The 64,910-nt window shown below is 35.9% G+C and overlaps 2 protein-coding genes across 2 annotated transcripts in view; both read right to left on the reverse strand.

Annotated features, from left to right (window-relative positions):
* LOC130247390 (adhesion G protein-coupled receptor F4) overlaps nt 1–4,672 on the reverse strand; it is a 17,409-nt gene extending 12,737 nt beyond the window's left edge. Inside the window, exons 1-4 of the mRNA XM_056480616.1 lie at nt 4,578–4,672; nt 4,158–4,261; nt 3,356–3,398; nt 769–900 (exon numbers count right to left, since the gene is read on the reverse strand). Coding sequence (XP_056336591.1) covers nt 769–900; nt 3,356–3,398; nt 4,158–4,261; nt 4,578–4,590 — 292 coding nt within the window. The 5' untranslated portion in view covers nt 4,591–4,672. The remainder of the gene's footprint in view (nt 1–768; nt 901–3,355; nt 3,399–4,157; nt 4,262–4,577) is intronic.
* An 11,699-nt stretch (nt 4,673–16,371) lies between these two features.
* On the reverse strand, nt 16,372–60,640 carry tnfrsf21 (tumor necrosis factor receptor superfamily, member 21). Its single transcript, XM_056480746.1, has 6 exons — nt 60,218–60,640; nt 49,656–50,298; nt 45,992–46,516; nt 36,400–36,665; nt 21,757–21,970; nt 16,372–19,336 (listed from the first exon to the last, which is right to left on the reverse strand). The coding sequence occupies exons 1-6, from the start codon at nt 60,296–60,298 to the stop codon at nt 19,107–19,109; spliced, it is 1,959 nt and encodes a 652-aa protein (XP_056336721.1). The 5' UTR covers nt 60,299–60,640; the 3' UTR covers nt 16,372–19,106.
* Nucleotides 60,641–64,910: the final 4,270 nt, after the last annotated feature.

The following is a 64,910-nucleotide window of genomic DNA, read 5'->3' on the forward strand; positions in this document are numbered from 1 at the left end:
CAGATTATTTATTATACTCCAGAATATGCCAATTTTAGACTCAAAGGACAGTTTAGCTGAGTTCTTTTCAAACATTGTAATTAAAAAATGTAATTTAAGTTCAATTTTAAGGATGTAATTAGTAATTAAATACTTTTTTAAATTAACTTACTCAACACTGGAGCCAGGTGCAGGACCATTGCTTTGTATACTCGCTTGGTTAACCTGTGTTCTGGGGTACGGTGCCAGCTATGTGTGGTCCCCTTTTCAGGCAACCCATATGCAATGTCAGCCATGGTAAGTCTTCCTACATAGGCAGACATATGTTTTCTCTACCAGCCAACCATCTACCCTATGTTGTGCTCCCCCTAACCAGGGAGAGCCGATATGTGTCTTTGTCACAGGTCTCCTCATTTGAGTAGCAGTGACCTCTGAATGCTTTCCCAAAGTAAAAGTACATATTCTGCATCTTATGCTACAACCCTAATCCTACAATACATACAGTACACTTAACTACTACCCTAATATTAATAACAAACTAATTAGGAGTTTATTGATGCAAATGTTTTAGTTAGAGGTTTGGTAATAGAGAGAATTGAACCCTAAATAAACTGTGACCAAGAATTGTATTTTTTCTGCATTGTTCTTGGAAGGTTATCTTTGCATTACAAAAAAGAACCAAAAAGGAAAGTTCCCAGAATCTTCTTATATTGTTTCTTAGAAAAGGAATTATATAGGAACCATATAAATACATTAGAAGAACATTCTGTTCTTGCCATTCGCTCTTACCTGTAGTCATGTCAACTTCAAGGATATTTATGCTGCTCAGAGCATAAGGCAATGGGATTGATGTGATGTTGTTCACCATGGCAAAGTCAAATACACTGACATCAATTCCACTACCATACTTCAACAGCATTCCTGCCAGAACGAAAATAATGTAGTTACACTTACATTGTTAAAAAAAAAACCTTAGATGCAAATTTTCAAGGATTTTTATTTATCAATGTCACCATATGTGCAGGCATAGAGAAATGTAACTGTTTGGACCCAATTTTCATTAAGGGGCTGTAACCTATATGTACTTACACTGAAATTAATCACCTGTTTCAACACACTTATTGTGTAAATACATGTTTTTACACGGTACTTATGATTCATTAAATGCATGCATCTAATATCTGTAATCTCTAGTCTGTAATTACACAGTTGATAATTTCTTGCACCTTAATCCAATCTATTTAAATATCAGAGTGAATCACAAATTATGGTGTGTATAACAGCTACAGAACAAGAGTCACCCTTGAAATTATAATACAGCAGCAAATCGCAACACGGCTGATTGCAGATACATACCCATGTCTACATTTAGGCTTTTCTTTTCTAGATGGCTTTTGAAACACTATCAGTTTTAGGGAAGGGGTGGGCAGTCTTTCAGCCAGCTAGTCGGCTGGAATGTATAATGCAGCCTCTGGTGGATTTACTGGAGAAAAGGACGGTCGACTGACATTCACTAGAGAAATCCTCGAAATTGTACACAGCGGCCTCTGGTGGATTTTTCAAAAACTACAAGCAGACATAGCTCTGGGAAAGGATTTTGCGGTCCCAAATGTTACCAGAATTAGCCTGGGTTGGCAAATCTTTGAAAAAACTAACTCTGCAAAGGGAGAAAGCAGGTTCTGAAACATCTGCAAGACGTTTTCTGAACATTGTTTGGTCTGGAAAACATCTGCTATGTAGAAAGATCTTATAAACATCTTTAAATGGTCTATTTATGACATTCTAGCCTAAACACCTGTCTATATGTCTATGTATACAAAAACATCAAATAGATGATGATCTGCAATCCCATACAGATATATGACAAATGGAAATTTATGCAAATTACATACATAAGTAAGTTCATGCATATTCTTCATCACATATTTATTCTTTTTTTTTTTCAAAAATTGGAATTATATCTACCTTGAGAATGACAGATTCAAGTCCTGCACAGTGGCCAGAGGGATTTAGAGCCATTGTTCTTGCAAAATAGTGGCCTGGTCACTACATCATGCTGGTAGAAGAAAACATTTCCTGACTAGCTGCTACAAAACACCCCAAAGTGGCTCAGTAATATTTAGATCTGAGCACTGTGCAGGCCATTGGGGATGTTCAACTTAACATTCATGTTCATCAAACCACTCTGTCACCAGTCTTGCTGTGTGTATTGATGTATTATCATCCTGAGACACGACACCCCCTTCAAGAAGAAATCAATCATGATTGGCCACCAGGCTGGTCAGGTTTAGCCATGAATCCTCTAACACTAAATTGGCCAGTGTTTTAGTTTCATTGTATGTACTTTGCATTGCCATTTATCAGATTTCTATGTGGGATGTATGTAGAAACTTAAAAATGTCCACAGTGCATTTGTGCAAATATTATCAACCAGTTGTTCAGTTTGGTGTTTTCCAGAATTTTCTCAACGGGTTCCACTTTCTGGATATTCTGGTGTTTCAGGCAATTCAAGTCTAAAACACAGTTGTCATTTCAAGAAATTACTGTGTAATAGAATGAATTACTAAAAGATGAGCTGACATCTAAATTCAGCTGCAATATGCATTTGTGAATAAAACCAAAAAATTATCTTACAACAGTTAACTGATTGCTGTTTGATACCTTTTTACAAGTGGGAATCTTGTAATTTTGTTCACATTCTCCACTTATAACTGCAGATAATGCTTTCCACTGGATTTTTTTTGTAGTCAGCTCGCACTCAAATGCTCTACGGGTTTACAGTTGTAAATATATAAGCTTCTATCGAATAATCAATATTTGAGATTAAATAATGCACCAAATGAACATTTGTTCACTGTCACTATTGTTAAATGTGATCCTCTCAAAAAGAATTGCTCGTCACACAGACAGTATTCGTCCTACTATCATATACAGCTGTTTGAACATGGCATTTTCAGACTTAAGACCCATAAGAAAATGTTGAGGTCTTATTTATAAAACATTGCGGTGAACCTTCCTAAAAGTGAATGTACTGCAGAATACATTTTCATTTATTTATTAGTGATTATGGCTCATATTATGATTTAAACTCTAAGATTTAAGTTACATATTTACTTAGAGTTCACTGACAGCTCGCACATTCTCTTCTTGAATTTTGTTTTTATAGATCACAAATTTTGCGTAGTAAGTGACATTTCCATCTTTTTTGTGCTTACGCCACATAGGATCCCTCGTCTAAAACACTGAATTTGTAAACAAAGCAATGGCATATCACTCTCTTAAAACAAATGGCTAATTAAGGAAAATAAATAATCCTTATTTTTATACAGATAACATCATTATTAATTTATTTTAGTAGAGAAAACTGTAACCAGACCTGTGCTTCTTCGTCTTATATGATGTGCTGGGCCATCGCTAAACTAGAAACATGTAGAAACGAAAGAAAGGGTTCTTACTGTGACGTACGTAGTATATACATAATATACATATACAGTACATACATATACATAGTCATATACACACACAGTCAGGCCCATAAATATTGGGACATAGACACAATTCTAACATTTTTGGCTCTATACACCAACACAATGTGTGTATATGTGTGTGTATATATATATATATATATATATATATATATATATATATATATATATATATATATATATATATAGTTGAAGTCAGAATTAATAACCCCCCTGATTTGTAAGCGCCCGTTTTTTTTTTTTCCCTAAATTCTGTTTAACAGAGAGAAAGTATTTTTCAAGACACTTCTATACAGCTTAAAGTGACATTTAAAGGTTTAACTAGATTAATTAGGTTAACTAGGCAGGTTGAGGTAATTAGGCAAGTTATTGTATAATGATGGTTTGTTCTGATTATTGAAAATATGTATAGCTTAAAGGGGCTATTAGTTTTGACCTTGCAATGTTTTTTAAACAAATAAAAGCTGCTTTTATTCTAGCCTAAATGAAACAAATAAGACTTTCTCCAGAGGAAAAAAAAATATCAGACATACTGTGACAATTTCCTTGCTCTGTTAAAAACCATTTGGGAAATATTTAAAAAGAAAAAAAAAATCAAAGGGGGGCTAATAATTTTGACTTCAACTATATATAAAACATTTTAAACATTATAAAAGTCATTATATGATTTTTTTCATAACAACATTTCCATACCTGTAAATCCACACTTATTTCTGAAAAATTGAGAGCTTCTGCAGCACATTCATAGATCAGCAGGACAGCAATCATGGCTCCGAATAGGAATTTCAATGTTTTCCCTGAAATTAAATTGCAGTCATTGTCAAACTTACCAACTCAGTTACATCATGTTTAAACTATTTCATTCTTTAGACTTATAATGAAGGCATATGATGAATACATAATTAAAAGAAAATAGATGTTGATGCATGAGAAAGGAAAGTTATTTTTAACAATAAAAAAACATGAATTTAAAAGAGGTGTATTGATGAATTATTTAAAAAGTGTAAAAGTGGAAAATATTGGAGGGCTGCTAAAAATGCATCATTTGTTATTTAATAGATTATGCTAAAACAGACTGCTCGATTTCTAACGAAAGTGTGTGGTGTATTGTACCTCCAATAGCCATATTTTACATTCAAGGTAAATTACAGCATACTTCTTCAGAATCTTTGTTTTTTGCAGTATGTTTTATTGTTATTTATTCAGACACCCAGAATCTTCCTGTAAAAGAGACATTTTTTGTCATGACATAACAGCATTTAATGTACAAAACAAAGGCATGATAATGATACAGCACAGCAGACGTGCTTCAATAATGATTTCCTTTTCAAATGCGTTATCATGATAAAGGTCATTATAAATTAAAGTAAAATATTTGTATCTTAAAAAGATAAACATTTCTATGTCTGTGTTTCTACTGTATATCTTCGTTTCTCTATTATAAATATACTAGCAGATATATTTCTTAATTTGTAAGAAGCAAACATACAGCACTCTTACCTTGCTTCTGGAAAAACAGATACTGATACTCCACTCTGAAGCACTGAAATAAGTCATTCATTTGAAGATCAACCTTTTAATTTCCTTGTCAGATGTTCCCTCTATAAAACATTTCCCTTTCCTTTTTTTTAATTGCACCCATGCGTCTCTCATCAATGTGTGCACTTTTTCAAAAACGTATCATACCATAGAGCAGTGGTTCCCAAACTTTTATAAAGCATGGCACCTCTTGATAGCGCTTTTTATTTTGCGGCACCCCAACCCAATTAAAAGTACCTGCGTACATATATAAAATTAAATCCAGATGAGCAAACGATAAACAACGCATAAACAGTTGAGTTCATTCTGACTGCATCATAACAGACAATATTAAACAGTTATTTAGTGACATATTTAATTTAACCAAGCTGTTATCCCAGTACTTCTTGCACTTTCATTGTTTGTAATTCAGAAATTATAATGAACTAAAGAATGAAGACTAATGACTAACACATGAAGTTCTCAGCGGTCAAATACAGATTTAAACAAAATGCTGATATCAGCAAAAGATTAATAAACATAGCAAATCACAACAATTTACCATAATTAAGATAACGTGGGTGTTTGAATCGAGATCATGATATTTTACACACACTGAAAAAAGTGTTGCATGCAAAACTGTAGCAAACAATTTATTTGTGTTGAATTTAAACAAACAAATTCAATTTAATAAAGTTCAACTTAATTTGTTTGTTTAAATTCAGCCCAAATAAATTGTTTACAACCACTCAACGTAAAAAAAATTGAGTAAATCCAAGGAATCATCTTTGAATAATTTTTTTTCAGTGTAAAAGTGACAGAAGATCACGATTCTTTAATGATCCAATTATGAAATAAATCATACACACACACACACACACACACATGCACACACACTTTAAATAAAACAGGGTTCAGAGAATATCTGCTATGGTCATTTTAAAACTTACATTTTTCTTTCATGGCTTTGCCCCCCAATTTTTTCCCCATGCAGTCTAATGTTTTCAAAATATAGATTTTTAACAAAAAGCATTCCTAAGTGTAATATTACTATTTTCTTATTCTGTCTGCTGATAAATGTATACATTTTCATACTGCTCAATAACTTATTCAAAATATCGAGTGTATTTTGTCTTTGTAATTTGATCATTGTAAATGAAAAGAAAACATGAAGTGATGCAAGACCCAGACTGATTGCATTCCTCTTTTTTTGTTTGTGCATTGTTCTTAATGGAGTTAAAGTAAAGTTTGAAGGAATCAGATATTCAATGCAGGTGTTTTTCCTCAAGTGTGTTCTTCCAGCACTGTAATGGATCTGCAGTTATATGCACCCAACAAAAATATAAATGCACATCCCTTTAGGGTAACTCTTTATAATAAGGTCACACTATAAATCATTCATTAAACATTAGCAAATAGTTAATTCATTATTTGCAAAGCATTAACTCTACATTAATGGATATTAGTGAGCAGTTTAAAATTGTTATAAGCAAATGAATTATGTGCTTAATTATTGAATTTTCATAGGTATTTATTGTTGTATTGTAAGCAGTTATTTAAGAGTAGCTGCTGTTTTTTAAAGATCGTTCAGAATGAATAAGTAAAGGATTAATAAACCGTTCAAATGAACATTTCTATATCTTATTTTTTAGGCATATAGTAATAGTTTCTCTAGACATTGATAAAGGCTTTATTATTAACACAACTTCATGCAGTTTTGTGACCCAATGTAGTGAGGAATATTTATGTTTTATATATCCTTTATAAATGATAAGGCTCAGTTGTATTCCAAACAGAAAAATGAATGAGAGAGTGATTCTCAGAGAAAAATTATTAGCCCTCCTCTACATTTTTTTTTCAAATATTTTTCAAGTGAGAAAGATTTAAATAATTTTCACAATATTTTCTAGACTTTCCTAATTAACCTAACTTGGCTATTTAAACGTATTATCCTGCTGTAGTTAAGCCTTTAAATGTCAGTTTAAGCTGAAGCATCTTGAAAAATAAAGTGTGTGTGCGTGTGTGTGTGTGCATGTGTGTGTGTGTGTGTGCATGCGTGCGTGTGCGTGTGTGTGTGTGTGTGTGTGTGTGTGTGTGTGTGTGTGGTCATGTGATGTGCTTTTTCAGCTGTATAGTGTGGACAGAGAGATCTTTTCCGTAATGCTAGATGAAACACCAATGTGGACGTGGATCGGTTTTGTTTTAAAATGCCATTTTAAAAACTAAAATGCATTAGTGTAAACGGGGTCTGAGTAGGTGTTCTTTTTTGGGGTGGGTTGTTGCTGCGAAGGAGGCGGGGTGGGGCATCGCGTTACCGGCTCAGCATCGTGATGTCTATCGGCCATCAGTGATGGAGGATGGCATCGTCTATTGACCCAACCCTACTGTCCATATTAGTCTGTCCTCTGAAAGCACGTGCTCTCATGAATAATTAAGATACAGGGTCTTCTTATATAGGATAAGTGAACTCCACTATGAAAAATAATGAGAAACTGACACTGACAAAAGTTAAAATTAGCTGACAAAAGCTCAAAATTATCCAGTTTTCCACACAATTAAAGCTGGTAGGTGCTAACATTGTCTTAACTGATGCTCAACACACTCAAATCTGTTCAAATCTCAAAAAAAGTCTTGAACCCTTAAGTTGTGTTAAAAAAATCTTTCTGTTTAATAGGAATTGGGGAGAATATAAAATAACTCAAATTTAACAGGAAGGCTTCTGACTTCAATTGTACAATTTCATTTCAAGATACACAAAAATAAAACTGTATCAAATGAAAAATAAATCTTATGTAAAAATAAAATGACTGTACAGTTTAAACATCACTGAATAACACTGAAATGTTTTATAATATTGTTAAATTATTATATTGTTGTGTTATCAGACTTTGTTGCATTTTAACACTTGTTATTCAGCAAACTTTCAACTGTACAGTCGTTTTACTTTTAGAGACAATTGCAAAGATTTAATTTTCATTTGATGCTGAGCTTTTAATTGTGATTTATTATGGATTTATAAATAGTGCTTACTTTAGATTGTGTTAATAAAGCATTTATTAACAATCAGAGTTACTGTTACTATATGCCTGAATAATAAGTTATATAAATGTTAATTTGAAGAGTTTAATAATCATTTACTTACTCAAGTCATGAATTGGATGACTTTAGACTCGACTTAATATAAAAATACATTTGGATAAAATATAAAAAGACTTGGAGCTCGACTTGGACTTAAACATAAATAACTTGTGACTTTCACTTGGACTTGTACCTATTGACTTGTAAAGACTTGCTACTTCCCATAAAAAGCCCAAAGACAAAAAGTATGTTGACACGGACCGCTCTATCTCTGTTTATGTGTCTGTGTGTCAATTGACAGTATTATTACACCACACATCCATTTTCTCACGCAGAAAAATCATCCTGTGAATTTTTTTTTTCAATTATAAAATCGAAATGATCCAACGCTGGAGAAAGTAATCAAAAACAAACTGCCGCATGCACGCAGAAAACATACTCCCGCGCCTCTCACACCTCTCCTGCCTGACGCTGATGCGCTGTTCACGTTCTCACTACCGATATGAATCCCGGTTGTGAAAATGCATGCCGAAATAAATAGGCGCTGCTCATGCGCAACTCATGCCTTGTGCAACAGGTGTTGTGCCGAGAAACGCACCCCTGCCATAAAATGCACCACTTTCATAGACTTTCACTGGGATTCTCAGTCTACATAAAAGCCAAAAATCGATTACTAAAAGCGTTGGCAATAAATTTCGTAATCGGTTCGTTGTGTCGCGCGACACGGGGACGTTTGATTATTTAAAAAAAAAACACTTTAGTTGAGCGCTGAGTAGAGTGAACACGGTCTCTCGCACATACTGGTACACTACAACCAATTTAGTTCATCAATTCCCCTATAGTCCCCCTATGTGTTTGGACTGTGGGGAAAACCGTAGCACCTGGAGGAAACACATACTAACAAGGGGAGAACATACAAACTCCACACAGAAATGCCAACTGAACCAGCCAGGGCTCGAACTAGCGAACGTGCTACCCACTGCGCCGCCCTGCAGCCATGTGAAAACATTGTCAGAAATTTTTTTTGAAAACTAAAAAAAGGACTGTTTTGCAAAAGAGAGTCGGGATTTTTGGGGTGATTTTCTTTTATAAAGTGGAGACATGTTTGAAAAGGATCTGGTTATGCATTTGAAAGTAGTTACACATTCTGAAAAGTATATTTTTTTGTGGTGATTCATGATTCATTTAAGTAAAGTAAAACTGTTTGGAGGACTAGATTTTTGATCCTCTTTTCGTCCAAGTACATGTTTTGAGGGTGAAGACAATTTCAGAAAGTTGGTTCAGTTTTTCAGACCTCTTTTGCAATACAAAGTCAACTCGTTCTTGTGCAATATGCTGTGGAGACGAGATGCAGCACTGTTCAGCACTTTTTCAGAAAATTACATTTGTATTTTTATGTATCTGAGCAATGTTCTTTCATAAAAAGGTTTGTTTAATAAATACAGATCTTACAACCATATATAATCTGTATACATTTTATTTTTCTGTTAAAAACACTCGAAAAGACTCAAAAGTCAAACCATAGGACTTTGGACTTGACTTGAGTTTTGTTGGCTTTTGACTTGGGACTGACTCGGGACTTGCCTGTCTTGACTCGGGACTTGAGGGCAGTGAATTGAGAATTACTTGTGACTTGCCAAACAATGACTTTGTCCCACCTCTGAGCTGAACCTTTAGTGTGTTTTGTCTTTATATCTTGATGATTGTAAATGATAAAAGAAAAGAAAACCCTGACTAACTGCATTCCTCTTTTATTATTATTTTTTTTTTCATGAATCACAGTCCTGAAGCCTGTCTGAAAGGTTTAAAAGAGTCTGATTGTCTATGCTGGTATTTTTTTCTCGAGAGTGTTCTTCCAGGACTGTAATAAACTTCCAAAGCTCATGCAGATTATACACCCAACAAAAATATAAATGTAACACTTTTGTTTTTGCTCCAATTTTTCATGAGCTGAACTTTTTTCTATGTACACAAACAGCTGGCCACAATAAAAGACCACTCTAATATGTGCAGTTTTATCGCACAGCACAATGCCGCAGAAGTTTTGAGGTAATGTGCAATTACATCAGCTACTAAATGTTACCCCAGATGAAAAAACGAATTATTTCCTTAAACTTAAAATGTGTTGTGCAGCCGAATGCTTCCAATAACTAAAGATTAGTTTTTCAGATTTTTTTTCTGCAGAACTGTTGTACACTGTATAAATGTGCTTTAAAATATACAGTATTACTGAAACTAAAAGTATTATTAAACAGTATTACTAAAACTTTAGCACAAATGTAATTGTTAATTTACAGTATACTTGTTATGTTTACAATATCACTGTCAACCAAATTTGCCTGTATTACAGTAAGCTTTACCAACATTTTTTTTCAGTGTAGTTTAGCCAAATTGCGTTTTTAAATAATGAACTGCAAATTTAAGGTTCTGCAACTTCTGCTACATTATTTTAGTTGGGTTTAACCCTTGTGTATTGTTCAAATTATTTAATTGCGTTCAACCCAGACAAAAAGGCTAAATTAATTTGTTTAGCTGGACCTAAAAAAAAGAAGATTATTTGACTTTTCTTTAAAAAATTGAGGCAACTTGTTGCTTTTAAAGTGTTTAGTTGACTTTAGTTAAAATGTGAGAAAACCAAGCGGCAACCTCCCGCTCTCCCTCGGGAAGCCAATACAGAAGTAACTAAAACTGCAATTCATCGACTTGCCTTTGGGAGCTGACTCCAAGAAATCAAGATGATTTCTGACTGCAGTGGTAAATTGGTTAATTTTACAGCTGATAAAAACATGTTTAGCCTGGTACAAAAGATGGCTTTGATGTATATAGCTATGATTAACCTTCATGACAACAGTGAGGGGGTGATTTTTTTTATAACTCATCCGTTTCATTTTTATTACGTTTTATTAGGTCTGCATAATTAAGGGCGTGGTCACTTGAGTGACAGCTAAGTCTTGCTGCTCGTTGTCTCGTCATCTCAGCTGATTCCAGCTGATTAGCCGCTGAGCTCGGCATATACATCCTATTTTTGTTTTGTTTAATGTTTCTTTACACCGTCAATTGCCTTTTGAAATTATTTCTTGCAATTATCAGATACTATAGCACACTGTAAAAATCCAACTTACAAATTGTTTACTCAGTTTAAAATTGTAAGTCAGGAGGACATATTTTTGAGCTCAGAGTTGAATTTACTTATAAAAACGATTTAACAGGGTTTTGTTCCTAATAGATTTTCATTTTTAATGTTAGAAGATTAATGAACATAATGAATAATACATTTTAAAAAGGCTGCAAGGTGGCAGCCCTGTGTTTAGATGCGGAAAAGGCATTCGATCAGGTGGAATGGCCTTATATGGTTTTTAGTTTTAGAAGAATGTGGGTTTGGTTTTCCTTTTGTATCCTGGATTACAACATTATATGCTCACCCAACCTCTTCTGTATGTACAAATCAAGAAAAGTCAAAGCCATTTTCATTACATCGTGGGACACTTCAGGGATGTCCCCTCAGTCCTTTGCTTTTTGCGGTTGCAATTGAGCCCCTTGCGATCAGTATTAGAAATCACTCATCTTTCAAGCCTGTAAGCCTTGGAAATGTGAATCATTACATTTCTTTATATGCAGACGACATTGCTCTATTTTTGTCTGATCCTGAACAGTCTGTCCCTATACTGTTAGGTCTTATAAAATCATTTGGTACAGTTTCTGGATATACAATTAATTGGCAAAAGAGTGAATACATGTCTTTAGGTGCAGATCTTGATGTGGATTTTTTACACAGTCTTCCTTTTGAAATTACAAACAGGCTTAAGTACCTCGGAGTTGTTCTGCCTAGGAACCCCAAACTTATTTTCAAACTGAATTTTATTGAGAAATTAGAAAACCTGAAGATGGACATTAGTAAATGGAGGACACTCCCTCTTTCCATGATAGGCCGTATTAATGCAATTAAGATGGTTACGTTATCTAGATTTTTATACCTCTTTCAAAACTTACCTATTTATTTGCCCAAGTCCTTTTTTAAAACACTAGATTCTGTAATTCTCCCTTTTATTTGGGCATTTAAAGCTCATAGAATATCCAAAACACATTTACAGAAGCCAAGGGATGAAGGTGGGCTAGAGCTACCATGTTTTTTACATTTATTACTGGGCAGCGAATGCCAGGTCCTTGTCTACTGGCAAGATGATTATAAAGTCGAAATCTCGACTGACACACCCCACTGGGTCGCCATTGAAAAAAATGGAATTACAAACAGCTCACTTCCAGCCCTGCTGTTTTCAAATACTAAATTGCTCACGTCAGTTAAGATTGATAATTGGATTGTTTCAAACTGTTTAAAAATATGGCATCAAATCAAGAAGGGCTGCAAATTACCAGACGCTACCACTTCTGCCCCAGTATATCGTAATCATGCATTCCCCCCTCTATCTCTGACACGACATTCAATATCTGGAGGCAAAAAGGTATAGTTACCCTGGAGGACTTGTACGTTAATAAAAATTTTGCCTCATTTTCTCAATTAAAAGAGAAGTTTTCTCTCCCCGCAACACACTTCTTTCGACATTTACAGATCAGAAATTATGTATGTCACGCAATACCCCATTTTGAATCACTGCCAGATGAAAGAAAGGTTTACAGGCTACTATTGGGCTCACCTGATTCCAAACATTTGATTTCAGATTTTGTAGATGTGTTTTCTCAAGAACTGAGTTACTCTACAGTTCATTTGAAGAATGCTTGAGAAGAGGAACTGGGTATACAGATTGAGACTGATACATGGGAGGAAAGTCTCAGTTGAATTCGATCTTGTTCTATTAATTCCAGGCATCAGTTAATTCAATTTAAAGTAATGCATATACTGCACTACTCAAAATCTAAATTACACAGAATGTTTCCTACCATCTCCCCTACATGTGACCGGTGTAAGTCTGCTGAAGGCCCCCTGACCTACCTTTTTTGGACATGTCCAAAACTTTATGATTTCTGGTGTGACATATTTAAATGGTTTTCCGATATGTATGGTTTTACCTTTACACCCGACCCAGAAATTGCTATATTTGGGTACTCTAGTTCTCTGCTGGATCATAATGTGTCCATACAAAGCGCCATAATTTATGGAATGATTATTGCTAAGAGTGTCATTGTAAGACTGTGGAAATCAGATTCTGTTCCTCAATTTAAGACATGGTTAACTTATCTTAATCAAATATTGCACATGGAAAGAGTCCGTTATGGAATTATTGATAATCTTGCTAAGTTTTACAATAGATGGCAACCATTTCTTGATCACCTGGACCAATATAATGAGGATTTTGATGCTTAAAATGCTCATTACCCCTATTGACTATTGTGACTATTAGTATTTTCATTGAAACCATTTATATGCCCTAATTGTTTTTTTAATAATACTTTTTTTTCTTTAATTATTTTTTATTATCAATTTTTCTTTCTTTTAATTATTAGAACCATTATTTTCTTTATATTATAATGCTTATTCCTTGTATTTTTTTATTATTGTTGTGTTCTTTGGTAATTATTGTAAAATGTCAAACTAATAAAAACACTTGTTAAAAAAAAACGATTTGACGGCATGTTTGGAAGTGTTTGTTCAATGAGAGTAAAATAATCAATTGAGGAGACTTTGAATTTTGATTTCTTCATTTGAGTGTTTACCACTGTTCAAATAAAAAGTTGAGTTAACTTAAAATTTTAAAGTAACTGGCTGCAAAGAAATTTTGAGTTTATTAAGCTTTAGTTGTTGAAGTTGTACCAAATTACTCCATAAAGTATACTTGACTTAAAACAGCCTTTTCAGTCAACTTAAAAAAATTTTTGGCACAACTTCAACTGCTGAAGCGTAATAAACTTACAATTTCTTTGCAGCTGGTTGCTTTAAAAAATGAAAACTTGAGTTAACTTAAAATTTTACAGTGCATGCTGTGTGCACTTAATTGTGCTCACAAGTCGCCTCCATTTCCCAGGTGAGTGAAATTATATATTTATATACCATCTCTATAAAGGTATTTGTTTTACTTAATTTATCATTTATAATTTTCTTTAGACCTGTAAAGCAAAGTCATCTGAAACCTGGTCATACAGTTTTATGCCCGGATTTCATAAGTAGCCTTGCATTTACTCACACAGACTATATTTGAAGTATTTGGAAGTAATTTGCGTTTTAATCCTGTAGAAAAAAGTTCATAAGAACCATGTTTAGTGGCTCGATTTATCACAATAGTGTTTTTAAAATACTAAACACTTTATTGATAAAGTATACAACCAAGCACATGTGGTCAGAACACAAATGAATCGCAGGTAATGAAGTATTAAGCGTTTCTCCCAAAAAAAAGCCCATCTAAGCAAAATGCTGACAGTTTTCTGTAGCTTCGCTCACTCTCCGCCTCTTTTCCCTTGTTTGGTATCCATGACGCGTGAACAAAATGGTGACGGTTGGCCACACCTACATGTAGCTTCTTTTGCGTTCTTCAGAAACCTATGGGTGACGTCACGGATACGACGTCCATATCTTTTACAGCCTATGAAAACTGAACTGTTCATAATTATAAAACCTTTCCAAGTTACAATAGGTTTACTGAAAAATTAATGTCAACTTGTTGCTTAAGGCAATGTGTTTACTCACTTTTTTAAAGAAAAGAATGCTTTTTACAGTGTGGGTTTTGGCTTGATAATCTTCCATGTGTGCCAATTTGTTCAGTGTCTTTTGGATGGTAACGTCATGAAACGGGATCTTTATTGATACCTAAGCTCGCAGTTGCTTCTATGTTGGTCTTTGGTCTTTTGGAGTTACTGGGTTTGTGGAAGAAGTTTGGCAGATCAGATACTTTAGGAAAAGTGGACTGTTCTTCTGAGCTTTTCCACTTTGGAGATAATGGCTCTATGGTTCTTTGGATTCCAGGGACCAGCTTTGAAACCCCTCTCAGATTATTTATTTCCTTCATATTTTGTGTTTACCTTTGTTTTAAATTACGTTTTGGCTTCAATTCTGAAACTTCTGAACAATTCTGAAGCTATACAAACTATTCAGTTTTTCCCTTTTGTTTTCCTTTAAACCTTGCTAACAAACAGGTTGAGGATGTACAAATCCATCAAACTAAGAATGAGGAAGAATGTACCTCCTTTTCTGTGATATGGGAATGCCCCTACAAATACCTGTAAATCATATCATGAGATGAAGACTGGGGCCACACATAAGCAGAAAGATTTTTATCTAAACAGGTCATGGGTTTTGTAACCAGTCTGTTCCCATTTTTATGTCAGTCAACCACAACCAATAAATGACAAATTATTAACCTGAGGAAAAGTTTGAAGGATTTTAATTTACATTTAGTTTTAAAAATATGTAACAAAAATTATCTTAAATATAAAATTGCATCAGAAACAAATAAAAATCAAAGCACAAAGCACATCCTGTTTTCTCTCTCTCCCTCTCTCTGTCTCTGTCTCTCTCTCTCTCTATGTCTCTCTCTCTCTCTTTTAAAAGTGAAAAGCTTGGATCATTTTACAAGCTATTTATGAGTAGTTTATTGTAAAAAAAGGCTTAATTTCCTTTAATTGTTATTCAGTAAAAAATCATTGTTATAGAAATCAATTATGTTAAAGTGAAATAAATGTATAAGGCTTTATGGCACTTGTACAACGCTCTATTGGTACTAATGGGCCCAAAGTGTGCCAATAAAATATCCCCCACACCATTACACCACCGCCTGCCTGAACCGTTGATACAAGGTAGGATGGATTCATGCTTTCTTGTTGTTGACACAAATCCTGACCCTACCATCCAAATGTCGCAGCAGAAATCGAGACTCATCAGACCAGGCAGTTTTTCCAATCTTCTATGGTCCAAAGTTGGTGAGGCTGTGCAAATTGTAGCCTGAGTTTCCTGTTCATAGCTGATAGGAGTGGCACTTGATGTGGTCTTCTGCTGCTGTAGCCCATCCGCCTCAAGGTTGGACGTGTTGTGCGTTCAGAGATGCGCTTCTGCATACCTCGCTTGTAACGAGTGGTTATTTGAGTTACAGTTTCTATCAGCTAAAACCAGTCCGGCCATTCTCCTCTGACATCAACAAGGCATTTGCACCCACAGAACTGCAGCTCACTGGATATTTTCTCTTTTTCAGACCATTCTCTGTAAACCCTAGAGATGGTTGTGCATGAAAATCCAGGTAGATCAGCAGTTTCTGAAATACTCAGACTGTATATCAACACTGCACTTACCTTAAAATAAGCATTTTCATGTCACTTAAAAAATGTGTGCAACAACACATCAAGAACACCAGATGAAAACAAGCCCAAATTATGACAAAAACTTTAATCTGTTGATTTCTCAGGTTACATGATCAATAACAATAATAATAAATGTCTTGGTTACATGTGTTACACAGCCGTTAGAATACATATTAGCCTTCAGCTTTATGATTCTGTCCTCGTTTGTTTCCAAACAGTTCATTCAACACTCCTCCTATAAGATTCAGGAGAGTTAATACCAGCTGTTCGTCTTGACCTACTTTTTTGAGTAAAGTTAAATGGCCAAATGACCATAAACCCTGTTACTGGGATAAAATCCACCACTATCCCATAGTTTCACATCTAGCACCAGAGTGACTTGATTTAACAGAGACATTCTCTCTGTACCACAGATCATCCTCTGCAAAAAAATGAACACTGAAATGCTACATTTGAATGTTGTGAAATCGATTTTTGGTGGTACTCTAGCCTCTGTGAAATTACTTAGCAATCATACTTGTCTTTTGTCCTCTTTTATTGGAAAAGCACATGGAAATCATATTTAAAAAAGGTATTTTAAGAGTTGAATAGTGAATGCACATTACCAACAGTCATGATCTGCATCATAACCAGTAGAAATGACTTTCAATGCCCTTGAAATCACATAAAACACAAAATCATCATCTAAACCAGCTACAGTGGTAATACTTCTGAACATTAAAAAATACAAACAAAAGGAACAAAAATACCTTGCTCTATAGGATTTGTAAAGAGTAAAAAAAAACTACAACTAGCAACAAACCAACAACAACAAAAACAGAACATTTGAACAATGTCAGTTGTACTGCAGCCCATTCCTGCCACCAGATTTAAAAAAAGAATGAAAAAAATGTAGCAAAATATGATGTTTTATTACAATTCTAAAAACAATAAGTCATTCGGTTTGCGAGATCTAACTTAGGATTGTGAGACAAAAAATCAGAAGTCTTTAAACTTTTAAATGAAGTTCAAATGTAAAGAAATAAGTCAGATATTGTTGGTGAGTTTATCAGCTGTCTTGCAAATTCTGTTTATTTGATCAGTTCAGGGTTTTTAAACTTGGTAAAAATTGCAGTAAACAGACTAGGCATGGGACGATAACCGGTTTCAAAATATACGGCGGTTTGGAAAAGTCAAGGCTGTAAAATCGTTAAAGTCTTTTGTTATACCGTTCTTTTAAACAACTATTTTAATGAGCTATTTAGGGCAACAGAATCTCCAGCAGAAAAGGAGCATCTACATCATCCCAGCGTCCTATAGTTGCTGTACTTTATATTCCAGGAAAAGAAAGATCTCCAAAGATGCCTTTTCAAGTTGTAAAGAAATCGGTGTTTTTAAACAATTGAAGACAGCAGAAGTCAATGATTTATTTGAATTATTTAGCCTGACATGTTTACAGTTCCAAAATACTTTAAAAGTTTCCTAAAAGAAAATATATTGTGTTCAGGGGGGAAAGAGTTGTTGTTTTTACCCAGATGTACTGTATTTTAGAGCAGTAATCCATAATCCAATGACACCGTGATATTTTTATCAAAGGTTATCATACCGTCAGAATCTTATACTGACCCATGTCTAACACAGACTCACTAAAAACATTCTCTTTAAAAACAGTCTGACATTCTCAGTTCATAAACTGAAATATCTTCACTCAACTGCACTAGATACAGTCAGATTTGCAGGCCATCCAATAAACTAACAGAAAGAAATAAAGTCTTATAAAGTTTTGCAACACAAGCTCATTCTGAAAATGTAGCCCTATATACATTTCTGGAGATCTCCAATTATGTAGCCAGAAGTACGAATGGCTTTTAAACGAATGCTACAGGGTGGTATGACCATATACCAGCTGACCATATGGACGGCTTTCCAGCTGTTACCAGTTTGTCCAGTTAGCTTGCCATGTACGTTGACGGACTTGAGAGGCAGAGAGGAGTTGACCGCGACAACGGGGTTCGAGTCTGGCAAAGAACGGTTCCAGAAAGTGAGCCAAAAAAACAAAATAAACAAGTAAATAACAAAGTGAGAATGTGGTAAAATCTGAAAATGTGCTAAAAATCAGGAGGCTTTTCTTTATATGGATTGCTTTTTAAAAACTATCAGTTGGGTTTAGGGAAGTGGGTGAGCGGGTCAATTGGTGCTTTTGAAAACACTATTGGTTGGGTTTGGGAAAGGTGGTGGATGGGCCATCGGTCAGTTGGTCAGTTAGTCATTCAACAGCGGTCTCTGGTTGATTTACACAAGAAGAGCAGACGTGAATGGCACTCGCAGAGAACTTTGAGATCTTAAAAATAATACACAGTGCCCTCTGGTGGATTTGCAAAAAATAAGAACTTTTTTAAAAAAAAGTAGCTCCTGGGACGTATTTCACGATCTCCAGAAATGTATATAGGGCTGCGTTTTCAGAATAAGCCTGGCTTGACATTTTGATATTTGTCTCAAAACCCTTTTTTGTTTATATTAATATTTTTAATTCCATGGCAGAAACAAACTCCCACTTCCACAATTTACAAAAGCATCTGGTGAATTACATCGTTTAGCTTTTGAGTCTGGCATCATGCTGAGGCGTGTGCAAGAGTATGCTGCATGTTAGAGAGGTTATAGCATTGACACCATCTGTATCCAGTCAAGAGCAAGCAGATACACTCTCCTCTGAGCTTTTAAAACTGCGTGCGCGTGACATCAGTGGCACAATCAATCCGGCCGAGTCCACATTGCCCGTCGCCACTTTGCTTCTGTAGCTTGACGGCAGTGAGATGTAATGGAGGTTTAAAGGAGGTCAGGCAAGTGGCTGTAGACTGAATCCAGCAGCGTTTGGCTTGCTTCTTGACTCTTGACCCCGGCGATCTCGAACAAGCGGTCCAGCTTGTCCTCAGCCATAGGGATCTCCTCGATAACGTGGAGCTCATCGGGGTTGAGAATATGCAGCATATCGTCAAAAATGGGCTGAAGGTCACAGGGGTCCAGACGCACCTGTCGCAGCACCGTATCCTTTTTCTCTGAGGGACAGAAAGTAGAGATGTTTTAGCACTCATTATAGTCTTATCTTAATACATTCTACCAGAAACATACACTGTCTGTCTCTGAAATAAAACATAAATACAGTGAATAAAGGTATTTCATCTCAAAAAAATTCTAAAATGCACTGATGGTTGATTTCTGGGAGTTGTTCTGTTAAGGAATATGTGATTCAATTGGTTCTCAGATTTTTTTTTTAAATTAAAAACACTTTACAAACCCTGTCATTGTCCTTGTCCTCATCCCAATTAAACCTACAGTTTTAAAAGTTTTATTATGCTAAAAACTGTTATTCAGAAGAAAAAAATAGCAAGTTTAAGTTATAGTTCACATCAGCTGAATAAAAACATGAAATTATAAATAAATTCTACAAACAAAAACTATTTTACAACTGTCCCCATGTTTCTGTCAGTCGTGTCACATTTGCATTAAATGTTTTTTGCATTAAATGTTATTGTATGCTTTTTTTCAGGAGGACAAGCTTAAGTCACATTTTTTATAGGTGAAAATGTAAATTTCTGGTAGAATGTCCCTTTGATAGGATCCATTATTATCTAAAGGATCTAGTATTAAAATAAAAGAGCTAAATAGTTGATGTTAGATGGTGTAATGTACTTTTTTGTGATTTGCTGTGTGTATTATAAATGGATAAACGTAAAGCATCCACAAGGGGGCGGTATACACTGTAAGAAGGCCTTTTTCAGAACGATTTAGGACACTTTAATAGTAATATATTTATTTACTTTTATTCGTTTGAATTGTTCAATACTGAAAACAATACTGAAAACACTGGCACATTATTGTACAACTTAAATTTCTAGGGTTATTTTAAGTAGTCATTTGTATTAATCGAATCAAAATAACTGAAACAAGTACATATAAAACAACTTCATTTCAGCTAGTGGAAATATTTCTCATTTTCATGTAGTTACTTTAAACTAAAATAATTCAATATTAAATTGAATATATATCAGTGGGTCCCAACCTTTTTTTTTGCCTAAGACCCCGTTTTCCCCCGGAAAATGTTGTAAGGCCCTCCTCAACATTTAATGGTATTATCTCTAAAATAATAATAATAGCCTAATGTAAAATATAAAAGTAAAACATCAGTAGGCCAATTGTAACTGAAAACGTAGCCTTTGGCCTTTAAATTGGCCCTATATTAGTTGCCATTTTTTAAGTTTCTTGTCAGTGGCTGTGACGCCACTCATCTCATTTTGGGTGTGTGTCAATTCTTTTGCCTTGTGCTCAAAAACTGCCCTGGGCTTGTCGAGGTATTAGGGATGAGTCGTCTGCATGTCTTATTAATTTGGATGGCCTCATGCATTTGTTAGCAAGAACTTTGGCGCAGATAATGCTCTGTGGCTGGGTCAGAGACTCTTTACTTCGAGAAAGTGGAATAAAACCATAGTTCAGGTGACTATCTTGGTATTTCCTGCATTTCTTTTTTCCAGTATTGCCAGCACTGCGACCTGAAAAGTTTGGTGCTTCCACACCTGGGTCCATTAGCTGCTGAGGGTGAATTAGTGAGGCTCTGTCTTTTATTGTGGAGGACGAATTAAAAATTTGTTATTGATAAAATGAACTAAGGCAACATGATCATTCTCATAATTGTCTACTGCAACAAAATGTTTAAAATATGACGAGACCCCCTGTTGGGAACTGCTGAAATATATAGTCGTAAGAAAGTAACTAGTACTACTACTACTACTACTACCAAATTTGTTATTGTTTTGGACAATATTTGGCAATATATTAAAACTAATTGCAAGTCTGGAATAAAAAAATGTCAATCAAAATCAAAAATGTTTTAAAAAAATATAAACATTGAGAAAATCCACTTTAAAGTTGTCAAATTAAGCTTTTAGCAATGCATATTTCTATTCAAAAATTTTATTTGGACATTTATGTAAAGAAAATGTACAAAATGTCTTCATGACAGATGATCTTCACTTAATATTCTAATGCTTTTACAGCAGGAAAATCAATAATGATTCTAAAAAATAAAATGAAAAACATCACGTGATATCAAGTATCACTGAAACTAGTGAACAAAAACATCCTTTTTGCATGTTTGAACATTTGATGTAGAAACATAAAGCCTCCACAAGAGGGCCACATATACACTTAAAGACATTACAGCAATGATTTTCACCATCAAAACTCCAACCAACTGTTTGAGGAAAACTAATTCCTCTCTAAAGATTGTAGGCCACCTAAACTATAAATTCAATTTAATTCAATTGAATTTGCCATTTAATATTAGATGATGAGAAACTAAATGAAAAATGAAAATATAATGTTATTACACAAAACATTAAATGACAATATATTGTACCACTACAGACTCAGTGTGTCTTTATAGCTGGCCGTGTGCCTCTTTATTGAGCTGTGCATTTACCTTTGGTAATAAAGGAGCCTGTCCGGCTGAGGGCAGAGTCTTTGCTGGAAGTGGAGTCACAGCGCAATAGCGGCTCGGATTCGTCTGGAAAGAATCCTCTGCTGCGCTCCATTGGCGACTGCTCCACCGCCACACCAGGAGACTCCAAAGGCTTATGACTGGGGCTCAGACAATGGCTTACATTCACAGCCGTCATTAGCTTGTTCAGGTCAACCTGCGGCAAAAGACGAGTCATCATATGTGTTAATGACATCACTTTGACTCACATATTCTTTTGATGCATTCTCAGCCCTCAAGTGTATCATCAAAAACCCGTAGTACACAAATCAAGCACTTGAGTAAGAGTGCTAATGGCCTAAGGAAGTTTTGCTTCTCATTTTTGCTTCTAAGTTGTGACCTAAATGTGATTTCCAAATAATCCAAAAAATTGGCATAAGTAACAAATTTTTTGTGCCATCTGGACAAAATGTCCCATTTTTGACTGACTTTAAATCAGCATGTAAATTCCCTGAATCATTTACTGGAGACTCACTCTGAACGAATCATTTGAATGAGTGAATCATCAACATTACATTGACGTAAGTTCTGATAACCACATTACTCTTAATTGTAAAGCAGAATCATGCCTTCTTTTGTTTGAAGCTGCTTTGAAATACATAATTATGAAAAGCTTTATAAAAATAAACCTGAATTGAATTATCCAATCAGGACAAACAATGTTTTCTTGGAACAGCTCTTATTTGCGTAATGGATCTGAGAGAATGAGGGTCTTTGCTGACAGACAGTGATGGCTGTATTAAAGTGTGGGCAGTACAAGTGTATCAGTACAGCATGTGCCCATGGCCGGGTCAAAACTCAGCCCTGAACCACCCACTTGAGTCCCGTCCTGCTGGCCTTTGCGTCAGGAGACGACAGATGAAAAAGATTCAGAAATTGACTGCCCACACAGCACATGGCCTGTGTTAGAGTCACAAAACCCTCTGGACGCAAATCACTCTTGTGTTGGAACATTAATGGTGCATTTCCGAAAATGAGTCACTTCTGGAAGTTGGAAGAGTCTGGATTTTATTAGTCTGGCACTGTTCTCTTGTCTGTATTGACAATTGTTGGCAGCCTTTTAGATATTTATTTATTTATTTATTTATTAAGCTAGTTCAGCATCAGACAATATACTCAATGTAAAACAAATATATAGAGCTATGGAAAAAATTAGGAGATGACTGGATTTATTAGGTATCGGTTTGAGTAAGCTATATAGCTTTACTCTGTAATAAAGGTCAAATAAAACTTAAAAGGTTAGATTTGTGGTAAAACAAAAATAAAATTAAATAAGAAAATAAAAAAATAATATTAATAATGGTGAGGTAGTGCTGTCACCTCAAAGCAAAAAGGTCGCTGGTTCGAGCCTCGGCTGGGTCAGTTGGCATTTCTGCGTGGAGTTTGCATGTTCTCCTCGCGTTCGCCTAGGTTTCCTCCGGGTGCTCCGGTTTCCCCCACAAGTCCAAAGACATGCGGTACAGGTGAATTGAGTAAGCTAAATTGGCCGTAGTGTATGTGTGTGAATAAGAGTGTATGGGTGTTTCCCAGTGATGGGTTGCAGATGGAAGGGCATCTGCTGCGTAAAACATGTGCTCGATAAGTTGGTGGATCATTCCGCTGTGGCAACCCCAGATTAATAAAGGGACTAAGCCGAAAAGAAAATGAATTAATGAATAATATTAATAATAATAATAATAAAATGTTTAAAATAATTTAATTAAGCTCTATGAGTGTGTTTTTGGCAATAGACGAAAATACATTAATGTGACCAAATTAGAATTTTTTTTTATTCCAAAAATCATTATAATATTATTTAATCATCATGTTTTACGAAGACATTTTGTTTTTTTCTTACCATAAATATATTAAAGCTCTTTTTTATTGGAAACCTGTAACTATTGACTTCAATAGCATCTGTTTTCCTTACTATGGAAGTCAATGGTTACAGGTTTTCAGCTTTCTTCAGAATATCTTTTTTTTTTGTGAACTTTCAGTATTGCCTTTAAATATTAAAAGTAAAAAAAAAAATAATAAAATGTTTACTTATTTTGCTAAATATATATTTCAAAAAGGTGGCAAAACCAAAGCTATTAAACTAAAAAGGCTAATACAAGGCGTGTAATCAGACAGAGCCGGTTTGCTCGAAATGTTATGTTAGTTTAATCTTCACTTTGGTTTGAAGATTTAGAAGAGAAACAAAGGCCATTTGTTGCTTTGCTCATTGAGCAATAACTGTCCTAAAATTAGTTCTGAGATCAGTCTCAATCAACTGTATATGTAACTCATAAAATATGCAAAAAAATGGCTCATTTAGTTCATAGATGCCCAAAGTAGGGCCCGCAGGCCAAAGTTGGCCCATAGTAACCTTTGATTTGGCCCACCATCCCATTTGAAAAGAGTGGGAGAATATTGGGAAGGTGGTTGGGGCAAATGCCTTTGACAGAGATTGTTATTTCGATTTTAACTTAACCCTTTGTTTCTTTGTTTTGTTGCTGAGCTACAAAAAAAAAGGTTGTAAATGAATCAGACTTTTAAAATGTAACTTGACAGAAAGCAATGCACAAGACATTGGCAAGCAAATCAAGGCAAAGGCAGGAGCAGGTCGACTAGTGTTTTCAGCATTAATCTCCATTGTGTCATAATTGTGATTTTTTTTAAAAATGTTTTTACTGTAATAAGTTAATTATGAATGTAAAAAAGTATACTGCAATCGTTAATATGATTTAAAGCAACATTTTCTCATTATTTTTAAATATTTGGGAATAAATTAGGAAATAAACTACGGCAAATTTAATGTAATATAGTGTGATATATTCGGTTTGGTATATATTGGGCCCACATCCCTCAATCAAGTTTGGTTTTTGGCTCTTCATAAGAAAAGGTTTGGTCACCCCTGATCTAGGATAACTTCAAATAAAACTTAGAGACTTCAAAACGTAGGACACATAATAGACATACATGATATTATCAGACCTTTGATTTTAAGTTAAATAAAAATACAAATGTATTTAAACTTTTATTTAATAAAATCATGTTGGACTAACTCAATTACATTCAATTGTGAAAATAGTTTTTGTTGTTGTTGTTGTTGTTGTTGGTACTAAACAAATTTATTGGATGGAAATCCTGCCCTCAATTAAATTGAGTTCTTCCAATCAGATATTTTTTTAGTGTTCCAGATATTGTAAAAGTTGTATCTCAGCCAAATGCCATCCTGTCCTGACAAAGTATACATCAATGGAAAGCATATTTATTCAAACTTTACATAATGCATATCTCAGTTTCTAAAAATGTACACTAATTATTGGTTCAGTGTTTACTTGATTTTTTTATTTAATGGTAAAACCTTCTTAAAAATATCAAAAAAAGAAAAGCAATATGGTTGCCTAGTAGCATTTAAGCCAGAAAGTAGAGTAAATGATATTTAATTAATGTTATTTGATGTCATGTGGCCACACTTGATGACCGGCAGGAAATCTCTGGTGACTCCCAGGTTGAGAATTCATGACAGAAGCTCTTCAGTGAAGCATGCACTGTAAAACCCTGGGCAAGTGTTCAAACTTCAGAAGTGGCAATCCAAATTATAGGAAAGATGTAAAGCACTCCATTTCCGGGAAAGTCTCCCATAGAATCAGTGGTGAATAATCAATGGCACGTAGAAAAGCAGCCCATTACTCTGAGTGGCACATTTAGTCATTCATTAGTCACCCCACACAGAGAACAACAGCTCTGAACTCAAGCACCGCTGGTAAAACAGCAACACAACAGCTCCAGCAACTTAATATACAGTGCGAGCAGTGCGGCATCACAGTAAAATTAGAATGAAATTAGACCAAATACCTGGATTTTTCAGAGATATTATGGTCGTTTAGGTCAATGGTTCAAATACAATAAACTCATTTTTTTTGCAGTGATATGATTATGTTAAGACTCACAGTCTCTTGTTCTTTGTTATTTTTAGACTTTAGACACATTTGGGAAAGCACAAGGGGGAATAAATAAATGGCTGAATCTTGGGAGAAATGTTCCTTGAAACAGTAAGCACTATGCGGACAGATAAGACTGCTCCACCCTGTCCACAAAGTCATGTATTAGAGCTGAAAGGAAGGAAGTGCGCGCCGCAGCACATGCAAGCTATACCAAAATAGCCACATTTAAAGGGGAACTGGAATGACTGGAGCAATTACAGATGCATCACCCTGGCGAGCAGTTCTGGCTTGTTTACCAGCATGCTAAATCTTACTGCAAAAGCTTTATACCCTCCCGAAAAAACAAACAAACAAACAAACATATACATGTTTCATATTAGTGCTGGGAAAGGATTAATGAGGATTAATCACATCCAAAATAAAGGTTTGTTTTCCCGTAATACGTGTGTGTATTTATATTTATATATTCATCCATTCATTTTCCTTCAGCTTAGTCCCTTTATTAATCAGGGGTGGCCACAGCGGAATGAACCACCAACTCATCCATTCGCTTTACACAGTGGATACTCCTCCAGCTGCAACCCAGTACTGGGAAACATCCATACACACTCATACACTACGGCCAATTTAGTTTATTCAATTGCGCATGTCTTCGGACTGTGAGGGAAACCGGAGAACCCGGAGGAAACCCACGCCAACACGGGGAGATCTAACTCCACACAGAAATGCAGACTGGGAAATGGGAAGTGGGACTTAAACCTTCTTGTTTTAAGGCGACAGTGCTAACCACTTAGCCACAGTGTCACCCAATTTATTTATTAGATTTATGTAATACACATACATTACTAAAATAAAACATTTTAGTAATATAACACAAACACAAGATATTGAAATGTAGATATAATTTGTCTACATATTAATATTTATATAAGGTAATTTTTTCATAGCCCTCATGTTTGAGGACATTTTCACTTTTTTTCCCCCTATTTTACTTTTTCTTTTAGAGAAAGCCGTTATTTATTGTTAGTTTGCTGGAATAAATGCAATTGTTGAATTTTATAAAATGATTTAAAGGTCAATACTATTAGTCCCCTTGAGAAATTTGGCCGAAGAACAAATCGCTGTTGTCTAATGACTTGCCTACTTAACCGAACTTGCCTAGCTAACTTAATGAGCCTAGTTAAGCGTTTTACCTGCACTTCAAGCTGAATACTATCTTTCAAAATAAGTGGCAAAACATTATGTACTGTTATCATGGCAAAGATAAAAGAAATTAGTTATCAGAAAGTAGCTATTAAAATTATTGTTTAAAAATGTGTTGAAAAAATTCCTTTAAACAGCACTTGGCAAATATTTGAAAAAGAGTTGAAGAGTTCAGATGCAAAAACCTCTGAGTGCCGTCTGAAAATTAATATTTTTCTCAGCCTGCTTTGTTTATGTTAAGAAATTTCACTTTAAAACCAGGAAAAGGGCTTATTCTTAGCTACAAAAGTGATATTACTGAACAAAGGCCTACACACAGGAGCCTGAAAAAATAGCTCATTTTACAGGAACATTTCAGACGGCATTTGGAGGTTTTTGCATCTAAACTCTTCAGTTGGATATACACACAATTTTTAATGTTCTTGGCTGAAAAATGATTATATTAATGTATTATATTATTTATTATATTAGAATCACTTACTACAAAGAATGTATCTTGCATGTGAACAAATGTAAATATGTAAACTAATATTGATCAATATAGTGTGTTTAAAAATGTATACTGTATTACCAAACGTAGGTATTTTCATACAACCGTAAATTAAATATGCAACAAAATCAACAATTTGTTTATATATATTTTATATATATATATATATATATATATATATATATATATATATATATATATATATATACATTTGTTTGTATATATTTGTATATATTTGTTTATATATACAATATTTTCCACATAAATTTTTTGTTTCTGAAATAATCTCTTCACTAAGGTTGAATTTATTCTAAGGTTGAACTGAAAATCCTTATTTACAATTTATTCAAACTATTTTTATAAAGTCTATGATGTGTTTTTGTCACAATGTAGTGACTTGTCACTTTCTATGTAAGGTGTTCTTGCTGAATAAAAGTATTCAAAACGTCCCATTGACCCCAAACCTTGTCATACAGAATTATACAGTACATGTACACACATTGTTATCTTTAATAACATTACACATATTATACAGCAGAACCCATTGTTGTTGTTTCTATTTCAATGGTTTAGTTGCCTTATGTAAGCTCCAATGTCAACTTGTAATCATAGTTCAGACAAGTTACAGGAAGAAGTAGAAGGATGGGCGTAAACCCAAATATTTTCTCTATTCACAGCTAGTAGACAGACTTTTGGCAAAGGTCTAAAAGCACAACATGAAAGCCGTCATAATCGCTGTGCCATCACCACCAGGACACACGGCGCACATGTGGAAACTGTGTCACTGCCACGCTGATCTTATTAGCCTGATCCAGACTCAACAAGACCACCTACAGCACAGCATACAGTGCATGGTCCACAGCTGACTTCAGAAAATGGACGTTACGCATAAAAATTGAACTTTGAGAGGAAATATAGTTGGTCATTCCTTCTTTATGATGGGTCAAAATGCTGTGTATAAACAGTAGCAGGGGACAGATGATGTTTGTCTGGCTGGCGTGCACAACAAGTGGAGCAGTGGGTGTGTTTGTTCTCTGAGGGCCTTTATCTGAGCTTTACTTGCAAGTTCAGTCCAAGTGGTATGACTTTGAATTCTTTGTAACTGTAAAAGTGCATTATTTTATTCTAGGCTGTAAAAGAAGTGATAAAGTCAAAAGAACTAAAATTGGGAACTCTTCATTTTTTTAACCCTTGGGCACTGTTCAAATTGACTACCCTTTTGTTATGTCCGGTATAAAAACATCCACTGAATTAAACTGTTCTTAAAATGCATCAGATACATATATATTTTTTTAATTTCTTTGCATGAATCTGTTAATCAACCCCAGTACAGGATTTAATCTCTTTAATGATGTTACTGATTTGGTGAAAAAAAACACACAAAATGACGTATTTTCAATACAAAAAGTCATTTTGGATTGGATTTTTTACCTTTTATCAAAGTCTTGGATATGTGAAACAACATTGCCTTTGATGCATTGGTTTTTTCTCCCTAATTTACTGTTGATGGCAGTTTTTGCCCCATTGACTTCCATTATAACCACATTTGATGGTGCATAAATACACAGTCTTTGTTTTTGTTTACTCCATGTAGTTCTGAGAGCTGAGATGCATATTTTGATTTTGATCAAGGTAAGTGCGTAAAGGTCGGTCTCTCTCACACACGCACACACGGACACACACACACACACACACACACACACACACACACACACACACACACACACACAAACACACACACACTTTTTAATTTGCTGTTAAACTCCATATAAAATGTTTTGGGGTTTCATTTTTTGCACAGGTCTATCTAAAATGTTAATGGTGCCAACTGATGATCAACAGTAAAAGTAGCAAATTTTACTATCAAAAACGCATGATTATATGGTGTCATGATTTTGTAATCAATGAAATGTGGTTATAATGGAAGTCAATGGGGAGACTTCCCTAATGGGGAGTAAATTAGGGTGAAAGAAATGAAAATGTATCAAAGGCAATGTTGTTTCACACGTCCAAGACTTTGATAAAAGGTAAAAAAAAAAAAAAAGTCCACAATTACCTTTTTATATTGAAAATATGGAATTTTGTGCTTTTTTCACTAAATCAGTGACATTATTTGTGATCTTGGCAATTAAAGAGTTAATAATTAAAAAGAGTTAAAATCCTGAAATTTTTAAAACAATTTAGTTGTTTTGATCAGGACTGGGGTTGATTAACAGATTCATGCAAAAAAAATCATCTGATGCATTTGTACAGCAGTTTAATGTAGTGGATATGTTAATCCTGAACATAACAAAAGGATAGGAAATTTTCCCTAATTGTATCGTTGAGTTTTTTTTTAATTCAAAGAAATTTCTCGAAATATATTTTAAAATGAAATTTGTCACCAAAAATCATTCTGCTAGATGAAACACAGAAAAGGTTTTGGCCAAATTAAGGCACAAAATCATTCCAGAGTAGATGAAAAAATCTCCCTCAGCACATACCGGTTAATGGGTATTCCTGCATAGTAACTGCTTGATTCTAAATAAACTGGGAATTTAATTTTATTGATAGGTCATTATTCAAATATATGCTATAGTTTCCAAGAAAGTGATGGATTTATCCTCTACACATGGAATGAAATTGTTCTTTTATTCACAAATGTTTTGTGAGCTGTTTAAATTTTGCACATTAATAAATTCTCAAAACACTGTAAAAAGTTCAGTTTTTTTAACTTAAAAAAGTGAGTAAAGCGATTAGTTGACTTTACTTAAAAACGTGAGTAAACCTGTTGCCTTAAATGATTAAGTAAATTAACTACAGCTGAAGTCAGAATTATTAGCCCCCCTTTGATTTTTTTTTTCTTTTTTTAAATATTTCCCAAACGATGTTTAACAGAGCAAGGAAATTCTCACAGTATGTCTGATAATATTTTTTCTTCTGGAGAAAGTTTTATTTGTTTTATTTTGGCTGGAAAAAAAAGCAGTTTTGAATTTTTTAAACACCATTTTAAGGTCAAATATTAGCCCCTATAAGCAAATTTCGATAGTCTACAGAGCAAACTATCGCTATACAATAACTTGCCTAATTACCCTAACCTGCCTAGTTAGCCTAATTAACCTAGTTAAGCCTTTAAATGTCACTTTAAACTGTATAGAAGTGTCTTGAAAAATATCTAGTCAAATATTATTTACTGTCATCATGGCAAAGATAAAATAAATCAGTTATTAGAAATGAGTTATTAAAACTATTATGTTTAGAAATGAGTTAAAAAATCTCCTGTTACATAGAAATTGGGGGGAAAAATATACAGGGAGGCTAATAATTCAGGGGGCTAATAATTCTGACTTCAACTTTACAGTATGTGCATTTATAAATATTAAGTCAACTGAACAGTTCCAAGTTACAACGGATCTACTCCCTTTTTTAAACAGAGTCAACAGGTCGCATCATGCAAGTCACTGGGGTGTATTGCTTTTTTAAGGTAAAGTAACTAATTGATTTTTATAGTTTAATTGAAATAACTTCCTTTCCCAGTAATGCGTTAATCCGCTGCCTAAAACATATGCTGGAATAGTTGGTGGTTCATTCCACTGTGGCAATCCCAGGTATATAAGGGACTAAGCCGAAGGAAAATGAATGAAAGAAATAACTTCCTCTATCTCTTGTCAGTCATTAGCCATCACCCACTAGCAAACTACAACAATCTTATGATCCAATCAACTATGAATGGGAAGGCAGAGATTTTTTTTTAATTCCTTTAAATCAGGGGCAGACTGGCTATAGGAATGCCTGATGGTCAATCTGGCCTGCCATCATAAATCTGGGCTGAACCAATAACCCATTTTTTATTTATCTCTTATTCGATATATCTCATAATAGTAACTAACATATGAGTCTTACTGAAGCTAAATATTTAGATAGAAATACAACCTTTCCTTCCATATACCAGACATTTTCCTGCATCAAATAACAAACCTCAACTCAAATGTCTGAACGGTATTGACCTACACTTTAAATCTGATACTAGCATCTGTGCCCAGCTTAGCATGTCCTATTCATTCACCTGATGCTGTGTTATGCGTTCTGTGGAATTGCATGTGATTTGATCTAGAAGCATGTGGCTCTGATCAATGAGGACCTTTCTGCTTATAATGACATTTCACCTCGATTGTGGGAGCATTTTCATTCAGCATCACTAATTCAATATCAGACCTTTTAAGCGCAGTTGAAAATGCTCTCACTAGATCCATGTAATACTCATGTGCTGTGGACAAAAATAAAAGCCCTGCCATTATTTACTCACCCTTGTCCCATTAAAGACATTTGTATGATTTTTCTGCAGTTAAGAATAGAATGGAAATATTGAACTGAAAAATCCAGTTTTAAATAAAATAATTGTTTAATAAAATAAAATAAAATGGATTTATTAAATCATAAATCAACTTAAAACAAATAAGTATATACAATTAAATAAAATATGTTAGTTTAATTTAATTATATTTATTTTTATCATCCTAAATGAGATCCTAAAGAACCGTATGCTTCTCGCTCTATGAGGAGTGTCATTCATGTCTTTTGCAGGTGCACTTGGTCTGAAGACAATCGCCTGTAATATCATTTCATTTTGTTTTTGATTGTCTGGATGGTGTAGGCCTATAGTTATAATACAATATAGTTATAATAGATGTAATCAAACTAGTGAGCAACTTAAGCAAAACTGATACTATAATTGTTTTTACATTTTGTTTTGTAGTTCGAGCACAACTAAATATTTGTTGCTGTTTTTAATTGCTTAAGTTTATTTGATTGACTATATAAAATCAGTAGATCTTATCGATGCATTTATTGGGTAAAATTGTTACTTTTTACTGTCATTCAATGTGTTTTTGTTTATTATCATTGCACTGTCACTTTAATTGAGTGTGAGCAGCGCGGCAAAATATGAAAGCTCTAATCTGTTAACATGGACGCCAAGAAAAACCACGCGCTGCTCATGCTCTGCTCACGCTTGCGGTGTGAAACAGGCTAAACATGAGCTGCGGAATGTCAGAGCAGGACACATTAATATTCATTACCATCCCAAATATGGTCAAAACCATGCATTTCACTCTAGGGGTAATTCCTCTGGTTATAAATAAGCATATAAAACCAGTTTTGGAGAATGTTTGAATTACCAATGCCACCATATTACATCTATGTAGATATCAGGGAACACTATTGACTCAATGCACTCTATGGCACCTTTAAACAAAACACGGTGACTGGTGTAGAGAACTGCTTGAACATAATGTGCTCAGCAGAAAGCTGACTTTGCTCCACTTTCACAAATGTAAGTTCAGTGAAAGTCAACACCCTCACTGGCAGTTAGCTGATTATGAGGTGGCGTTGACAGCCAGACATATAAAGAAGCCTGAGAGCTTTATCTCACTATATCTTGGTCCTATCAGTGACATCAAAATTCGCTCAAAAGCCTTAACTTCTAAGCATTATCTACTGTAACCTTGAGACAAGGACAGGGAGTAAATAAAGTGGCCTTTATAAAATCTGCAACTTTAAAATGAAAGCTGATGACTGATCCTCCGTCTCCGGTCAGGCCTTTGTCATTAGTAATGCATCTCAGTGGGGTGAACCCAGGAGTCACGAGGCTCTCATGTGGTTTGTTTACTCTCCTGTACGCATATTATCCCAATAGTGTTATTAGACCTGGGGTGGGTGTGTGAGTGTTATGTAAGACTGTGTATACATGACTACTGGATCCATTATTGCGGCCTGGCTAATACAGCAGCCAGTGGCTTGACCATGACAAGACAGGTCTAATGTTTGCTAACACACTGCGGGTGAATGAGGTAAATATTTAAAGGGATAGTTCACCCAAAAATCTAAGATTTGTATATGATCAGGTAAATTATGCATGGAGATATCCCAGTCCGCTGCGGTTTCCCCCACAAGTCCAAAGACATGTGCTAAAGGTGAATTGGGTAGGCTAAATCGTCCGTAGTGTATATGTGTGAATGAGTGTGTATGGGTGTTTCCCAGTGATGGGTTGCAGATGGAAGGGCATCCGCTGCGCAAAACATATGCTGGATAAGTTGGTGGTTTATTCCGCAGTGGCAACCCCATATTAATAAAGAGACTAAGCTGAAAAGACAATTAAAATGAATGAATGAAAAAACTTCAGAAAACAGATATGAATGAAACTGAAGTTTAGTGTAGGAAATTACTGCTGAAGTAGAGATGTATGGCTTTACGGCAGAAGATAAAACTAATTTTGAGAGAATGGCCTTTAAATTATGTATTGTAACTGAAATTTACATACACAAGTGAATAAAGTACAACAAAAGTGCAACTTATACGTCAATTTTGTAATGTTTCTTTAAATTATAGCAAGAAAACAGTATGAAAAGCAAAACAGAACAAAACCTCAAAACTGCCATGTGCATACAAGAGTCTCACAAATCCTGTCATCATTTAATCACTCTCATGTTGTTAAAAAAACTGTCATTTTTATTTCTGTTTGGATACAAAAATGTAATAAATTCTTTCTTAATATTCTCACTTGCTTTCCTTTGGCTTAAGGCTGATTTATACCTCTGCGTTGAGTGATCGGCGTGACCCAGGGTGAAAGCTTTGGGCATCATTGTGGATTTTTACTTCTACGTGCTGTTTGAGTTGCACTGCAATAACACTTCTGAAATGCTAGCTGGCAGTAGGTTTTCTTTGTTCCTCTATGTCGAGTGTTTTGTTTTTTCTTAACGCTACAATTAGCGAAAACACGCTCATTCAGAGGTGGGAACCGGCGGACGTGCAACAGCTTTAATCATAAGGTAAACACAAAACAAAAGTTTCCATCTGGAGCTCCTTCACAAGATTCCACACTTGTAAACATTCGCTCCATCAGGCTGGCGGCTCTCAGCACCACCCAAGCTCATCACCGGTACCAAGCCGACCAATCACAGTGCAAGCACTATGCATCGCTGCGATGTGTACTTTCATTTTTTGAGAGTTGCACCACGGCGAGAGCAATGCGACCATGCAAAGGCTGCACCGGACCATACGTGTGCGAGTGACGCAGAAGTATAAATCAGCCTTTATTCCCTGCTTTATCAGGGACTGCCACAGCAAAATGAACCGCCAATTTCTCTGGCAGTAGTTTTACAGAGTGGATGCCCTTCCAGGAGCAACCTAGCATGTCTTTGGCATGTCTTTGGATTGTGGGGGAAACCAGAGCACCTGGAGGAATACCCACACGAAGAATATGCAAAATCCAAACAGCAACGCCTCTTGGTCCAGCTAGCATACATTGCTCTGAGGCAATCATGTTAACCACTTGGCCACCTTGCCTCTTTTCTTAATATTTTACTAATAACATGTTTTTATAATTCTATAAAAGTAATGTAAACCATAAACATACAAAATGGAAACACCTCTGGCAACATGGTGGCTCAGTGGTTAGCACTGTCGCCTCACAGTAAGAAGGTTGCTGGTTTGAGTCCCGGCAGGGTCAGCATTTCTGTGTGGAGTTTGCATGCTCTGCCCGTGTTGGTATGGGTTTCCTCCGGGTGCTCCGGTTTCTCCCACAGTCCAAAGACATGCGCTGTAGGTGAATTGCATGAACTAAATTGGCCGTAGTGTATGTGTGTGAATGAGTGTGTATGGATGTTTCCTAGTACTGGGTTGCAGCTGGAAGGGCGTCCGCTGTGCTAAACATATGCTGCATAAGTTGGCGATTCATTCTGCTGTGGCGACCCCCAATGAATAAAGGGACTAAGCCGAAGGAAAATGAATGAAGGAAACACCTCTCAATAAGGTCTCATTTATTAAAACTAGTTAATGCATTATCTAACGTCAGTAAACAGGTAGTCATTAACATATAGACCTTTTTCTTAGATGCTGCATGGAGGGCGCCATAGCGACCAGCATCTTCCGGTAGAATGTTTTGAACTTCCATTTACAGCGTTTACAACTGGTAATTTGCGATCCGAAAATGGGTTTCAGTAGCGTTTTGAGTGGATTACTTTTATGACACACAACTTTGAAAGGTGTGTGTTAAAGCCGTTATAATCTGTCAGATGTAGTTCACGTTCTCCTAGTTCACGTGTCTGCCGTCAGAAATACAGTGTGTGTGTTCCCAACCTGTCAGCTGTTAGCTCAGCGGCTCAGCGCACACATACGCACACACACATGCAATATTTCACTTCATTATAGAGCAAACCAGATTACTGGCATGAAACTTAACAGGTGTCATGCAATTTATAAAAATGATAAATAAAAGTCTGTTACTGATACTCTGCTGGCTGATGTGCATGTTGATTCTAATTGGGAGCCGTTTATGTTAGTGGGACAGTACAGGCTACGTATGTGTGTCAAACATTTTGGTGAATTACATTTGTTTGGGTTGGTTATATATTTGAAAGAAATAGAAAATGTTGACTTTAGCGATGACGAGGCTTCATTAAAATGGCAGAAGATGCTGTCTGACAATGAGGGGAAAATGCCTCGCAGTAGTTGTTTTCCATCCTATTAGGTCGCATTTTTAAAAATGATCAGTCCAGGAGGTGGTGCTGTTTGACAACAGTATTCGTTCAAATGTGACTGTTTATATGCAACTACTGCAGACCGGAAGTTCTTAGCATTCTCCTTGTGCATACACGCAAAGCATAATGGGTCTATATAGTAGGAAAAAATAGCCAGTCACTACAAGTTTCTAACATTCTTCAGAATATCTACTTTTATATTCGACAGAATAAACAAACTTGGAATTTGGAACAAGTGGATGACAAATGTCTGATTTGAGTGAACTGTCTCTTTAATAAAATAATAGCTTCCTCAATACTTTCCCCTCTTACGTGAGAAATTGACTCAAGTTGAATCACATGTCTAATAAAGTTATTATATTTATATATGTATTTATAAGACACACCTCACCCTGTACTCATGGCTTCATCTCCAATGCTGTCTGTAACCAGAAACCTTTTCAACTTCAAACTAAGAGCTGCTCACCTGAGGATTGTCTTCCATGACACTTCGTATCTTGTCCACCACGTCAATGCGGCGTTGGCGGTGAAGAGCATTGATGAGCTTGGCCAGGTTGGCGTCGCTGTCTCGGATGGTCCAGTGCTGTAGTGCAGCGTATGCTCTCTCATGATCTGCTGTGTAACCGTTGGAAAAGGCAGCCACCTCTCGCTCTGTGGCACTGGCCAGGGATTTATACATGTCGATCCACTGACTGCCAATCTGAGCTGCCACCAGCTTTAGGATGTCAACACCTGCAAAACGAGAGGAAAGGTCAATCCCATGTTTATCAGCTGTAAGCTGTGGTTTGAACCACATAATGCTTTAAAAGTTTTACCTTTGGAAAGCTTTACGGATATATTACCATACAGCATGACATTTACTGATAAACAATCGCATTTAAAAGTTTACGGGCAGTAATAACAATCATGTGGTCGTGTGTGTATGTGTGTGACAGTCATACAAGACATTATAAGGCATGTTGTGAGAAAGCACACCAATGCAAGGTATTCAAACATTGCTGCATTGTGCCATGGCCCATGGATTACCCTCATTATCATAGTTGGTATCCATTTTATTTAAGTTTTTGCTTTACTACTCATATTATTTTTGTGTTGTGCTGAATGCTTTCACAAAAGTAATAAAGACCGTGACAAAATAAAGGGGAAGGGTCTTGAAAATTGTAATGCGAGTGGTCACGAGACACTTTGGAATGCATGATAAGACCAAAATAAAATGGTAACAATGGTAATAAAAGCACATGAGGGAGCAGCACATAATTTTTTACATGTGGTTACAAAGATATGAAAAGCAAATGGAGTCAAAAATCTTTTAAAGAAATGTATGACATTTGATTGTGCCAATCCATCAACAAGCACAACAGCCAATGAAGTTGCTGAATTTGAAGACTATATCTGTATGTGTGACATGATTTAGTTTTTTTCATGTTTATTCACAAATTCACTCATTTTGCAGCTATACTGGCTTGTAAGATGTATACAATCATGAATAAACTGTCTATTCATACCCAGCAGACAAACAACGTCATAAGATGTTAATATTAGGTTAGATTTAGGTCACCAGTGTCAAAGGACAATGTTATTTTGACATCCAATAACGACATGAAATGAAGTTGATATTTTGTTGATTTTAGGTTGTGTTAGAAAGTGACCAAAATCCAACATTGAGCCAACAACACATTGACATCAAATACTGACATTTATTTCATCAGGTATGGCAACCAAAATTCAACATCTGATAGACGTCATAGTGGTAACCTCCACACAACGTCAAGCTGTCACATTATTAGACGTTGATCTTTTGTTGTTTTTAGTTTGTGTTTGAAAGTGACCAAAATCCAACATTAAGGCAACATCCTAGACCCACGTAATATTGACGTCGAATACTGACATTTATTCATCAGGTATGGTTACCGAAATCCAACATCTGATAGACGTCATAGTGGTACCATCCACACAACATCAAGCTGTCACAATATTAGACATTGATCTTTTGTTGTTTTTAGGTTGTGTTTAAAAGTGACCAAAATCCAGCGTCAAGGCAACATCCTAGACCAGCGTAATATTGACGTCGAATACTGACAATTATTCATCAGGTATGGTAACCGAAATCCAACATCTGATAGATGTCACAGTGGTAACGTCCACACAACATCAAGCTTTAACATTATTAGATGTTGATATTTTGTTGTTTTTAGGTTGCGTTGGAAAATGACCAAAATCCAACGTCGAGCCAACATCTTAGACCAGCGTAATATTGACGTCGAATACTGACAATTATTCATCAGGTATGGTAACCAAAATCCAACATCTGACAGATGTCATAGTTGTAATATCCACACAACGTCAAGCTGTAACATCATTAGACATTGATATTTTGTTGTTTTTAGGTTGGGTTAGAAAGTAACCAAAATGCAATGTCTGTTCAACGTTGGGACATAGACATTAGCCTGACGTTGGGTTCTGACGTTAACCCGATTTTCATTTCCAAACAAAATGCAATGTCCGATGACGTTGGGGTACAAAGTCAATCTGATGTCATGTTGACGTCCTGTGCCTGCTGGGTACTATAGAAATACCTTCAAAATTGCCATCTTAACACAGCCCTGAATATTCTGCTCCCAAAATTTCATCACACTTACTGTACAAGTCTAAAGGGGACCATCAAAATAAAGTTACCAGAGTTACCAGATTAAATAGTCTTATCGACCCCAGATATTTGACTATCTATCTATCTATCTATCTATCTATATCTATCTATCTATCTATCTATCTATCTATCTATCTATCTATCTATCTATCTATCTATCTATCTATCTATCTATCTATCTATCTATCTATCTATCTATCTATCTATCTATCTATCTATCTATCTATCTATCTATCTATCTATCTATCTATCAACCATTCATAATTCTTGTTAATACAGTTAGCATGCTCTGCTGTTGGTGCAGTATAGTGTAGACTCAGTGAGTGTCTATGCAGAAGAGCAGAAATCTAGAGTTACAGTCTACCAGCAGCTTCTGTGGACATGCTGTCCCATGGAGAAGGTCACTGCAATGACCTAGATTGATTCCTGTGTTTATATTCTTTGGTGTAACATGACAAAGGCTTGCTTCCTAGGAAATCCTTCTAAGAATCAATCCTATAAGTAAAGCCAGGGAACCCTGAGTGGAATATAAACATTGTAGTATTATGTTTTAATTCACACTATTTGCATGCATGTGGCATATTTTCACTTGAAACCTTCTAATCATGTTTGCTATTGCTCATGCTTAAGGTCAGGGATCTGAATGTACAGTGTTAAACTTTGTGTACTGAATGTCATGTAGCACAAGTTGTGCCATAGAGATGAATGATTAAATGTTAATGTCATGTAAAATAAATCCCCAGTTTCTTAAAAAATTGCACAAATTTACAAAAAAACCTTAAGACACATTTTCATAACCTGAAATAAATTAAATGTTAACTGAAATGTATAATTTTCCATAAGATTGTAACCAGAAAGCCAATTAATAAGCCAATAAACAGTGAAATATTCATTCATTTTCTTTTCGGCTTAGTCCCTTTATTAATCAGGGGTCGCCACAGTGGAATAAACCGCCAACTTATCCAAAATATGTTTTAAGCAGCAGATGCCCTTCCAGCTGCAACCCATCACCCATACACACTCAATCACAAACATACACTCGGGTCAATTTTAGCTTACCCAGTTCACCTAAAGAGCATGTTTCTGGAATTGTGGGGGAAACCGGAGCACCCGGAGGAAACCCACGCCAACAAACTCCACACAGAAATGCCAACTGACCCAGCCGAGGCTCGAATCAGCGACCTTCTTGCAGTGAGGTGATCATGCTACCCACTGTGCCACCGTGTCGCCCAACAGTGAAACAGAAGAACATTATTAAACTGTAAACTAACAATAAATAATGACATTATTCTACAGTTTCTGTATAACTTTCTTAGAGACTATCATCAAAGTAAACAAAATAATTCAAGTAAACCTTCAAAACACCATCTAAAACCATCACTAAACAATCAAAACAATGCAATATAAAACAACACAGATCAATGTAATCCGCATTAGCCTATGCTGACAATAAACATGACGAGTTGATTAGACATAACAGGATGACTGTGGGGGACAACTGCTGCTGGAATGTATTAAAGCATCTATCTGTAAGCTAGATCTCTCTTATTTGGGATCCATCTGCAGCAAATTCCCCAGTTCTCTGGAGGATAGCGTGCCACAGACTGTACAGCGGATTTGAAAATGCCAGGGCCTGCGGGATGCCTATCGCCTGTCGTTTCCAGAGGTTGCCCTGCTATGACAGCGTGTTAAGAGGAGCAGAGGCTCAGTTTGAGGAATCTAGGTCGAGGTTGACGGGTCGCGTGATGCTCTGACTTGATGATTGCACAGCGTGATGGTCTTGGCTGCTCTAATCCCGAAGGCAATTTTTCTAAAATGCTGGGAGAACATGTGCTGCTACTATCTGAATGTACAGCGTGATTGCAGATGTTTCAATGTTAGTATGTGCTTCAATCAGCAAGTGCAATGTTATACTTGAACTCCATCCATCCATCTATCTATCCATGTCTGTCTGTCTGTCTGTCTGTCTGTCTGTCTGTCTGTCTGTCTGTCTGTCTGTCTATCTATCTATCTATCTATCTATCTATCTATCTATCTATCTATCTATCTATCTATCTATCTATCTCGTCCGTCCGTCCGTCCGTCCGTCCGTCCGTCCGTCCGTCCGTCCGTCCGTCCGTCCGTCCGTCCGTCCGTCCGTCCGTCCGTCCGTCTATCTATCTATCTATCTATCTATCTATCTATCTATCTATCTATCTATCTATCTATCTATCTATCTATCTATCTATCTATCTATCTATCTATCTATCTATCTATCTATCTATCTATCTATCTATCGGTCTGTCTGTCTGTCTGTCTGTCTGTCTATCCATCCATCCATCCATCCATCCCTGTCCATCTATCTATCTATCTATCTATCTATCTATCTATCTATCTATCTATCTATCTATCTATCTATCTATCTATCTATCTATCTATCTATCTATCTATCTATCTATCTATCTATCTATCTATCTATCTATCTATCTATCTATCTATCTATCTATCTATCCGCCTATCGGTCTGTCTGTCTGTCTGTCTGTCTGTCTGTCTGTCCGTCCGTCCATCCATCCATCCCTGTCCATCTATCTATCTATCTATCTATCCATCTATCTATCTATCTATCTATCTATCTATCTATCTATCTATCTATCTATCTATCTATCTATCTATCTATCTATCTATCTATCTATCTATCTATCTATCTATCTATCTATCTATCTATCTATCTATCTATCTATCTATCTATCTATCTATCCGCCTATCGGTCTGTCTGTCTGTCTGTCTGTCTGTCCATCCGTCCATCCATCCATCCATCCATCCCTGTCCATCTATCTATCTATCTATCTATCTATCTATCTATCTATCTATCTATCTATCTATCTATCTATCTATCTATCTATCTATCTATCTATCTATCTATCTATCTATCTATCTATCTATCTATCTATCGGTCTGTCTGTCTGTCTGTCTGTCTATCCATCCATCCATCCATCCATCCATCCCTGTCCATCTATCTATCTATCTATCTATCTATCTATCTATCTATCTATCTATCTATCTATCTATCTATCTATCTATCTATCTATCTATCTATCTATCTATCTATCTATCTATCTATCTGTCCTATCTGTCTGTCTGTCCGTCCGTCCGTCCGTCCGTCTATCCATCCAAATAATAACTTTATACATTTCTTTTTTGTTGTTGTTGTTGTTGTTGAAGGCAAATAAAGACATTTTTAAGAATATTGAAAACCGGTAACCATTAACTTCCATAATATGAACAAAATAATACTATGTGAGCCAATGGCCAGTGGATTCTAATATTCTTCAAAGTATTTTGTGAAAGTGCAGGAACACGTTATGAATCATTTGCATGTGCAACGACAATATCTTTCCACCAATAGCCATTCACAGTGGAACAAAGCCTTTAACATCTTCATATGAAAATTCAAATGAGGTGGCAAACCAGCTGCAACAGGTCTAGGTTGGCTGCAAAACAAAGCGAGTCAGGACTTCCCCCTCTTAGTGAGTCGCCGTGGTGGCTTTGCCGGAATGTCTCCCATAAATCCATGACACCTCATACATGATAGCAGCCACCGCAATTACAACTTCCCCATCAAAACAATGAAACCGTTGGCCTGATGGAGACCAGGGGATCCTACAAGCTTCCCCCGAGTTTCCCTGCCTTTTATACAAAATGCTGGCAGAGTTGAGCTCACCCATGAAGCTCCTAATCGTCTGTTATAAAAGCCCCAGCCCACCCTGATTCTGGGCAGTGGGCTTTTATAGATAACACCTATTGCAGAGGTTGTTATATGGGGCGTATGTGCGGGTGGTTCTACGTCTTTGATCTCCGCTATGCGTGCTTTGTTATACCTCCAATGAAAGAATTCATTATTTGTACGATCGCTCCTTCATCTTTATATATGTTTCCCATGCTGCCCTTTATGGCCATTATTTCACTAATGTAGTAAACGGACACACATGCACTTCAGGCCGCCCAATTATGCACCTTGAATGCATTAGGGAAATGTTTTGTGTTGTGTTTAGGAGGCAGCCGGCTGTGTAAAGGTTACCTGTGCTTTCTAGCATGATTCGAGGGGGCTCTGCTATTTCGTTTAAACTCAAATGTTCAGCATGTAATAAATTCTTTGCTCGAAGAAGTCAATAAACATTGAAATTGTTCACGTGAAGGAACGCGAGGGAGAAAAACACAGTAAAAAAGTGGGTTTTTTTTGGTTCCTGGTAAAACTAAATAACTGTTTAATTAAATAACAAGATTTTATTTTCACAATTTATGTTCATGAGCAGGTCATTCATTTTCCTTTTTCCTGTATTCCATTTTTTGTGTCAATTAACTTAAAACTTTAAGTCTAAACCAGTTAGAAAGCAAACTTTTAAATGAATGAATTTCCCCATTTATAAAAACGACAGTAATAATCCGGAGCAATGAAATATTGGCACTAGCTTTCATCAGACACTATATCTGAGGAAAAAACAAAAACATGCCAACCTTCTGTAACTGATTGACTAATCATACATGTATAACAATATAAATCAGCAAATTAATAATATTATTAATAATAATAGCAAAAAGGCTACTTTTGTGAGGCGATAAAATAAGTGGAGCCCTTGGCTTTGCTATAGCCCCAGGGCCCAATGTGTTCTTAATCCGGCCCTGAATGTGACTTTTGTTTAGTAAAACGTTAGCTTAGTTCTAGGCAATATTTTATTTCAGTTGTGAAGATATGATTGGTATTTTCACATGAGACTTTGCTGTGGGTTCATTTAATGATCAACACTAACCAACACTAAATATTTGCGAGTTATCATATCACTATACTGCAGTATTGACAGCTTTTTTGCATGCAAAAATCTGCCAAAATCTTAAAATAGCTCAGCCAAACATCTCTATGACATTCCCATTTGATGTGAGTCTAAGTCATTTGTACTTATTTTATTGTGTTTTGCCTTATATTTTAAGTGTGAATGCTTAGAAACAACACACCTCAACAAATCATAAAATTTAAGATACCAGACATGTGATAAGTTACACAGGAGTTACTCACCTAATACTTATGGTTAAGGGTTTGCTCAAGCATGAGATCCCTGCTGAATATACAATGGCAGTCCTTTCCTTTCATTTGCTATGTGGATGTCCACTGATAAACTCCTCTAGCTCTCAAACCACAAAGAACTGGTATAATCTGGTTACAGCTGCTCACCGTTGAAGCGCAGTCATTGACACACAGACAGATATCCGAGCCCGATATAAGCTGGTGTCCATCACCACAGTCCTGACTAACTTACTGTAGTAGCCTCTGATGCATAGTAACACCAAGGTTATTGGTCAATGGTCAGAGAGTGCGAAATAAATAATAAAAGAGAAAAAGAAACCCCAGGGAAGTAAAGCATTTGATATTCAATGAGCAGAATGAGAAACAGAAGGAGATCAGTTTCTGTTTGATAATGCAACTGACAGAAAACGAGAAGTGATCTTGATAATGGACTTGTTCATACAACTGTTGATGTTCTCAATATATTACTGTGGTTCTGGAGCAAATGAACAGGATTAAGAGCACTGTTGTGATGACTCATGCACAGATGATCTAGAGCACTGGAATATTATTATGCCATTTTTCAGATTATTAAATGTTGGGTGTGAGTGTATTGTACATCTGCCAGACTATTTACTCATTGTCACTTTTACTTAATAAATGTCACTCTTTAATCTAGTTCAAGTTCAAGGATGTAAATTCTACATAAGTTTCCCTGTGTGAGGATACACCCCTGTCAACCACTGGTCAGTTTTAAACTCACTAAATTGGTTGAATCATTGTTGCTACGTTGGGCTGGTATGCATTCTCAAACAAATAGAGCAATGTTTTGAAATCACCAATGTTTATATTTTTCTGGGGAAATAAAATCTACAAATGTTTAACTTACAGATATGCTGATATAGAAGAGATGTATATAATTATATTTAATATAGAGCAAAAATACACATTTCACCTATTTGGTTAAATAATTTTAGTGATTTTTTATATTTCTTTTAGCAGTTTAGTAGTTGAATGCTATTAACACAACAACCAATTTTTCTAATACATTTTAATACAAAACAATCTCAGCAAATTCTTCACATCATATGAGATGAGGGGTAACATCATGGGCTATATTATATTGTTTAAAGTCAGAGATGCCAATCAGAGAAGAGATGATGGGAAAGGTTGGGGCGAATCCCTTAAACAGAGATCATCCTTTCTAATTTAACATAACCTTTTGTTTGTTTGTTTTGCTCAGATACAAAAAAGAGCAAAACTGAAATTAAATGTTTCGATAAAATGTTGTGAATAAATCAGATTTTTAAAAAGGGTCATGAAACCCTAAAACACTTTTTTTATTAACAATATTGACAGGTATGTTTTTGTGGCACATTGCTAAAAACACTATTAGGACACTATCGGTAAAAATTGATTATTTATGTAAATAAAAAAACATTCAACTCTATTGTGTTATGTATGAGATTGTTGATGGTTTTATTGTTAGATGTACATTATAAAATGTAAAAGTTAAATACAATTATTAATTAAAGTATTTTATCTATACATTTTTAAATATTATTAAATTAGGCAACTTTAATGTAAAGCAAGTTGATTTATTTAGCTTCGACCCACCACCCTCAATCAAGTTTGGTTTTTGGCCCTTCATAAGAAAAGGTTTGGGCACCCCTGATCTAAGTGAATGGTCTAAAGCATATGATGCAGGTTCGCTTAGGGCGTGTCCAAATGCACTTTTGCTATTTTAAGGATGGGTAAAAACAGTCTGCACACCCGGCGCATGGTCTAAATGGAATGTCCTTATATCTTCTCCTATTTTCGTTAGAGCAAGATGCAGTCACACCATGGAGGGTTTGCTAATTACATCGCAAACTTTGTACGCAGAAAAACTGAATGTGCCACTTGCAAGGAAACGGATCTGCAAGTGCACAAGGATGAAAGAGCAAGCTGACCATCTACAGAATGAGACAAATTCCACCAGAGCCCCCTGAGGTGAAGAAGATGTAGGATGAGGAGGTTTTTATATTTATGTGTACGGTAATAATATTTTACATTTTTATCCTTTATTTTTTCCCTATTTAAAGATATTTCTTTGCTGCTGCACATCCCTGTGTGTGTAATAAGCAACATGTATGCATGGTTTGGACCCATATATCAGATAGCAGCTTTAAGTTGGTCAATGGCATGGTCTTTTTTTTTGATAAGCATTTTTTTTTGATAGTTTTTAAAAGCTTTGTGAGGACCCATTTATGAATGGTAAAATATGAACTCATTTTTACCATTGCTACACCAGTTCAGGGGCCCTGTTACCTTGTGCTTTCATGTGGTTTTTTCAGACTTGTGCTCAGCTTTGCACTTTGCTTTTAAACTCACCTTGACCATTTGAGTAGTAGATCCACCTCTCCTTGGTCTGTGCTGGAGAGCTGGGCTTCTTGTGAATGGCTTTCTCCATGATGCTGCTGGGATCCTGTCTGGGACCTTTCTTCAACACCCGCGAGCTGCGCTTGACGCTGCACACCACGATCACGACCAGTACCAGCAGAAGCAGCAGGACTATCATCCAAGGTAAGTGCTCATTAATGTCAAAGTGCTTGTGTGAACTCGGCCTTGGTGCACCCCTGCGGATGGGTCGGTACCCTAAACCTTGGGCCTTGCTCTCCGACAGAGACTCCACACCCTGTTGGTTGGAAAGCTGAGGGTCTCTTGATAAAGTCAGCTTGAGTTGCGATTTAGGGAGGTCCTGAGTTGCAGCAATTAAGAGTCCTCCATCTTTATCAATAGCCTCAGAGTAAGCTGAGGTTGTGGGAATGTTTTGAGCACCGAAGGCCGTGTCTGTGCTACTGAAGACCGGCTCAGCTTCATCCTGAATATCTGCAGTTGGCAAAACTGCTGTACTAGCTGTGTGTAGAGTGGATCATGGGATAAACAAAACACAAAGAAAAAAAGAGAGAGAATTAAATACAGGCTTGTAGATGAGCTTAACCTAGACGATGAAACAGAAGGGAGAGTAGCTAAAACTTTAATTCAACATCAAGCTGGCATGTGCAGAGGGCAAAGCGGAGCAATGCTGCTCTGCCAATATAATCTCACAAGGATTTCTCATCTTAACTGCTCAGATTTGACCCAAAAGGCTGAAGTCAGCAGCAAATGAGGAATCAGAAATAGTTGATAATATAAAGACAAAGAATTAATAAACCCAGGCTCATTCTGAAAACCTACCGCTATATACATTTCTGGAGATCGCGAAATACGCCCACCAGGTACGTTTTTTTGAAGTTTTCAGGCCACTGTGTGTGCTTTTAGAGATCTCAAATTTCTCTCGCGAATGCCATTCGCATCTGCGCTTCTCACATAAATCCACCAGAGGCCGCTGTCGCCTGACTGATTGACTGACTGACCGATCAACTGACCCACCCGCCTCCTTCCCTAAACTCAACCAATAGTGTTTTAAAAAGCACCGATTGAGCGCCCACCCACTTCTCTGAACCCAACAGACAGTTTTAAAAAGCAATCCAGAAAAAGAAAAGCTCTCGCATGATTTTTACTACGTTTTTACCACATTCTCACCCTGTTATTTTATTTTATACTTCTTTATTTTATTTTTCTGGAACCGTTCTTTGCCATCATCGTGGTCAACTCCTCTCTGCGTCTTACATCCGCCAATGTACATGGCAAGCTACTGGACAAACTGGTAACAGCAGAAAAGCCGTCCACAGGAAAGAAACCGGTCAGCTGGTAAGCACGAAAAAGAAGAGCATCATACCGCCTTATAGCATTTGTTTTTTTTTTAAGACGAAATGCAGCCATATGTACTTCTGGCTTCGTATTTCGCGATATCCAGAAACAAATATAGGGCTACGTTTTTAGAATGAGCCTGTGTTGGAATCAGTGCTACTACTGTTAACTACTGTTTCGGTTTTTAGGTTTTTTATTGTTATTTGACATACATTTTTACTTGTACGCTTCCATTCAAATGTTTGTGCATGGAGAGCTGCAGTCCTGCAAAGTTTTTATCCTGCCTTGATAAAAACCCAGCCATCTCCTGCTTTCTAGTAGTGTTTAAACCTTGAATAGCTTATTCAGGTGTATTTGATTACAGTGGAAGCCAAATTTCGCAAGACTGCAGATCTCCAGGACTGAAATTGCCTACCACTGAACCAGGACCTCAAGAGCTTGATTAAAAATTAAAGGTAATAATGTTGTTGATGATTGTTAATGACTATTCATTTCACTTTGTAAAGCTTCGATGTATATCCAGGATGACATTAATTCTGATTTGCCTGTATATGTTTTTTTGACTCAGTAGCTGTTGGCTTGCATTGTATTAATCTCCAAAGACCACAGTTGATATACTCCAAAGTTATATACAGTTAAAGTCAGAATTATTAGCCCCGCCCCCATTTATTTTTTCCCAAATTTCTGTTTAATGGAAGACACATTTCTAAACATAATACTTTTAATAACTCATTTCTTATAACTGACTTATTTTAACTTTGCCATGATGACAGTAAATAATATTTGACTAGATATTTTTTAAGACACTTCTATACAGATTAAAGTGACATTTAAAGGCTTAACTAGGTTAATTAGGTTAACTAGGCAGGTTAGGGTAATTAGGCAAATTACTGTATAACAATGGTTTGTTCTGTAGACTATCAGAAAAATATATAGCTGAAAGGGGCTAATAATTTTGACCTTAAAATGGTGTTTAAAAAATTAAAAACTTATTTTATTCTATCTGTAATAAAACAAGTAAGACTTTCTCCAGAAGACAAAATATTATCAGACATACTGGGCAAATTTCCTTGCTCTGTTAAACATAATTTGAGAAATATTTAAAAAAGAAAAAAAATGTAAAGGGGGGCTAATAATTCTGACTTCAATTGTACATTTTGTATACACTGAGTAAATTAATATCAAATTTTCAATTTTGGCTGAACTTTTTCTTCAGCATAACACTATTTAATATTTAAATACCAATCCTCAAGTGGTTATTAACCTTTATAAGTTTGTTTCTTTTATTAAAGACAAAAGACAATAGTCTAAAGAAAGCTGAAAACCTCTAACCATTGACTACAACAGTGGGAAAAACAAATACAGTGATCCCACGTCATAACGCGGTTCATCTTTCACAGCCTCGCAGTTTTGCAGATTTTTTTTGTAGTGCAATTTAACATGCTTACTTATTTTTTTTACAACGCATTGTATTCTGCGTTCTGATTGGCTGTAGACCATTGTAAATCAATCTCCTCTGTATCTCCCGTACAGTACAGAATGCATTCAGCTTGCCAAAGTTAACATAAATCTTCGATCGCTAGCAGTTTGAGTTCCAAAAGGATGCAAAAATAATTTCATTTTAAATAACATGTGAAAGTGCACCTTCAGTGTGTGTAACTTCCAACTGTCATGTGCGTGGCGCATTTGCTGTGCAACCCCTCAAGGATAGAGTGTTCTTTAGTTTTGTGGATCAGTGACTGCAGGAAAACAAACATTACGCTGGATGCCAACATTATCCGCCAAAAAGCTTTATGAACCTTTTGCTGACACCGATGAATGTTTGCTCCTGACATCAGGTTTTGATCTTTGGTTTCATTCTATAATACTGGACTTATTTTTCTATGAAGGTTTTTAACTTTGAGAGTGTTTAAACAAGAGAGAAAAGTGTGCAAATGTGAATGCCTGTCTGAGAAAAGTGTATAAAGTGTGTAGAAGTGTATAACGAGGGGTTTTACAGCCTTAAAACATCTATAATAATTGTAAAAAGTGAAGCTGACTACTTTGCGGATTTTACCTATGGTGGGTTATTTTTAAAACGTAACTCTCGCGATAAACAAGAGACAACTGTACTATTGAAGTTCCAGCTTTCTTCAAAACATCTTCTTTTGTGTTCCACAGAAGAAACAAACTCAAATGTGAAGTTATTCCCTGTAAATAGAGACTTTTTATTTGTGGGTGAACTGTCCCCTCAAAAATATATACGTGTATTTTGTGTACGGTATGTATGTATCCATTCATACATCTGTAGATACACTCTCACCTCTATATGCTGACTCAGTGCTGGAAACTGTAGAAACAGGGGCTTCTCCAAGTGGGACAGGGACTGAAATGGCTGGATTTGGGCCACACACATTATCAGTCTTCTTTGTGCCTTTGATCAGCAGAGTTAAGCCCAAAGCAGGGCAATCTGTGTGAGCTTGGCACCTCAGAGAGTCTGACGTCACGGCGGAAAAGGTGCCACGCTGACATGGCTGGCAGCGCACATCCTCTGTTTCGCTTCCTCTCTTTCTGACGCCCCACCCCGGCAGACATAATGAGTGGCGCTGACACTTTCCATCCTGAGAGAAGCTGCCTGGCGAACATACACACAAGCGATCAGTGGTGGACGTGCAGGGAGTTTTCTCTATAAAAGGGGCTTGGCAGCGTCTCTGACAGCGGTGGCATTGCTGAACACCGTTCTCGCCCCGAGTGAAGGTGCCGTCCGGACAAGGGCTGCATTCCCGTACACTGGCCTCTGTGCAATGGGATGACACGTAGGTGCCCGCCGGACACTTGTCGCACACCAGCTTGTTCCCAGTGGTGGGGTCGAAGTGATGGTAGTGCCGAGGAGACAAGGGCTTCTCTGTGGTCGGGATGGGGGTCAGCGTGTGGGTTAAGACGTCACCGACCACAGTAAGCAGCAGCTAACAGCAATGAAAGAACAACAAGAATACTGTTATAGTATGACAATACAAACAATCAGAACACAGGCTAAGGGACTATTTATCATGAATGACCACTCTGTCGTTGGTTTAAGAAGAGACAACAATACTTGATAGATAGAGATGGCTTGAGCAAGAAAGGAATCAAACATTCTTTCATTTGCTTGATAATTACTTACAACAAAATATTAAAATCAATCATTTAAATTTGTAGAACTGACTGGTGGAAAAGAAAGTAGCAGTAGACTTTTTCTACAATATTATGACATACATTAAGAGCAGAGGATCCTTCATTCATCCATTTTCCTTCAGCTTAGTCTCTATTTCAAAGGTTGCCACAGCGGAATGAACCACCAACTATTCCGCGGGTGCCCTTCCAGCTGCAACCCAGTTCTGGGAAACACCCATAAACATTCATTCACCTACACTCATACACTATGGCCAATTTAGTTCATCCAATTCACCTATACCACATGTCTTTGGATTGTGGGGGAACACCCAGAGGAAACCCACACCAACATGCGAAGAACGTGCAAACTCCACACAGAAATGCCAATTGGCCCAGCTGGGACTCGAACCAGCGACTTTCTTGCTGTGAAGCGACAGTGCTAACCACTGAGCCACCGTGCCACCCCCAAAGAGGATCAATGGGGAAAAAAAACAAGATTAAAGAAAGGGATGGAGGCAGATCTGGCCTGGTTTTACACCTGGAGTTAAGGTCCTTTCACATTGTGTTCATTTAGACACAAATGTATGATGCAATGATACTCATAAAACAACATGTTCATGCCAAGCTATTCACAGTAGGTGTGACCAAATTTGGCACAACAAAGCACCAGTGTATTGATTTTTCCCTCCTCATCCTGCAATGAAATTGACTGCCCAGTTACATTTGTTATAACACAGAAAGTTGTTTTCAAAGTAGATGCTGAAGAAAAGTGATCAAAAAAATGGATGTCCAGATATGTGTCAGACATGCAAAAACCTCCAACTCGGGAGCTTGGAGAGAGTTTAGATTGAAAAATCTGATGAGGTTCTTCATAACTTCTAAACTGTCTGCATTGCGTACAGGTATTGAAAGTTTGGAGACAATGTGAAACTTCAATGGCAAACCATTTTCACGAAGCCCAAAAATACAGACAATCTGGTATGAAATAGCGACTGAAATAAAAAAGATAACTTGGAATTGGACTACTCATTTATTACATTATACATTATATGGGAAAATACCAGAAATGATTCCAACTACTGACAAATACTTAATTCAAATCATATTGGTAAGTAGCACAAAAGCCATAACTCAAAATAGTTTCAGGTTGGTTCTCCAACAAGGGCTCAATGGATAGGAGTTGTAAAGGAAATACACTGTATTGAGAGACTGATTTTTAACCTAAGATTTGATTTAAAAAAGTGCAACAAGTTCTGGAAAAAATGGTCTGAGTATGTCAATGTAAGCAATTTGTGATAATGTACGTCAAACGTATTATGACTTGATTTAGTAACTCATATGACAACCATTTTTGTTCTTTGATTTTATTTCACATTTTTTTAATCCTTCTGTAATTTTTTCTTTTCTAAATAAAAAAAGTAATAAAAAATAATGTATGTCAAGTGTTTGATGTCTGAGAAATAAGAACGAAAAGGCACAATGACTAAAAAAAAACTTTAAAAAGGATATTTGGAAATTAATAGCATAAAGAACTGGACTCAATGAAAAATGTGACAATTTGGTAAGTCGTTAGCAGAGATGCAGTCTGATATTTTTCAAGCTTGTCCACTTTCGACCATTTCTAGAGATCATTTGATTGTTTTCGTAGTGTAGATGCTCAAGGGGTCAAATGTGTTTGAACAGCCACTAAATACCACCTACTCTCTGCCTACTGACCTAATTACGAAACATATGCTATTGATAAACTCACTCTATTCACTTGGGATACGGGAAGATTTTCAAAATGCTTCATTAAACAGGAATGTTTTCAATTTGATCACATACCTCGAAAGAAACAAGACAAACAGGCCCTAACTGCGTAGTTTGGCACTCTGTGTAAAAAAAAAAACTGATTTGTTTTCGTTGAGTTTGTCTATTTTTCCATTTGAAGTTTGTGAATTTTCTTAATCTGTGTATTTACAGATAGTCATGTATAGTGCTCAGCATAAATTAGTACACCCTTTTTGAAGATGAGTTTTTTTTAATCAATTTTTCAGTGAATATAGACAATATTTTCTGAGCATTTAAAGAAAACATTGATTCATTCATTTTCCTTCAGCTTAGTCCCTTTATTTATCAGGAGTCGTCATAGTGGAATGAACCATTAACTTATTCAGCATATGTTTTGTGCAGCGGATGTCTTTCAAGCCGCAACCCTGCACTGGGAAACACCCATACACTCACTGATTCACACATATACTCTACGGCCAATTTTGCTTATGCAATTCACCTGTGATGAGCAATTCAACTGTGGTGAAAACCGGAGCACCCAGAGGAAACCCACACCAACACAGGAAGAACATGCAAACTCCACACAGAAATGCCAACTGACCCAGTCAGGGCTCTAATCAATGACCTTCTTGCTGTCAGGCAACAGTGCTAACCACTAAATCACCGTGCCACCTTAAAGAAAACAGTTTTATTAAACAGTTATATCAATTAAAATAATAGATTGGTCATCTAACATCTCTACAAATAGAAAGAATATACAATTAAATCTAAACGACTTACTGCAGAAACAATTGACCCTTCGCTAAGCCCCGTCCTCCTTAGTTACTGTTGTTACGCCTGCCAAGCTTTCGTGCCTGCCACGACTATTACAATATGTATATGCCGGTGTCAGACAATCCCAGGGATATAATTAGTCATTTTTGGCGGATAGGTGAGATATCTGAGAAAGCCAGATAAAACAGGACTGCAGTATGCATTACAGGAGTATATTCACGACATGATACGACACCGATTAGAAAATAATTAAAAGCAAATCAAAGTAGAAACAGCAGAAGTGAACAAATAGATTTTCACTACCAGCAAATATTAATCTGACACCAAATATCAAAGCAGACACTAACCCGCTATAATGTCGTCACCAATGACTAAATCTCCAAAAGACTGACGAAAACATCTGTGAATTGTAGCTCTGACATGGGCATGAGGGTTATAAAGGACTGAAAAACAGCTGCGGGTGATCGCAAGTGCTCAGTTTGTGATCACATCTCGGTTTTGTTCTGTTGATATGTAACTTCAAATATTCGTAGCTTGAAACAGATGGAAATATGACTGGATTGTGCTGCTTTTAAAGCTATTATGGCTTAAACAGAGCAGTGCTCATAATATCGAGCGAAAAGAAAGAAAAAGACAGCTGGGAAACACAACCTGCTTTGTACTTTTGCAGTTTAGATCTATGATCAGTTTAGAGAATGTGTCAGGAATATCGGAAACAAAACCAACTTAACCCCGCTCCTTTAGCGCCCCTCACAGAACTTGATCCACGCTGGCATTTCTCCCCTTGGGTTTAAGGTTTTGAAAAGGGAAAAAAAATTCCACCAGCCCATCCAAACTTTTAGGATACCAGGTATCAGATTTGCACAATCAATATGCACAACGCTTTGGCTTGTTTCCCTTGCTCGAAAGCTTGACAGACCTCCTGCGTGTAGCTACAGTTGCTAAGCCACGATTGGTGTGTGGCAGTTTCCAGGTGTGGCTTAGCGAAGGGTCAATTACAATTTTATTGATTTTTCCCATGATTTTTTTCCAAACAAAGATATATTAAAGAGCAAGTTAAATGCTAAATGTTAAATGCTTAGCTGACTTCAAACACTTAATGTTGTGACACCATGGTGCACATATCCTAGTGATTAAGTGTGTTGACAAATAACATTAAGGTGCTCACAGCGACCTGAGTTCGATTCCCGATTGACATCCTCTTCCCCTCTCTTTGCTCCCCACATTTTTCAGTTTAAACCCTACTATACAATAATATATATATGAAAACCCTGAAAAATTATAATAAAAAAGTGACATCAACATCAACAAGCATATTTTCTTCTGCCTGCTATGTGCGCAGAAACGCAAGCAACTCATATTTTCTTTCTAAAGCCTTATGATAATAAAAGTCTGCATAACATTTACACAGTCTGCAACAAATCACCCATGCAAAAACACCTTAAAGACCAATAACAGGGAACCCTGGAATGTGTTGACAGCACTCTCACAGCACGGTGACCTTCAAAATAACTTTTTAATGGCAAGAAGCCTGTAAACACAGCCGCTCTAAAGTTACTACAGCTTGAACGTGCCCCATTGAAAGCCAAATTCCGATCATAACGGTCCCCCTCTTTCCTCCGGCGCATCCAACAAAGCCGACTGCACAGCATGTTAACTGCATCTAATATTCTTTATGATGCTAGCCCACATTTTAATTCTGCACCTAAATGGGTCTTTGGCTACGACAAGCTTCTTGGGCTCGGTACAAAAGTCGTCACCGAAAAATATGATGCAGGAAAGCTCAAATCTCCAACACATAAGGGCCCCGCTGCATCATCACTTTCGAAACACAAACGTTCTATTAACTGCTGATCATGAAACCCCTGGAGTTTTATTAAAGTTCCTCAACAACAGACCGCACAGAAGAGTAGTATAAAAGCACAGAAGACTAATTTCCTTGCTAATACGGGGAGGGCTGAATCAAAACAAACATGACATTAATATTCTCCAGCCAACACATACTGACATCGATGGGAACCGCAAGATGATGCCAGAGCGCATGTGTTGCTCTTCGTGAGGTGATGGGGATTGTTTCGGGAGGACAGACTGAACATGAATAGCGATTAGGCAAAGCTGTGCTTTCCCAGCGGCCTTAGCTGTAGAAGAGGGCCAGCAGTGAGCTAACAGACGAGGGACTGAAGTAGGCCAACTTCACTGATGACTGGACAATCTCTCTATGCTTACTAAAGCAAAGAATGAGTGCACTGTTGCCTCACTACTCTTTTTTTCAAGCTCCTCTGGGAAGAGGAGCGTGCACCCTAAGATAAGAGGAACACTTTTTTCATGCACTATTGCTTTCGATAACCACAAGAAGAGACATGATGTACGAAGCAAGTTGCAACTCCGCCTTGTCATCCCACCCAACTGTGTCTGGGTTAAAAGTGCACTCTCGTGAAACCCAATATACGGTCTTGAACATTTTAATGGAAGCTTAGATTGATATGACTTATTATGCAGCAGTGTTTTCACATTCTTGTCGTTCATGTCGGCGAAATGTCTCGACGTTGGAAAAGTATGCAGGCCTGGCGAAAATTCAAAACAAATCCTTTTATAGCTGTGACTTTCAAAAGTGCCACCTTCAAAACATCTCCTCAAAAGACAAAATAGCTTCAGGGGTTCATTTGTCTGGTAAACATTTTCGAACTGCCATTGGTCTGTGTGCACATGCATAATAGGTAGGCTTCGTCTGTTTTGACATGGAACTCTTTCTCTTTTTTTATTCACATCATCGTCCATGTGGCAACACGGTGGTGCAGTTGGTAGCATGATCACCTCACAGCAAGACGGTCGCTGGTTCAAGCCTCGGCTGGGTCAGTTGGCATTTCTGTGTGGAGTTTGCATGTTCTCCCCTGTTCGCGATGGTTTCCCCCGGGTGCTCCAGTTTTTCCTCCCAGTCCAAAGACATGCGTTATTGGTGAATTGGGTAAGCTAAATTGTCCGTAGTGTGTGTGTGTGAATGAGTGTGTATGGATGTTTCCCAGTGATGGGTTGCAGCTGGAAGGGCTTCCGCTGCTTAATACATATGCTGGGTAAGTTGGCGATTCATTCTGCTGTGGGACCCCAGATTAATAAAGAGACTAAGCCGAAAAGAAAATGAATGAATGAATGAATCATGAGAAAAAAAAAGCAAAAACACAGACGAAGAGCTGCTAATTGTAGAAACTTCTACAATGATTCTTATTGAAAGCACAGCTAATATTGTTTTTCATGGTTAATACATTAATGCTGCTTGCTTTAAAGCAATCAACTGTAAACATACTGTACTATAGAAATAATTGTCATGATTTGACTGAACTAACTTGCGTAAACATTCATGTTACTATGATCAGATGATTTCCTAACGGCTGTTTTCTCACCACTGTCATTGAGCCATTTATTTATTTTTTCATTAAAATATAGAACACATATTTATATATCTATTAGGGATGTCCTGACCAGTTTTTTGCCCCTGAGTCCGAGTCATTTGACTTTGAGTGTCTACCGATAATGAAACCTGATCCGATACTTCTATAATACATAAAAAAGAATAAAGAAGAGCGAAGAAACAGATCCAGGATCAAGTAATAAATAACAATCAAGTAATAAATAACATCAATTCTTCACTTTTGGATTTTAGTGCAACAGTAAATATATATAAAAAAAATCTAATATAAAAACAAACAGCACCTCAACTTAAAACACCCAGCAGGAAATCATAAGTTTACATATTTCACAGTTTGCTATGGCAATGTTGTCGTCATCAACTCAATAATACCTCCAGACCGCAGACATACTCGCGATTTCCACTTCAAGCTGTTTCCGTGTTCTACTTTGCCGGCATTTAACCAATAGCGTATCTGCAACAAAGTGATGTCATACTGCACACGTTGCTGTTTCTGTGTGAAGTTAAGAAAGAGGTCTAACTCTCTAAATAACTTTATATATGGTCGAGTCCTGAGTCCTGAAAGTCCGATTCCTGAATGTCCGATTCCGATCGAGTCTGAAACCGCGTGATCGGGCCCGATTTCCAATCACGTGATCGGATCTGAACATCTCTAATAACTATCCATGTTCACTAAAAGTATACACTGCCACCACTGTTTTTTGCCCCTAAACAAAGGACAAAAACAAAAAAATCTAGATTAAAAGATAACTTTTATTACCCAGAGGGACTTTTGAAACAGCAAATAAAAAACTGATTCTTAAATGAAAAATATTACTGCTTTGTTTCCCCCCAAAATATTGTACAGAACATATTATATTTGCAATAACATTTTCTTGGAATTAGCACACAATCAAACTTTGATAAAATGTCCACATTCAGGTTGTGATACACATCTTTTGCTATAAATTTAAAAAAATATATTTTTATAAAGTTTAAAAACATTTAAAATGATCAAACATGATACAAAAGGAATTTGTACAGGAACTTTTAGTTGTAAATCTTTCAGGTATCATTGTTTCCTTTGTATTATATAATGTCCCCCAAAATAAATGAAAAATACATAGCTTTCATCATTAAGCTAGGAATTTAAACATAATCTTAAGGCATGTTATTGGAGATGTACAGACAAATTATATTTATATGCCCTTTACATAAGTAGTCTGTTATATTGTAAGAATCTCACTGATTTACATTACAATCTACTGGAATGTCATCTTTTTGCTCATAAAATCAACTCCAGGAAATTGCTTATATTTGCTCAGTTTAGGCCGGAGGTGTATTTCTTCCTCTAATAAAAGCTCCAAATTCTTACTGTTATAATATATGAAGCATAAAATCCTGTAAAAATGGAATGTTATACAAAACATGAAATGTAGCGTTCAGCATATATGAGTATACCCCTCACAAATCTATCTTTTAAATTCATATTTTAATAGGAAGCTATACAGTATTATATTTGTGAATATACATTAGATTAGTCAGTACTGAGGCCAAATCTGGAGCTTATCTAACAAAACAACTTACGGTAACAGTCCAAAAATTAGTACACCCAGATTTATATGTTATAGAAAAATATTAAATTTTTTTTTTTTTTAAGTTTTTCAATATTTAGCTTGAAATTAATTGTATTATCTTTCCATTTCTAAATATGTTTGCTGACTAAAATATTATTTTAATATATCTGTTTAATAAATCTGTTTTGTTTAAATGCACCAAAATACATTGCCTATATATATACTAAATATTTCAAAATTATTAACAAAATTATACAAAATATTTTCTAAATTATTTTTCTTAATATAAAGCAATTTATCAGGCTTTAAAAGATTTAAAGGAGTAATATACAGCTTGCAGTAGGGTTAATGGTTGACTCAGCTGTTCTATGAACTCTCTATGATGCTTCTGAATGACTCATGGGGTTTCCTGACTAAACTTTCGGCTTCATGTATCAGTTTCACTGACTACATGAGCTTGCAATCTGTGTCTATAGACTTTATATAACCTAATAATTATTTGTAATTTGAGCATAATCAGTGATGTAACTCAGTAAACAGTAAACACCGATATGTGAGGGGTAAAAGTATTGCACAACCCAGATCTGGCGTATATTTCAGTGAATTTAACTATGGATTTCATTATAGATTTCTGAATGTTTACTGTTGTCACAAACAACATTGCGTGTAAATCTACAATAGCAGATGCAGTGACAGGTGTAATATCATCAGCACTCCATGTACCAGACTCTGTGAGACTAACAGGGCACCTGTTACACCTCTAACATCATAACTGAAGACTGCAGAACAAGAACAAACACTCCCCTGTCTGGAGGCATTCATGCCCATTTTATAATCGACAACAATCCAATGAGTCTGCAGGCGGCATGAATGAGCAAGGAATATTCCGTGAAATGTCAGGCCACCAGCCAAACACATTGCATCATTGGCAACGAATGCCAAAACATGCATTTATTTTAAAGATGCACATGCAAAATTCCAACTGACAAAGAAAACTGCTAAATGTTTTGCTGTTGTTAGACTAATAATGCATTTCAGTCAGCATGGGTATCAAGCAATTGAATCCAATTCTGCAAAACAGAACAGCAACAGTAAGCCGGGTGCATTATGGGATTTAATAGTCCCCAGATAAAGAGCTGCTAATGGATGAGCCGGTCTGATGTGATATACCAAATTAACCTCAACTGACTGCAAAAAGCATAAGGATATTAAGGCATGTAAATGTTTACAATTCATTAGCCATATCAGGTTTCGTAGGCTCAAAACTGTGTCCATGAAACAATAACATAAAGAGAAGTCATGCAAATACCTTTAAAATGGTAGTATATGCAAAATAGATAGCAATGATATTAAAATAATGATGGGATATTAAAGGGATAGTTCACCCAAAACTGAAAATTCTGTCTTTCACATGTCACAAACATGTTTCTTTCTTCTGTTGAACACAAAAGAAGTTGTTTTAAAATATGCTGGAAACCATCAACTTCCATATTATCTGTTATTCCTATTGTGAAAGTCAGTAGTTACAGTTTTTTAACATTTTCCAAAATATTTTCTTTTGTGTTCACCAGAAAAAAAGGAAACTTATAAAGGTTTGGAACCACTTGAGGGAGAGTAGCCGAAATGATGAGTAAATTTGTACTTTTAGGTAAGCTATCCAAAATAACTTAGCTATTTTTAATATAATAATAAATAAATTTATGTGAATGTTTAAAAAAAATTATTAATTATTTGTCAGTATTTAAAATGATAAAGCAGTGTTGCTGAATAAAGCATGTGTAAGTCATAATAACAATGTAAATACACATAAAGTATACTCGCGGACAAAATGCATCATTTTCTTTTTAATATCTTTTTAAATAGGTCAGATGATATCCCAATTTAATATTTAAACAATTTCAGTAATTATTTAACTATTACTGACAAATGTAAGACAATAACTTACTTGTCTCACAGACAATGGGCTACAATAACAATCATTGCCATCCAGACACTCTGTATCTTTAGCAGTAACTATTAGCATATCTACAAAAATAATAACTTATTTTCTTATACTCTCTTCTTATTTTTTTGTTTGTTTGTTTGTTTGGATCCCATCCTAATATCCACTAAGGAGCTACACCAGGTAAATACACTGTCCCTTTAAATAGAACAAAAGCGTGAATATTCGAGGGGACAAAAGAAGCATAATGCGTAGGTAAAACTTACCGTCAGCGACCAAATCATAGACATTTTCCCAGGCATTGTCCCAGCGGAATCTCTCTTCTTTAAATATGCCCAGGTCCACATCTGTTACTTTTCGGCTTCATAGGTGGAGCATCAGCATCTCCGCATCAACAGGACACCCACATTGTTGTGAGGTCTTGTCCCTTCGCTGGGTTTATTCTTCCTCAGTGTACAAATTCCGTCCCCTCACGCCTTTTTATAGTCTGTGCCCCGGAATGTACGGGTTTCAGGTAGTAGGGGATAAGCGCTTGGTTTTGGAAGACGAACGCTATAATTCCCATAGCGATGATGGATGGTTCTGTAGACTGAAGTCTGGCTGCTGTTTGTCCAGGTTACGGACTCCCTGTGCCGCAAAGACAGGCTGCGGAGGCTGATGGGCGGGTGCTGGCGACACACGTCACGGCAGAAACTCGCCACTGGCTGCCGCACGCCGTATCACAGGCCAAGACGAGACAGTTTCCGGGAAGATACTGAGGCTGCTGGACTAAAAACATTAGTGTAGTTTTTAGCCTACAGGCGTTTTATAGTGAAAAACAGCGTGACTAAAGCTGTTGCACAGGTGTAAGGTGAGCACACTGAAAGTTAATTATTATCATTTTACCATTCTGAGTCATTGCAGCAAACTGAACCGTGTGACTTCATAACCTTATTACATAAAGTAAAAGAAATATCTATCTATCTATCTATCTATCTATCTATCTATCTATCTATCTATCTATCTATCTATCTATCTGTCTGTCTGTCTGTCTGTCTGTCTGTCTGTCTGTCTGTCTGTCTGTCTGTCTGTCTGTCTGTCTATCTATCTATCTATCTCTGTCCATCAACTATCTATCTATCTCTGTCCATCAACTATCTATCTATCTATCTATCTATCTATCTATCTATCTATCTATCTATCTATCTATCTATCTATCTATCTATCTATCTATCTGTCTGTCTGTCTGTCTGTCTGTCTGTCTGTCTGTCTGTCTGTCTGTCTGTCTATCTATCTATCTATCTATCTATCTATCTATCTATTTATCTATCTATCTATCTATCTATCTCTGTCCATCAACTATCTATCTATCTATCTATCTATCTATCTATCTATCTATCTATCTATCTATCTATCTATCTATCTATCTATCTTGGCTATGTATATGGACAGACAGGGGTGTAGCAACCGGGGGGACGGGGGGATACATCCCCCTCACTTTCAGAGACAGACCATTTAGAAACAGGTGATTAATAATTATATGAACGTAGGATCTCATACAGCTTTTAAAATGTCCGCTACACCCCTGTGGACCGATAAACACTTATATATGCAGTGTTTATTTGTAAATAAACTAAATTGTTTCCTTCTCATTTCAGGCCTGTAACTAGGGATGGGGCGGTGTTGGTTGGGTGGAAAGACTGAAAAAGGTCCAGAATTTGTCCCATACATGTCCCAACCGAATTCAGCATCCAAAATTTGACTGAAGAAGGTTGAATGTGCTGGCCAGTTTGTTATTTGCCTAATAAATTAAAAAATAATAAAAAAAAAAAAGTATTGTTTTCGTGATTTTTATTCTAAATCTTTAGGAAATGCTTTTTGTAAAAATAGTGCTTAAAATGTAATTAAAATGCAGTATTTAAACCTCATAATTAAATAGAAAATGAGTGAAATACTGAAAAAAGGCCCACTTTTTGAGAAAAAAAAAACCCCACCTCTTTCATCAGGCTGGCTGCAGGCCTGCATTTGTTTCCTTTGTACACTAAATGATAACCATTTGAATAAAATTTCATCAGTAGCCTCGATTTCAGAATAAAACCTTTTTTTTAAGTTTATACTGTAAGCTAACAAATAACTAAATTATAAATTCAAAATAATGGAGAATTGGCAAGCAGTATATACCTACAGTTGATATCTGAATTATTAGCCCTCCTTTGATTTTTTTTTTTTTCTTTTTTAAATATTTCCCAAATTATGTTTAACAGAGCAAGGAAATTTTCACAGTATGTCTGATAATATTTTTTCTTCTGGAGAAAGTCTTATTTATTTTATTTCGGCAAGAATAAAAGAGGTTTTAAATTTTTTTTAAGGTCAATATTATTAGCCCCTTTAAGCTATCTTTTTTCTATAGTCTACAGAACAAACCATTATTATACAATAACTTGCTTAATTACCTTAACCTGCCTAGTTAACCTAATTAACCTAGTTAAGCCTTTAAATGTCACTTTAGGCTGTATAGAAGTGTCTTGAAAAATATCTAGTAAAATATTATTTACTGTCATCATGGCAAAGATAAAATAAATCAGTTATTAGAAATGAGTTATTAAAAGTATTATGTTTAGAAATGTGTTGAAAAAATCTTCTCTCCGTTAAACAGAAATTGGGGAAAAAATAAACAGAGGGGCTAATAATTTAGGGGGTTTAATAATTCTGCTTTTAACTGTATGTAAAGCTATATGTTTATTTAATGTATTTATATTTCAACAATATTATTATTATTTGAATTCAATATCCCATTGTCACCTAAGAATGGATGTCTTGTTTAAATAATGCCACCGCTATAGCTGACCTCTGATTGGTTGAACTGAAGGTGATTGTAAACAAAATAACAATAACATGATTTGCTGAATATTAAGCAGGTATGTTCGTTAGTCATTTATTATGGTCTTGTATGTTGAATCACACCTAATACTGCTGCATAAACAATGTGTCATTGGTTCTTATCCTCTGTGTTTTCTCTCGTTGTCTCCTTCTCTCTTATGCTCTCTATCCACCTCTTTCACAAAACTACAGTATACATTTCTTTCTTCTTTGTCATCTTACTACAATTTGGGATCAGAATCTCCATGTTAATGGACTACATTTTAAGGACAATACATTATGCGTTAATGTTGCCTGTTTACACTGCTTTATGTTAACATTTCCAACACATTCACTGGCTTAAAATCATGTACATGAAGTGAATGTGTTGAAATTAACACACAAAGGAAACATTGTCCCATAAATGTGTAAAAATTTAACATAGTTTGAGTCAGTTTTAACACATCTTTTTTAAGAGTGAGCTCATTTCTGTTAAACAGTTGGTGATGCAACAAATACACACTATCATTGTAGATTTGTTTCTGTTTCATATTTTTTTGTGAAAACATTTAACTTTTAAGGATTCTGTAATGAATGTTAAGTTTTTTCTTTTTTCCTTAAGTTTAACATTCTCTAAACTGAGAGTGCAAATATCAAAACGACTTGCTGGAACTTCAGAACTTTATAGCAATGTCTGCAAAATGTAGTTACTCCCCCAAAACATCTCATTCATGCTTCAAATCCTAGTTATTGTGTCAGTAATTTGGTCAAGGCCACCAAAACATAAAGTGTATTTGTCATCGTGTGAGCCACACAGCTCAAAATGATTAGTTGTTTTTTTTTCACCATGACAGCCAACCATGGCAATTAAGGTTTAAGAAAATCTGATATTTTTGAGAAAAGTAAACAGTACATAGAAAAAAATGAATGAACAGTACATTTATTTGTGTACAAATGGATTACTTGCAAAGTGCTATCTTGCTTGTCCAATTACTGTATTGTATATTTTATATTTCTTATGTTACCACAAATACACACACACACACACACACACACACACACACACACACACACACACAAAAACACTACAAAATATTATCCATGAAAAAAAAATATTCTTGGTGGACATCCTGTCGCTCTTGTTGGTAAGAGATTACATGTCTTCTAGTTGCTCTTCCATAAGCGTGTTACTGCAGTTCAGGATTGTGAATATACAGTTGAAGTCAGAATTATTAGCCCCCTTGTTTATTTTTTGTTCCAATTTCTGTTTAACGGAGAGAAGATTTTTTCAGCACATTTCTAAACATAATAGTTTTATTAACTCATTTCTAATAACTGATTTATTTTATCTTTACCATGATGACAGTAAATAATATTTGATTAGATATTTTTCAAGACACTTCTATACAGCTTAAAGTGACATTTAAAGGCTTAATTAGGTTAACTAGGCAGGTTAGGATAATTAGGCAAATTATTGTATAACAATGGTTTCTTCTGTAGACTATCGAAAAAAAAATTTGATTAAAGGGGCTAATAATTTTGTCCTTAATTTTATTCTTTGTCCTTAAGAATAAAAGCAGTTTTAAATTTTTTATCAACCATTTTAATATACCAGTAAAGTTTATATGTATCCAAATATATATATACTACCAAACATTACTGGTTAAATAGATAACGCGAATTGTATCACAACTAGAGGTCATTTACCAATTTAGCAGATATAACAATGTCAATATCAGATATTTATGGTGTAAACATGTGCGTATACGTTTTGAGTGTGATGGCTCACACTCAAGCCACACTACACACTGAAAAATGATTGAGAAGTTGTGAAGAGTTTGACAGTTTAAATGAGAATTGACTCATCAGTTTTGATCCACAAGCCATATGCAATTTGTTTTTGTCCAAACTACATAAAAGACACAATTACAGTATATCAGTTTCCACTCACAAAAAAAGGCTATTTACAACATTGATGATAATAAGAAAGGTTTATTTCCCTGCAAATGGGCAAATTAGAATAATTTGTAAGGGTCAGGTGACACTGAAGACTAATATAATAATGAAGAAATTATCACAGAAATAAATTACAACAACATTTGCAGCATACTTGTAATGTGT

Source organism: Danio aesculapii, chromosome 20 (genome assembly GCF_903798145.1).
Source record: "Danio aesculapii chromosome 20, fDanAes4.1, whole genome shotgun sequence".
Taxonomy (NCBI): domain Eukaryota; kingdom Metazoa; phylum Chordata; class Actinopteri; order Cypriniformes; family Danionidae; genus Danio; species Danio aesculapii.

Excerpts from the sequence above, each read along its gene's own strand:
- tnfrsf21 (XM_056480746.1), bottom strand. The coding sequence starts at position 60,298 with ATGTGGACCTGGGCATATTTAAAGAAGAGAGATTCCGCTGGGACAATG. Across the intron at positions 50,299-60,217 it reads CTATGATTTGGTCGCTGACG|CTGCTGCTTACTGTGGTCGG; the intron begins GTAAGTTTTACC and ends CATTGCTGTTAG. Across the intron at positions 19,337-21,756 it reads AGGCTCCTTTATTACCAAAG|AGAAAAAGGATACGGTGCTG; the intron begins GTAAATGCACAG and ends TCTGTCCCTCAG.